The following is a 72,089-nucleotide window of genomic DNA, read 5'->3' as shown; positions in this document are numbered from 1 at the left end:
TGTCTGCAGTTAAAATTGGACCAGTTTGTTAAAGGGTAGTAGTAACTCAATTCATATTAAGTGTCCATAGGGGTTACTTGCTTCTAATTTAATTATCTCTGTGGAGAAAATAGAGATCAAATAAGCAACCCTGCAGTACAGAGGCAAACAATGTTCTCATGAGATTGCATACTGCATACCAGGCAGACATTACACTGACAATAAGAAGACATTGATAAAGTAGTATTTCTTTTAATTTATATATATATATATATATATATATATATATATATATATATATATATATATATATATATATATATATATATATATATATATATATATATATATATATACACACAGTGGCTCTCAAAAGTATTCACCCCCTTGGACTTTTCCACATTTTATTCTGTTACAACATGGAATCAAAATGGATTTAATTAGGATTTTTTTGCCACTGATCAACACAAAAAAAGTCCATCATGTCAAAATGAAAAATTAAATCTACAAATTGTTCTAAATTAATTACAAATATAAAACAGAAAATAATTGATTGCATCAGTATTCACCCCCTTTGCTATGACACACCTAAATAAGCTCTGGTGCAACCAATTGTCTTTAGAAGTCACATAATTAGTTGAATGGAGTCCACCTGTGTGCAATTAAGGTGTTTCACAAGATTTCAGGTTAAATACAGCTGTCTCTGGGAGGTCCCACAGTTGGTTAGTACATTTCCTAACAAAAACTACATCATGAAGACGAAGGAACATTCAAAGCAAATCTGGAATAAGGTTCTTCAAAAGCACCAATCAGCGGTAGGATATAAGAACATTTCTAAGGCATTGAATATCCCACAGAGCACAGTAAAGTCCATTATTAAGAAATGGAGAGAATATGGCACAACTGTGAACCTGGGAATAGGGCACTAGAATCTGTCTAGAACAGGCCATCCTCAAAAATTGAGTATCCGGGCGAGAAGGGCACTAGTTAGGGAGGCCACCAAGAGGCCTATGGCAACTCTAAAGGAGTTACAGTCTTCCTCGGCTGAACTGGGAGACAATGCATATGGCAACAATAGCCCGGATGCTTCATAAAACTGGCCTTTATGGGAGAGTGGCAAAAAGAAAGCCATTGTTGAAAAAACTCAAATCAAATCTCAGCTAGAGTTTGCCAGAGAGGCATGTGGGAAACTCTGAGACCAAGTGGAAGAAGATTCTATGGTTTGATGAGACCAAAATAGATCTTTTTGGCCTCAACACTAAGCGCTATTTTTGGCGCAAGCCTAACAGCGCACATCATCCTGAGAACACCATCTCTACCTTGAAGCATGGTGGTGGCAGCATCATGCTATGGGGATGCTTCTCTGCGTCAGGGCCTGGAAAGCTCGTGAAGATAGAGGGCAAAATGGATGCAGCAAAGTACAGAGAAATCCTGGAGGAAAACCTGCTGAAGTCTGCAAGAGACCTGGGACTTGGGAGAAGATTCATCTTCCAGCAGGACAATGACCCCAAACATACAGCCAAAGCCACACTGGAATGGCTTAAAAATAAAAAGATCAATGTCCTTGAGTGGCCCAGTCAAAGCCTGGACCTCAATCCAATTGAGAATGTGTGGAAAGAGTTGAAAAAGGTCTCACCAAAGGTCTCCATCCAACTTGACAGAGCTTGAGCAATTTTGTAAAGAAGAATGGACAAAAATTGCAGTGTCCAGATGTGCAAAGCTGGTAGATACTTATCCAAAAAGACTCATGGCTGTAATTGCTGCCAAAGGTGCCTCTACCAAATATTGACTCAAGGAGGTGAATACTTATGCAATCAATTAATTTTTGTTTTGTATTTGTAATTAAGGCAAAAACTCCTAATTAAATCAATTTTGATTCCATGTTGTAACACAATAAAATGTGGAAAAGTCCAAGGGGGGTGAATACATACACTGTATACACACGCACGCACGTACACACACACAGTTGTCCCACTGGTCCTTTAAGAACACAAACAAAACAAAAACCTAACATAAATTTTGAAGTATTAACTAAACTTTTAAATAAATCCTAAACTATAAGCCGTTAACCAGTTCTACAACACACGATACCAATCAATTTCCTTAATCACGAACTGGTACCTGAGCCAAACCCATACCCTAATGCCCTCTAGTGTTTAGTCCACTGGTCCTGCCGCAGAGCCTTAGGATATATATCTATATATAATATATATATATATATATTATATATAGATATATATATATATATATATATATATTATATGTGTGTGTGTGTGTGTGTGTGTGTGTGTGTGTGTGTGTGTGTATATATATGTATATATATATATATATATATATATATATATATATATTACACATAATACTATCAATATTGTAATGAATCTAGGAGTATCCACTGTATTTTTCATTCATTCATTCTTACATGTTAATGTGTACACCATCCTTTATAATATATTATTGATTGTTTTACAACAGATGTCCTGGACGTTGTTAACCAATAATTACATCTGCTATATCTGAAGTAGCTTTTTGATTGGTAGGGTAAGAAGTTGACTGCAGTGGTTTGTGATGCCTCTGCAATCAGTGATCATTCCTTTGTGTACGTGCAGGTGTTTCAATCTTTGTTTTCCAAACATGGGGTCAACTGGGATGTCTAATGGGTTAAAGTTTCTGTAATACTAAATTGTGGCTTTACTGAATATTAAAATAGATTATTTTTTGGAAAGCTTCCATGGCTGATGTTGCAGTGAATTATAAACCTCCACTAGCATAGACACCCCAAACTACTGGTGAACTCAGGTAGACGTTTTTAGACAGGAAGAAGATTTTGAGAAATACTTTTTGCCAAAATGTTTGTTATTGAATATATTACCTTTTTTTTTTTTTTTTTAGTACAGTAGAACCTCAGAGTTATGAACTCCTTGGGAATGGAAGTTGTTTGTAAGTCTAAAATGTCTGTAACTCTGAATATGGGGTTTCAATGGTTTTAATAAATGTGCACACCTGTTATATGTATCCTCAGTAATACAAGGACACAGCACAGAAATTCAATACTGTCTGTGTGTGACGAGGACTGACTGTCCTAGAAAAGTTATCGTCTCTGCACCTTGTTACTGTATAAATAGAAACGACCATCAGCTGAACTTCATTTAAAACCTAAACAAGTGAGCATATATCCCCTGGTAACTCGGAGCAGCTTGGTAAGGGTAGCAGTTACATTACCTCATGTGTTCTTCTTGTTGTTTAGATTACTTTTCAATACCTCTTTCTGTTTCAGTCGTGACATCCTGGGGACATTTTAAAACTTTAAAGTACACCTTGGCCTCAATACAGACCTTAAACATGCTCTCCAAGAACAGCAGGTACACCAGAGTAAGAACCATCACATTCATTAATATATCCACCAGGATACTGAGTTATTTTTAGTTGTTAATACATGTATATACACATTCCTTCAATGTGCATCTACAAATAGAAATCTAGACAAACCTGTTTTTTCACCACACTTTATATTGCTTTATTTGCAATATAAAACCCTAAGGCAAATATATATAGATATATATATATATATATATATATATATATATATATATATATATATATTATACACACACACACACACACACAGTGCCTATAGAAAGTCTACACCCCCTTGAACTTTTTTCACATTGTGTCAGTGCCTCAGAGTTTCATGCATTTAAATGAGGGTTTTTTTTTCCACTTATCTACACACCATAATCCACACTCTTAAGGGGAAAAAAGTTTTTTATTGAGAAAAAATTATATATTAAAAATACAAAACTGAAAGATCAATTGGATAAGTCTCCACCCTCCACTTGGTGGAAGCAACTTTGGCAGCAATTATCTATGAGTTTGTTGGGATAGGTCGCTACCAACTTTGCACACCTAGATTTGACAATATTTGACCAAATCGTTACAAAACTGTTCACGCTCTGTCAAGTTCCTTGGGGATCGTTGATGGACAGCAATCTCAAGTCATGCCACAAATTTTCAATTGGATTTAGGTCGGGGCTCTGACTGGGCCACTCAAGGACATTTACCTTTTTGTTCTTTAGCCACTCCAGCGTAGCTTTGGCTGTGTTCTTTTGCTCATTGCTGAAAGATGAACTTCCGTCCCAGTTTCAGCTTTCTTGCAGAGGGCAGCAGCTTTTCCTCAAGGACTTCTCTGTACTTTGCTCCATTTATTTTCCCTTCTATCCTGACAAGTGCCCCAGTCCCTGCCGATGAAAAACATCCCCATAACATGATGCTGCCACCACCATGCTTCACAGTAAGGATGGTTTTCTTTGGGTGATGTGTTGTGTTGGATTTGAACGAAACATTACGCTTTGCATTTAGGCCAAAAAGTTCCATTTTAGTTTCATCAGGCCACAAAACTTTTTGCCACATGGGTACAGTGTTTTTTTGCATACTTCAAATGGGATTCAAGGTGGGCTTTCTTGAGTAATGTCTTCTTTCTTGCCACCCTACCATACAGGCCAGATTTGTGGAGTGCTTCAGATATTGTTGCCACATGCACACTTTGACCAGTCTTGGCCATAAAAGGCTTTTGGCCTCTTGATAGCCTTTCAACAACTTTGTCCCAGAGTTGTTTTGAAAGCGCCTTGGTGCTCATGGTTGAGTCTTTCCTTTGAAATGCAATACCCAGCAGAGGGAAGCTACAGGAACTGCTGAATTTATCCTGAAATCATGTGAATCACTACAGTTTAACACAGGTGGAGGCTATTTAACTTGGTGTGTGATTTTGAAGGCAATTGGTTACACCTGAGCTAATTTAGGATTGCTATTACAAGGGGGGTGGGGGGGGGTGGACATTTATCCAACCAAGCTATTTCAGTTTTTATTTTTAATTAATTTTCTTCAAATTTCTAGAATATTTTTTTCACTTGGAAGTTGTGGGGTAGGATGTGCAGATAAATGAAAAAAATGCATTTTAATTCCAGGCTATAAGGCAACAAAAGGTGAAAATTTTGAAAAGAGACTTTCAAAATGTTCAAAATGTTCACCATATAATGGTCTGTTGTGCCTTTTTCATTTTGCAATTGCCTTTCTACTCAGAGTTTTACAGTAGCTCTATCTTCCTGCACCTTTTTTTCCCCTAGTCATTTCCTGAAACAGGCGTTGCCCTTACCTGAGTTTCTGTTTCCTGTTCTGGTAGAAGAGGGAAGGAAGCCTTTGTTTGTTAAATTATTTTGTGGTTACCCCTTTCTTCTGGATGGGGTTCTTTTGTGTTTGTCAGTTTGTTTTGTCCAAGGATTTTTTACAACTGCTTTACAGATGCAAGGAACCAACACATAATCAGAAACAGCCTGGGTGAGACCAACCTCATTCTTTTTCCTTTTTGCTATTGCATTTATGTTTTTTTTTTTTTTTTTTAATGGCCAGTCATGGTTTGTTTTTTTATGAAGCTTTTTTTTCTGTTTTTTTTTCCTGTTTTTTCTATTTTTGAGGATTTTGGAATTGTACATTTTGTTTTACTTTGTTTTTGATTTATTCACATTTTTTTGCCAATACTTTGTTGATGAAGACTGTTATAAGAATTTAATAGCTTTAGTGGCAATAAACATTTTTTTGGTAACCTCTGTTTGGTCATGTGGCAGAGACTGAATGATTATTAGTGTTAGATTCTGCCCCTCCCCTTGAGGGCGCTGTGTAAAAGGGAACAGAGTACCTTGGACTAGTTGGCCAGACAATTCTTTCCCAGGATTTGACGGAAGTTGGCAATCTAGAAAGAGGGTGGAGTTACAGTACACTAAACAATTGACTGGGAAGGTTAGCAGTGTGGCATCTGTGGATTGGAGGAGCAGATGTGCTAGTTAACCAAGGGGTCATGGTTGACGGTATAAATAGGGGACGTATTGATGTGATCTGTTCCTTGTAATGGTTATGTTATTGACCGAAAGGACCCTAGTGAGAAACTAACCGTGAACGTGAGTGTTTTTGTTTGTTTTGTCTGTCTGTCTAAAGTCTAATGTTTGTCTTGTTTGTTAGACTAGATGGCTAACACGATCCGGAGCTGTTGCCCACGGCCAGCACAAAACCAGGATAACAAAGCACAAACTGTTCACGAAAATAATTGTACTTTCACCAACCGCACTGCAGTACTTACTGGGAGAGGAGAACGTGTTTGTGTTTGGCGTTTGGACATTGTTATTATTTGCAGGACTGCAACCCTTCATATCCCTGTGCAATACACATCGCTGTGTATTGCCAGTCCTCCTATTTGTTTTTTGTTTGATCATCAGACCCCTGGATTAAAATAACCAGAACTCATTTTTTGTTGTCTGTCTCTTCATTGTTGGATTACCTCATGCACCTGCATGTATCACTTATCACTTTGCCTGAGGCCCTTTCAATAATTATTTTTTCAATGTGGTGCTTGTCTATTTGATTAGACTATGCTGTTACAAACATAGAACTTATTTTTATTTTATTTTAAACAAAATGCATTCATGCAGCTTGCTCAGTCGTTCAGCCTCCTTTGGCTTGTAAAAAAACGTCTTTGTTTAAAATTAAAATGTTCCTTGTAAAATTGCCCATACTTGGTTTGAAATCTGCCCCAACTTTGTCTGGATACATTTGTTGGTACAGTAATTTTGCCTTCTTCATGACCAGCATGCCACTTACAGGAGTCAGTTCTAAGTTTGGTATTCATAACTCTGAGGTTCTACTGTATTTCTAGATACAAGTTTTATAAAAACTGCAGTTTGCAAAAGTTGTTCTTACAGTACTCTCAATATTGGTTTGGTTAAAGTAGCTTTGGGAAATACCTTCCAGAAAATGTAAAGAATAGATGTTTACTCCATTTCTGGTAATTTGGTCAAGCAGCACAGTTTATATCGCTGTAGGGATTTAAAGCAAAACTTTCCACACCACAAGAAAGGACACACTCTATTGACCGCTTTATTAGGTTTATGTCATTTTGATGGAATACTGCTAATTAAAAAAAAAAAAACACACAGATCACAGCAAAGAGAAACAGGAGACAATATTGCACTGGCAGTGGTTCATCAGTGCATAAACTGTGACAGTACAAAGGATGCATGAAACACTAAGGCTGTAAGCTGAGCGCTCCTTTCATTACTGTTATATGCATTGCTATTTCTTATACAGTTTCTTGTTAAATTTTTAAAACTGGATGGCCACAAATGCTGGGGGCAAGCCATTGAATTCTATAGACATATAGTACAGACACTACTTTATTGGACCAATGGACAAATTTCAACAGTCATTGCCCTCTGATAATCGTGCACTCAGTTTTCTTAATGCACTCATTGCAGATGTAGTGAAACCAAAACAATTTAAAGTTGGCTGATATTTCTTTCAATGTGTCTGTAAATTTTTACTGTTATAAAAATAACTGCACGCTTAAAAATCCAAGTCAAATATAATGCGTGGAAGGTTTATCAGGCAGGAAATCTGTAGTCTAAAAACCACATCCATCTTACAAACACTGCAATGTTTCATTTTACAGCAATCCCTTCATCCCAGTTACTCTGTCGCCATATGTTCCTCGTTCTAGTAAACTTCATGCTCAAAATCCACAAGGTAGGACTGTAAATTTTTGTGATATTGTTACCTCTCCTTGAAATGCATGACATCAAGTTCAGGACTGCGACACCTTGCTTGTGGTGCTTTTCCAGAAGTGTTTCTGCTGAGCTCTTAGACGCACCCCGTGACGCATATCTCACACACCATCAGGACACATCAATGTCATGGGGAGTAGTTGAATGCGAGAGCAATCACTCAAACGGGCTCACAGAAAAAAATAGTTTCACCGTTGTTGACGTAACACAGGATCACAATTGAACTTCATACTTTGCAAGTTAGTCTTTTCAAAAGTTGCTTTTGTACTCCCATGTTTCGCTATTTTACTGCGTCATTTCACCTCAGTCTGTATCATGCTATCATGACAGTCTCGTATCGCTTTCCATCCTACTTCCTGATAATAGGTAGTGACCTCGGAGGTTCGGCTGTGGACCACACACACATGCTGATTTTTTTGGGGGATACTGTGCAGCAGACAAAGTTCTACTGAGGTACTGTAAAACTCCTGTTCTTAGCACACCCTTTTTTTCATCAGGCATGACAATTCATGGTAAGGTGGTTGAACGAAATTTTCGATTTCAACAAACAAAATCCAAACGCCAGACACCTTCTTCTGTACTGCAATGTGATATGTAAAAACTGAAGTAATTTGATACATTAGACGATGGCAAGGATATTAATGGCATTAACATGGACTTGAGCACATCGAATTTAAAATCAATTGAGGCGAAGCAGTTTATGAAGGATGCTGACCGCTGTGTGGAAAAAAAATTTATGATACGTAGCTTCAGAGATGAAGTTGTACTAGTTATTAAATATGGTAAATTGTTATTGAAGTTATACTAAGTACAGTGTTTTATTTTATTTTTTTAGCCTGACTTTAAACAGTTTTTTTATTAATATTATTATTTTGGGATGTTTATCAAGAAGAGTTTTTTTATAAATTCAATGTTGCTGTTGAATAAACTGAAGTGAATGCAACCGAGTTTAGCTTGGGCATTCTGCAAATATACTATCAACCACATAAAATTTCTGGCCGTGAAAAATAAAGCTGTTTATAGTAGTTATTGTTTAGTTTAGTTATTGTTATTTTCCTTACACAAATGCGAAATCTGCAAGCAGAAACCTGCTTGATAATAGGTTATTCTTTGTTTCTGCTTACTGTTTATCTACAGAAATCGATATGCTCGCAACAATATAAACATTTCCACCTACAGAAATTCATTGTAGATGGCAGATGATTAGGGGATTTGTTTTTTGCAGAATAACTGATGTCTGATTGTCAATCTAAGTGTTTCGACCGTGATTCATTTATATAACACAGTTGTTCCCAGTATTTAATTAAAAATGTAATGCTCAGCTATAAACAAATAAACAGTGCCGTTTTATCATACAGTAATGTTCATTCTGTTCCATAAGCCAGCTTTCTCTAAATGTCACAAAGCCAGTTCTTCAAGATCAAGAACAATTCAAACAGTAACTTTTGCCCATGGTACTTTAGTTAAGTTACAAAGAGATATTGCTACACTTTTTTACAAAAACTGCTTGTCACCTTAAATCCATTATACTTGCTTCTCTAATGTATTGCATCTCTATCTCCTGATAAACTGGATGTTCTATCACTCACTCACTCATCAATCCTCCAGATCAACAAACCTTCTAATTCTAATTTGCAAATGTCACTGCAGGACATCTAAACATCTGCTCCAACCTTCATCTTCCAAACCACCCATCACAAAGGAGTCCTGTCAACACTCTGGATGCTTCTTCTTATTCAAGGAGAAACAACGTTGTCTCTGCTGCGGTGGGTTCCTTTGGCATGGTGAAAGCACCATGGAAATCAGTTCCTTGATGCATCGTCAGACCCCCGCACGGAGACTTTAAACTTTAAACATTTAAAGCACGTTAAATATTGCACTAATTGTATTAATTGCCTTTTCTGCTCTTTCTGCTCTTTCTAGCTACCTATTGAGGCGTCCTGCTGCAGTCATATAGACCTTAAACTTCAATCTCTGGTCACATATTCTGCACATTCAGAGCATGTAAAATATCATACTAACTGTGTTTGCCATTTTCTGCCCCCATTTCTTCCTCAAACTATCCATGCCATTGTTTCAGGACTGGAGCTGTAAGCACAGCTGCTCAGCAAACATTCCTGCACACGTCATCAAAAAACTTGGTTGTGGTTTTCAGATGCATAGGAGATTTACATAAGGAACAATATTAAAGACATTCTCATTGCCCAACAATACCTGTAACCTGTATCCTAATGAAGGACATTACTCCAGGATTCAACCCTACCATATCCTTTGTTATATAAAAAAAAACATTTTGCTATCTGATGTCACCTATTAGAAATATGTATAATTATATTATGTTTGTGGGACCTCGATATTTTTTTTTCCTTTTTGTTTTTTTTCTTTCCTCCATTACCTTTAGTCACAAAAACTTTGATATCACTTTATGTGAGTATTTTTTCGGGATAGTTTAATATTTCTGTTTTTGATATATTTGTATATGTTGGAAAACATGGATCGAGAATTGATTAGGAGTTTGCTACGCATGTGGACTAGTAGAGCTATACTGGTGTTCTTTTCTGAAAAGAGACTAATATTGCAGATAGCAGACTGTTTGGTTCAAATTGCATGTACTGCTAACCACTGATAGAGATGTTGCATCTACAAGCTCTTGCCCAACAATGACTGCAAGCTAATGAGATAACAATGCTGTGGACTAGAAGGGAACAGGCTCTAAAGACTTCAGAGTTCGAAAGAGATAATGCCACTAGGATCAAAGGGGGTCGCAAGAAGATAACAAAAGGCAGATGTATGGACCTTTTGTCTCCAGGAGTGTGAAGAATGCACTGAGTTCAGAGGTTGTCACACTAGACTACACACACAGACACACACACACACACTCACACAATAAATTAAATTACCTTGACCATTGGTTAAGTGTCAGAGAAAGGGGAGGTGGACCATCTATACAGAAGGGTATTTAATGTCATGCAAACATTGTAATGATGAGTATTCTGTTTGTCCTGTACCTGGGACCAGACTCCCTGCATATTTCAATAAACCTGGCAACTGACTGAAGAAAAGGACTCTGTGCATTTTCTTGAATCTACTTAATCACCATCATTTTTTTTAAAGTTACTTCAGTATATTCAACAAAATGTGGGACGTGTTGTAGGTGGCCATAATTATATACAGTTTACATACCCCAATGGAAATTTATAATTTCTAGAAATTTCTCGAAAACAAAGAATTTTAGGAAAAATCTGTTGTAGCAAAAGTTTTGCTTTTGTGGAAGTTACACGAAATCGATGACTACAATTATTTATTGTAAGACTCCAAAAATTCTAATTTAAAAGTATTCATACCCTTTGATGTTATGACAATATTGTCTACAAGGTGCTAGAAATTTCAATATGACGATGAAGAACCTAATTTTAAAAAGGTCTAGAAAATGCTGGATTGTAGGTTGAGTCTTCGAGTGTATAAAAGGGTGAGGCATAGGATGATTACTGTCATTACCAATAAGTCAATATGGAAAAAAGTAAAGAGCTATCTGAAGACCTTAGGCAGAAATGTACTTATTGTCATAAAGCTGGAGAAGGATACAAGAAGATTTGCAAGCATTTCTGCATCCCAATTTCTACTACTGTTTCTATTATCAAGAAATACAAGACTCATGGTGCTGTCAAAACAATCCCTCAATCTGGAAGAAGGCTATTTCACCAAGAACAAGTACAAGAATTGTGAGGAAGGTTAATACAGTAGCTCTCAAAAGTGTTAACCCCCCTTGGACTTTTCCACATTTTACTGTGTTACAACATGGAATAAAAATTGATTTAATTAGGAGTTTTTGCCTTAATTACAAATACAAAACAAAATCTAATTGATTGCATAAGTATTCACCTCCACCAACACCACCTCCAAAGAATGGTCAAAAATCACTTAAGAATCATACCAAAAGCTCATTGACAAATATCCTAATCATTTAAAAGAGGTTATTATTGCTAAATGTGCCTCAACTAGCTATTCATTTCATGTTCCTTGTCAGGGTATGAATACTTTTGAATTAGCATTTTTGTAGTTTTGCTAAAAAATATTGCTGAAATAAATCATTGTAGACATCTATTTCTTGTAATTTTTTTTCCTCATCCACAAAAAAAACTTTTGGCATTCTCCTTTGGGGTGGGGTGGTGGTGGGGGAGTATATGAAGGATGAGGCTGTGCTCCAGCTGTTTTTCTTCAACCATTGTTTGGGTTCAATGTTTTGAAAATCTAAAACATTCTGTATTATAAAGGTGGTTAATTAACACAAAATTGCCCTGACTGAATGTATTGTTCTCAATCGGTGCAAGAAAATATTGTAGAAAAGTCTCAGTGGACATGCACACTGATAGGTAAAGATCCCAGGCTTACTCATTATTTGATCTGTGGAATCTAGATCAAATCGATCTATTTATTGACAGATGGACAATGAACAGTATAAAGGACTCCTAAGGTGTGGCAGAGCAAAGCTCTGCCCTTTTTAAATTGGCAGGGATGGGGTTAATTTCCCCTACCTGCCTGGGTTTATTATGTTCAGATGGCTGGGGTTGATTAGTTGATTAGGTTAATTAACGATCAATCAGCGCCCAGCCACCTGACATAAAAGGAGGCCTCTGCTTTTCATTTGAGAGGAGGGAGCTGAGGAAGCAGGTTGGTGTTTGTTGGGTTGGGTTGGGTTGGGTTGGGTTGGGTTGGGTTGGGTTGGGTAAATTTGAATCCAGTGAAGGCATTGCCCAGCCTGGAAACCTTGTTTTTGTAAGTTTGTTTTTGTATTGGGTTTTTTTTGTGTTTAAGACAGTTAAAAAAAAAAAAAAGAGGCCCAGACTGTCTCTGGGCCTCTATCCACTCGCCAGCCTGCCACATAAGGGAACAAGCCTCTTTAGTACTGGTATGTGAAATCTTTTTTTTAATATCTACTTCATGAAATTTATTTGCTTGTTTGTTCTCTCTTTTTGACAGGGCTGGTTGTAATCTTGAGATCAGCCTTGCATGTAAGTCATTGGTAGCAGTGTGGTGAACATTCCAGCTTCCATTAGAAAAACAAGCAGACACGCTGAACACGATTTCTGATACCAGTGCATGCAGTTCAATCAAATCTTCAAAATGAGATATTTAGACTGGGTGGCATACAGTCTTTCTTTTCTGTAATCCGTGTCACATCTCTAGTCTTCCCTAGTGTGAAGCAGATTGTAACAATGCCATCATCCTTCAATGGTGTTTTATTGATCTTCTGCTGAAACACTGGATTTCTTCTGTTTTAGCCAACAAGTATCATTTGTCTATTTGCAGGTTCATTGGTCTTCATGTCATAGCTTTTGTGTCACAATAGCTGACATTTTAAGATTGCAACGTAGATAAGTTTCAGCTCAAACTGCTTTGATGTGCACAGCAAGATCCGTATTCTAAACAAAGACAACCTTAGCTAACAAGAGCTGAAAATGAAGATTGTATTTTAACGAACATCCTGATAGCTAAATCAGAATTATGGACCAACATGAGCTCAGCTTCTGTTTTGTGCATGTGTTCTACTCTTCAACGTCACTCTCAGAAGCATGCTGTGCAGTCCCCTGTACGTTCTACAAACTAACTTCTGGTTGATCCTAATGTAACACATAGCTTAGTATTAGAGGGACCAAATGATATCCAATGCAATGGAAGTCCAGGCAGAATAGTACAACAGTTGGTATGTTTTTCATACTATATTTTATTGTCACAGATAACCATAGTGACCAAATGTTAACTGCCTCATAATAATGTTTCCAAATTCATACCATGGCCTTCGTATGCAGTGTATAGTAATGTTGTCTGTTTGGGTTGCAGTTATGCTGTTTCTTATACTTAGCTATTACCCAGCAACACTAAATTGATTAGCTGTACAGAATGTCCACAATACAGACAGAACCTTGATTTTTAATCCAACCTCTAAATCTGGCATAGTGAAATGTTCATACCTAAATTCACCTGCTCTAATAATGTTTCCACATTTGCTCTGTTTATTGCTTGATTTCTATGACTTGTCCCGCACACCATGCAGCTGCCCTCAGAGAGGTATGACTCACCTTGCACATCATGCAGTTGCCCTCCGAAGTATACGACTCACTCTGCACACCATGCAGCTACCCTCACGCAGGTGTATGATTTACCATGTAGCTGTTGTATCTGTTTAATGTAGAAAACAAACTCAAACCACTCCACATGGAATAGAGAGAAATGAGTACGCCATGTAAATTTGACAGCTACTCACACAAGCTGCTTACTTGGCACAAACGCAGAAATTAAATAACAACTGCTTTACTTTTGGGCTTTTGTGTGAAGGAAAACAAGATGTGTGATCATTTAAAGGCCACCTGAAGCACTTTAATTCTCTTATTTAGGTTTAAGTTTTCCACTGTTTAAATTGCTGGATTAGCATAACCATTTCTTACTTAAACCTCTGGACCTACATGATCCAGTGAAAGTGACAAGCCAAGTTATGTAATTAGCATAAGTACATCACTGGTAAATTAATCTCCCAAAACATAATTTGCTTGTCTAAAGGTAGTGCTTCATCTTCCTGCTGGCCCCAGTGGGTCTAAATCCTGTGACAACTTCCTCAGAATAAATTGAAGACATACAAGCACAGATTTGCATATGTTATCAGCTTTTTGTTTGTTGAGTCTATTTTTAAATCATGCTTCTACGTACTTTGATCCAGTCCTCTTTTTCAGTTACCTGTCACTGGTAATCTTCAGAATAATTATAACTGTAGAATTAAATAAACGAAAAGCATTCAAATTAGTGCCTTTCGTGTTATGTAAAAACAAACGTTTAAAGTAAAAAGAGTTGCTAAAAAAATGTCCTGAATGATCTCTTGAAATACTGTCAAATTCCATTCATTAGCATTAAAAGGAAGGAGACTTTAATGTTTACTATACCTTAATCTAATAGTGTTTAGGGTGATTCATTACATTGGACAGTTGATCATTTCAAATAATACCCATGGCAGGGTGATGTTACCTATGTGGCTTGTCACTGATAATAATAAGGCAGACACAAAGCATTGGTTGACATGCCGTACAGAAGCGCAGATTTAATAACACAGGTGCAGCCACTGGGATACCTGAAACTCTCCCTTATTTGCTGGGATTTTTTGGTATGTCTCCAGCACAACTCTAGGGAAGACTTTCTTCCCATTTATGTCAGCAAACCTTTAATTTCTGCAAAAGGCATGTAAGGTCTGTGGTTACTGCAATCCATGTATGTACCTAGTTTAGGACCCAGGGGAGCCCTGGGGCAGGCATGAATTCAGCAGTTGACCATCTAAGGTGGCTGCGTGTGCAATGAGCCCTACTGGTCCAGTAAAAATTTAAATAAATATTGATCCAAATTTCAAGCTTCTTGGACCCCAACATATTCACACATAATCCTATGCAACATTGTAAAGAGATACTTTGTGTAAACTATGCAGGACTGATTTTAACAGTAGGATGTGGGAGCAAGAATGATGAGGTAAGCACAAGAGATCACAAAAACACCAAAAAGCCAGTGACACTCAGAAAACCTGAGCTTCAATAACATCTTTCGTTACCAAAGGGAAAATGGAGATCAACAACGTTACAGAGACCTTTGCATGTTGTGACTAGTTCAGGAAATTAGTAGACATGTTCCCAGACACACACATTGCAAAGTATTCTGCAGAAAAGTCTAAAAGTTACACAACTACCCAAAGATAAGCATTTATATTACAATTTCATCATCAACATTGCTTTAGAAAAGCAGATTGATTGATTGATATGTGTTTATTTGCAGCAATAGTATGTTCATTTAAAGCAGAAGATAGTGACAGTGGTATTATTGATCTGCCACGTATGTGCTGTTGTGTATTTTGGCTTTTTAAATGTATTTTTTGTTTTAAAAAGTTTTTTTTTTTTCTTGTTATAAAGTAAGTGCCATAGCTCGTCCTTTGATGACAAGGTCAATGTGAAGTACCAAACTCAGCATTTAGATTTGATTTGTGAGGAAAGTAACAAAGCCAACTGGACCTGTTTACTGTATAGGCTGCTGCCAACTCTGCCACCTATAACTACAGTACAATAAGAACCACAGGGGCCAAGAGAGCATTGGTATGCGACGGTTTTTAATACCGGTATTTGTTTTTCTGTGTCATATTTTTCTTTTTTAAATGCAATTTGAAGGAAGTTGTATGCATTTGTCTTATGTAGGTATTCACTCCAATTTAGGCCACTAAGATTTCAGTTTACAAAAGCTCCCTTATTTTGAAAACTCAATGTTGACAGGTATGGGTAGACCTAGTGTCAGATTTTATAAAGAAAACAAAACAAAGTAAAAACTAAAAGTGCGCCACACCAGTGAGCGCTAGCCTCACTAAAGAGACATCCTGCTCCTGGAACCTACACTGCAAAACTCTCGCTATACTGTTGTTGCAATCAAATCCCCTAAACTAATCTAGCCAAGTCCCGTCGTCCTCCCACTGACTCCGGCCTCGGCTGGATAATGACTTCATGAGCACCGTCTTGGAGTGGAAGGGTTTTGTGCAGTAGTTCTCTCCTCTGGAGCAGACCCTCTCCTCGGTGTACACGAACACAGAGGCTTTCTCTCAGAGCCCGTCTGTGTAGCCATGGTGTTGCCATAGCCTGAAACGCTGGCACTGCTGTGTTTTTAAACAGGCGTAGTCTGCCAGGGCACGCTCCCCCAGCCAGTCGGGACCTCCTGATCAGCTCAGCTCTGGGCAAGCCTTCCTGTTTACTAAGCAGCAGCACAGCTGAACCAGCGACAGGGTCCTCCCTGCCACAAGTCCACTTCCATGGATCAGAGCCTAAGGTTTCTGTTATGAGTTTGGCTTTATTTTAATGGACAATAAATAATAGCTACAGTATCTGATCAATAAACTGCTATTTAGCTGGGTTGTGGGGTTTGTGTGGTATGAGTCCATTAGCTGCTACCCTCATTTTCTTGACATAACATACTGCACAACACAGGAAATTACAAACATGTCACTGACAGTTATTCCCTGCCACGTCTGTAACAGGTACCAAGACAATTGTAATTGCATTGCATTGAATCCCTTACAAAACGTTAAAAGCATAGGACAATATAATAAAGCACAGGTAAGCAGTATGGTATAAGTATTGTAAAGCATATTAAAATAGTACCATGGTAAACATTGGTAAATGCAAAAGTATAACCATGGGAAAAGCATGAGAACTACAAAATTACCATTTCATCATTTTTTTAAGGGATGCACCAGGATGTAAGTTTGACTGTGAACCTTCATATAATCCCAGCCTCTGATAACCCCCACTTCCCTGGAGAATTTAGATAATCTTTGAGGAATGGTCATGTATCTTCTCAGAACAATGTAACAACTTTCACAGATTAGGATCCTTGCTGCTCATGATGGCAGCTTTCCCAACCCTTACACATTGGTAAATGCCTACCAGGGGTTGATGTATTTCATACTGTGATCAACAGGCAACATCTCCTACTCCAGAGTGAAGCTATTCTGAAACCCTCACTGCTGCTGTGTGAGGAGAGAGATATCTGCTGAGGGGCATGACATAATAATCAAGCAGAAGTAACACATGATTGTAATACTGGAAGCAATTCAAAGGCCTGTGTCCCATAGCTTTATCCCTGTGGTAAGATAAGGCCCTGCCAAATGATGGCTATAAGTCTCAATTCTGGCACAAGGCCGTCTATTCATCAGTGTCTTTCCACAAGTCCAGAACCCTTTGATATGACCTACGGGATTGTTATCCAGACAGGCCAGGCACATACTGTTTTTATTCATTTAAAAACCCTGATTGGAGGGCCAGTTGTAGTTGGAAGGATTTTCAGACATTTGTAAAACAAATTCCAGAAGATTCTGTTCTCAATCCTTTAATCACCAAACAATGAAATATTCAATCCTCAACACCTCCTATCAGGCTTCCATTACTTAGAGAGTAACTTAGAATCTGCATAAAATACTGTATGATAATTATCTTATGTAATGCATTCCTCGTGTTTTAGATTTACAGTATATTTTTCTGTAAATCCTGGTGACTGTAAAGCACTCATGTGGACTTAATAGAGCACAGACGTATAATCACAAACCTGTCCCCCTGCAACATTATGGCCCTAGTGGATGTAAGAAATAACACAATTGTTCTTTGTAGTTTGTAGTTTGCTTCTGGAAAAGTCACCAGAATGGGTTACTGTAACTGAATTGGAAAATGACACAATGTGAATTTAAAAAAGATTAGAAGATATTGATATTTTATACCCATACTAAATTGATCTTCAATGGACTGGTGTACCGGTATATATGGCAACTAGAGCTTAGCTACTAAATGAAACCTCTAAACTCCAGGCATAAATGAAAGGGCAGAATGCCTTTGTGTAGCAAGAAACATAATTTATATCATCCCTGCATTAGCTGATGTCTCAACCTTTCTTTAATAATCATATGCAGTTAACTTTTTTTTTTAAACGACTAATGGTTTAAACATATAGAGGCTTTTCAGAAAACTTCAACTCCGCAGCTTATTATAAATTGCGTACAGCACAGGGTGGCAAGTCATTTTGAAAAGAGTTGAAAGTCAGGGCAACTTCCCATGCCAGAATTCAATTGTAGACCCACTCAGCAGTGTCACTTCCCACTGTGCTCATTTACAGAGCCATAAGTCATTTAAAAATGAAATGTAATTATAATGCGTCTGTGCTGCTGTTATCATGAGTGGGAGTTGTATCTGTATTGCTGAACTTATAATTCAACAGTAAATTAGAAATCAATGATTGATTGCCTAAAAGGAAAAAAGGCACTTGGGGAGGGCTTGTCCTTATGTTGCAGCTGTGCCAGATGTGTTCCAAATAATGCATATATTTATCCATCCAGTTAAAAAAAAAAAAATCTTCTAAAACAAAAAAGGATTTTGGTTTGAATATTATAAAAGCTTTAACAGCTGGAATGAAAACTGGGGGGAAAAAAACACAATCAATAATAGTTTCATGACTGAATTCAGTTACCATGCATTTTTTCAAGGGGCATAATACTGGGTGCCTGGGCAACTGACTCGTCCCTCAACGCACTGACTGCATTGACCAGCATGCCCATCAAGACAGTGTCCTGGCAGTTTGCAGAAAGCCACCTTCTGAAAACACAATTCTGGTTGCAGGCTGGTTCTGATGGATCGATTAGGGTGATGTCAGTTGTTCTGTCAAGCAACAGACATCACCCTAATTTTCAACAGAGGACCAGACACCCCTCTTTCTACTGAGAATCACATTGAGGATTATGATGGTTGTTTTCCTCAATACACTTTTACAGCAACCCCCCACCCTGCCATTCCCAGAATTAGTTTAACGCTCTACTGCCTGTATAAAAAGTATTAATGTAATTTCACCTGGTTTACTCATTTCTAATTAATGGAATACAAACAACAGAAAAACAAGACAAAGCTTACAGAATCATGTCACATATACCGTAGGGTTGGATAGGAACCCATGGAGCATGACTGATTAGAAAACAAATCAAAGAGAGGTTTTATAAATGAACAGTTCATAGAAGTATGTTTCAGGTAACTCATGCAGTCTGTATCCAACCCGGTGGAGGAAAGAACAACGAGTCAGCATGTAAAATGAACAGGAACTTTTAATCACAACACACACAGGTTAGGAGCCGAGGACCACTACAACCCCAACCAGACCACCGCTCTCCTATATACAGACCTTGCTGGGGACAACCAGACATGAAATATTAAACAAAGGAATACATTTATGTAAATTAACCACAGAAAACACACTGATAAAGATACAGACATAACACATGCTCAGTCCGCAGTCCAGGGGCCACACACCCCTGCTGCAACTGCTCCCTGACTGCGCTGCACTGAACGATACTGCCGCTACTCCATTGCAATGTGTTACTGTTAACCCTTTAATAGTTCATTAACTGTATGCACCCCAATTTACATACTGGCCTTGGAGCAGCCAGCCAGCAATAGTAGGGTGCACTGCATCTCCACACAACACACCCCACCCCTGATCATCACAATACTGTTGAACTACAATCTCATAGGACCTGGAAACAAAATTACCAAGAGAAGATCCATATGGAGCAACAAACCTAACACAATTACCAACATTCTCAATGTACAAGGTGCAAATCAAGAAGCCATATTTATTGAATTATTTATTTTAAATGCTCCTTCTCCTGGATATAACCCTTTAGAAACATTATGTTATTCATAAGAGGGTCCATGGGGACAAAATGACAAATATTATAAACTCTCATTAAAAAAAAAAAAAAAAAAAAAAAAAAAAAAACCTGTTTGATAATACTCGACTAGCAGAATGTATGATTTATAATGGTGAGGTTTTCAGTGATAAAAGGAAACTTGAGCTTTTGTTGAGAACCAAACTGAATATCACAGGTGCAGCAATCCCCTCATCTCTCAAGGACAACTGACACTGCCTACTACTGTTTGTTTTAAATATGGACTAATGAAAAATGTATGTTATTTCCTGCTGTGTTCTTTTCAGCCTAAAAGCGCATTTGCAGTGAGGACTTGTGGAAATTTATAACAAAAGTAGCACTTAAATGAAGCAGCAAATAAAACTAACTGACAGGTTTAAATGCTTATAAAACACATAATGCACTTAATGTAAATGTGTGTCTCTCTTTACCAGGAACCCAGCTGAAAGTCTGCTATAAAGATTTGTTCACCAAATGTAGAAAACAAGGTCAGAAATGTGTGTTTTGTGAACAAAAATAAAGCATCCCCAGAGGCATAATCTGGACTTGTGTAAAGGATCTGTGTCATTGATGTGTTAAAACCATATGACAGTTAAAAGGTTAATGTCTACTCGACACTACCTGTAATATATATTCTTTTGAGAGACAGAGAATCATAGAATACAGCTATGTACATGCATAACCTCAAAAAACTTAGGAGAAACCAGGTAAGTAGACATGTTTCGAGTATTTAATTGTTTTTTTACAGTACAATATCAGGTCCAAACTGGTATTTCACTGACCTGAAATTGAATATGAAGATCTTGACCCGCCCCCAGTATGTTTTGTAATCCATGATGACTACTTTGCACACAGGGTTGAGCCACACATTATTAACAGATGGCAAAACGCCTTTGCAACCAACACAATAAGGATTTGTAGTGTTGTTATTTTATAATCAGTGTCTATTCCGTTATATACAATACAATAATAGTTTACACTGTCCTTCAACAAGTAGGTCAAAATGAATAAAAAAAAAAAAAATACCCCTGACCAAAAGAGTATTGAGAGACAGGGTTTAAGTTTGTGTGCTTGCATCTATTGAGTCTTTGCATCTATTTTTCTTCATATATCCTTAAATGTGGCTGTACAGTGTGTGAGCACCTGTGTAACCATTCTTAGTGAAAGTAATTATTAATGTAATGTATTCAATTACTTAGCTACAGATAGTCATTTCTGGAGTTTTAAGCACTTTGTAGATATTTGATCTTGAGTGTTAAATAAGCAAAAACACAAGTGGAAGAACAGTAGCTTAGAAACTGCAAGCACTGCAACACAGCAGCTTACCATTTTCATCACAGAATCTACCAAAAAAAGACTTAGTGTCATCAGCATGGTCCACAATAATGCTGTCAGAAAAAATATATATCTGTTTTAGGAACTGAACTTCAATAAAAGGAAAATTCACTTTTTTCAGTCAGTGCTGTAAATTATGCATACCCTGTGAGGTTGCACTGCAATGATATATAGCTGTGCTGAACATTTATGTGAACAATTAAATATTAAATAGCACAGTCCCTGTTTATAAATAAACCAGCCATCTCATAAAATAACCATTTCTGCAAAAGGTTAATGGATAGGACCCTACTTGTTTTTACAAACCTGATTAGTACAAACCCATCAGAGCTATCAGAAATGTTTTAGTGTACACTGTCACTTTTAGGTTTAATTACGATGGTGTGAGGCTGGGAGCAGGATGTTGCACGGTGAAGCTTGAGGCACCAGTAGTTCATCTTGTCAAGCATTTTTACTGATTTTGGTTCACCATCATTAAACATAATGGAGGCCTGCTGGGATTCACTACCAAACTAATCATGATTTTGACACGGTTAGGAAACTCTAATAAGGTTACTTTTCAATCTCAGGCTCTCCGTCCCCGATATACCGCAGTGAAAGGGAATCTTTCACGAGACCACTCACTGACAGGCCTCTATTTAAATCTCTTTGTGCAGCGTTCAACACAAGGGGTCCATTCAGAAAGCACGTAGCAAGCAGAAAAGTATGTATAAAGCACAGGGGTAAAGAATGCTCTCCTCGCAGAAGGAGATAGCAGGATCTCTCCTGGAAGACACTCTTCTCCAGAAGCTAACAGAGATCCTTTGTGTTATATAAATTCAAGAAGACTGCACATAACTAAAATCACTAAATATTAAGTTCTGTGGAATTCAGGCCAAGTGAATCATGGGTGAGAAATAGCTAACAGTATGCATACACTATACAATACAGTGTCTGATTATGTAACAATTTTGACATCCCAACATTCATTTGCCTAAAAAGTGCTGACTGGCTTTCTGTGCATTGCCAAATTGATTTTTAGAACTTTTTTTTTTTTTTTTTTTTTTCAGAAAACTAACATGAAAAAACACCTGAAATGCTCATATAATTTTAAATTTTTGCACTGTCTTTGGCTCCTATGTAGTATGTACTAGGCTACAAAAAACAAACAACAACAAAAAAAAAAAAACAACAAAAAAAAAACGTGCATAGGCGAGGTTGTCTGTTATCTATGTTTTTATTGCCTACGGTATAGAAGACCTTGTCATTGCAGACATGTGATGAACCTGGGAAATGTATCAAAAATAATTTGTCTCAGAATTTTTTCCGAGACGGTTAAATTACTGCTTACTACAACTCAAAGACACAGGCAAAGACAATCAACTTGTCCCGTATGTGTAGTCAATGCATTTATTAATAGTTCATGGCCCGATGAAAAATAGATCTTTGTTTTTGAGATTATGGCGCCCCCTATCTAACAAAGGTTTGTTGATTTAAACTTGCTGAATTAGATTTGGCAAACAATTACACAAGCCATTTATTTAAATTAACAAAAAAAAAAAAAAAAAAAAAAAAAAAAAAATGGGTGACAGAATTAAGATCTGCCGCTGTTTAGAAATTATTAAAATAGATGGTTATTTTATTTAAGTGCATTCAATAATTAATATATACATTATTATTAATATTATTATTATTATTATTAATAATAATAATAATAATAATAATAATAATAATAATAATAATAATAATAATAATAATAATAATAAGTCATTTAGCAGACGCTTTTTTATATCTAAAGCGAGAATACTACTGAACTCTGCATCACTTACAATAGGACCGCGGTTTAAGTCTTATCGAAGGATAAATTAATAACACAGATATATACATATAAACATTAGTTATTGTCCCACTGAAGCCGTTGTAGATTGATCGATTTGTAGTAATGTAGTAGTTTTGCAAAGTTATTCTGTCTGCTAGAATTGATGAGGGACTGATCATTTGAACAAGTCCCATATTCTTTCGGGACTGATCATTTGAACAAGTCCCATATTCTTTCAAGTACGTGGTATATAACGCAGTAGTTTAGTAATGGTGCACCTACACGCAGTCAACGCGTCCTCCCCGGGCACAGCTGACAAACACCGTCTGTCAATTTCCCCAGCGCTGAGAGTGGATAGCTGTAGCCTCGGAGCCAGACCTGTAAGCGCTGCCATGTTTAAATCAATTTAAATAGTATTGTATTTGTACCTTTTCTGATTACCAGGAAACGCTGGTATGCAACGTCGAAATCTAAAACATACAAACTGCCCAGGACAACAGTTGAGGTGCAGTGGAAGCATCGTTTTACATTGAGTTTAATTTGCACAATCACAGTACGAATCAATGTTAAATACATGTGTATGAGGAGGCGGCATCCCGTGGTACCGCAGAGATAAAGCTACCCCTTCTGAAATGTCGGTAGCCAATTAGTGCTTCCCCAAACGTCATAATTAAGTCTTCAGGAAGCAATTTTACAGAGCACATGGCTAATGAGTTAATATTAATACAAAGCTACTTCGCTCTAGTATCGAATTGGCTGATAATATAAACGACCCACCGCCTCATAATGACTTCTGATAGACCTATCCAACCGCCCATCACAAGCTATCTCCATGGATACATGAAAGGGCTGTGCTTCACCCTGTTACTGAGTTGTTGCATCAGCCTTCAGGAAACGGAACCGGAAGGAATTGAGCAAACACCGACGTGGGGGTCAGAGCTACACACATACCATACAACGTGGAACAGTTAAGTTAAAATTGACAAAAATAACATGGAGTCAGATAAAGTAACAGAGCAGCTGGAAAAAATGAAAATAGAAGCAGAGAAAAAGGTAATAAACAATGTTGATCTGTATTGCCAAACCCTGAAATGCGTGGTTGTCATAGTTGTCAACAATACTACTTGTCATTCCGATATATATATATATAATATATATATATTATATATATTTTTCTTTACTGTAGATATATAATAACACATTTGTAAATGTGATTGTCTATATCAAATTGCAGTAATTGATCAAATACCCATATATTACATACAGTAATTAATACTGGGTGAGATTGGTATTAATAATTCATTATTGGGGAAACTTGCAGCAAGTATTAAAGTTACGTATTTTCAAGATGTGTTTTTCTGGCTCCTCACGGCTGCACAACAGTGCGAAAAAAAAATCTACATTTGATTAGAGCTTAGAGTAGAAAGCAGGCACCGAACACGTACAATACGGACAATTCTCGTTTCCACTGACAACCTGTTTACATTTACCAAAAGAGGTAGACATATGTTTTGTGTAAACACATTACTTTATACTGCTGTACTTAACTATTCCATCACCTGAGGCAGATATCGAGACTACCTGATGCAATGATACATACTGAAGGAGATCATGTGATGTCACTATAATTCTTTGTTTTGCAAACAGTTAAATATATTGCAGTTGTTTTAGTCACTGGTAGTACTGTACGTAGTCAATGAGTTCTAGCACACACTCAGGTAAGAAACCCCAATTTAGCTGCTTTTTTTTTTTTTTTTTTTTTCTAAATTAATTGAAGTCTGGGATGTTTACAGTACTTTGTTGACGGTTTTAATCCTCTTGATATTCAGCCCCAGAGACACAATATTCAGCTGTAGCGAAAATGCTAGTATGACTTACTTGATCGTATTACTGCTACACATTCCAATAGTCATGAACGCAATACACAATTCAGCCTGAATCCACAGAAACTCAACAGAAGCTTACTTACGCACACAACTTTTTAAATGTTATCTCAGGGCTGTGCTGGAGGAGACAAGTGCAAAGATGGCAGTAAGAAGAAAACCAAGACAGGGGGAGATGGGGGGAGTCGTACTGAGGTAAGGTGTTCTTCATATCTTTATGTAGTTTTAGCTCCCATCATATGCTATGTATACAATTAATGGTTCTGATAATCTCCTTTGCTCTCAAACTTTACTGATGTAATGTCTAAGTTGTATTATTTATTTTTTGTGCTAAGTTGATCTTGAAGTTGACCTCTATTTTATATATATGCAGTATACTTAAGTTCTGAAGATGCTGACATAGAGGCTAATGAACATGTAACTTATTTCCACAGAATTGAAAGATATGAATATAATTAACACATGACTGCAGCTGTTCAAGGTGTAGATTTTAAAAAGAGCTCTGTTTCTCTTCTCAGTTAAGCCCATGGCCTCAGTATATTAGTGAACGATTGGAGCTCTACAATAAACTGAAACAAGAACATGATACCCTGATGGGCGAGAGAGCAGAAAAAGAGAGCAAACCTATCATAGTTACCTTGCCCGATGGGAAGCAGATTGATGCAGAATCCTGGAAAACCACACCTTACAAGCTTGCATGTGGAATCAGGTGAGAAATATGGATGTGGTGGCAGGAGGGAGTTTCTTTCATTATCTGGACCAAACAGGGTTGCTTGCTGTCATGTAATAATAATAATAATATTATTATTAAAAACTGAACCCTCACAACTTGATGTAGTTCTGGAGATATATATAACCAAATTATAATTTTAATAGAAGTATTAACAGATGTTGCCTATTGTAGCTATAGCCTCTGTCATCAGCTACTGTACTTGAGTTATTTATGCTTGGAGTCGTATCTTACTGGAGCAACTCAAGACTGTACTCAAGTACATAGCAACCCTTGCATTTTTACAGTGGCAGGCATGGCATGTTTATTTTCTTTATATGAAAAGTTATAAGTCATGTTCCCATTAGAACCTATTGACTTTAATGATATGTCTAATTTTGCTGAGAGTGTAGATCTTGCACTCAATGTTAATGACAAAGTATTCTCAATGTTTAAATGACAGCAGGTTCTATATAAACATGTTCAATCCGTTAATATCAACATTTTGTTTGTTTTTTATTTAGATCTAATGACTTTTGGTATTTTATTAAGTGTTTAATGTATTCAGCTATAGCCAAAAGTTTTACATCGCTTTATAGAATTAGCTAATTTTTCATCATAATCTGGTGAAACCTGCAGAATAATGTAACGTTACATACCGCATTGTAGTTTGCCATGTACTTATCAAAAAACTGACAAATTGAAAAATGCTACATGAAATACTGTACTACTATTATGTCTCAATCCTAAAATTGTAGGTGATGCATAATTTGGCAAATGCTGCACCTGTAAGCAAGTTGAGTGCTTTTTCTCTTGAACTCTTAGTAAGACCGACCCAGCTTTGCTTGCAGACCTGACAGAGCAAAGGGTCCACAAGACTTTTAAGATCACTTTTAACCTCTTCTTCTCTCAAAAATACAGTACCAAGTTTGCATATTTTTACATTTGTTTTTTATATGTAGTAATTTTATTTAGAATACTCGAATATTCGGTCTCACCCCTAGTATAGCCGCTTTTTTTTTTTTTTAAATTTAAAAAACAAATAAAAAAGCTACAATTCAGAAAAGGTAATGTCTTTGTGTTTTGCTTTATCAGCCAGGGCTTGGCTGATAACACTGTGATTTCAAAAGTGAACAACATATTATGGGACCTTGATCGGCCGCTGGAAGAAAACTGTACCCTACAGCTGCTCAAGTTTGATGATGAAGAGGCTCAAGCTGTAAGTATTGCTGATTCTGGTGTTTTAGATACTGGTATAGTAAGCAAACTTGTTAAATTTGCAGATGACACAAAAATAGGAGGCAATCTGATTCAAGCATTCAGAATTCTAAAAGGTATTGACAACCCAGAGGACTTTTCCGACCTGAACAAAGAAACAAGGACCAGGAGTTACAAATGGAGATTAGATAAAGGGGCATTCACAACAAAAAATGGGAGGCACTTTTTTACAGAGAGAATTATGGGAGTCTGGAACCAACACCCCAGTAATGTTGTTGAAGCTGACATCCTAAGATCCTTCAAGAAGCTGCTGCTTGTTGAGATTCTGGGATCAATGGCCTCCTCGTTTGTAAACTTTCTTATGTTCTTAACTAAAATGTAAAAAAAACAAAACAGAAAAAAAACACAAATACAGCGTTCTGTAGCTTGGTAACATCAGGTGTCTAAAGATAAACTCTCTGCTGTCAGCCTAGGGAGGGGACCCATCAACACCTTGCCCCCAGTATGCACCTACCCCTCATTATATCACCCCTTGCTATACTGAGGATATGGATATATCGCAGTCCTGGAGTTGGCACCCCACATGCCTTAACTGCAATATACATAGGCCCTTAAAATTACTGTTTGTTTTATTTCGTACCGCACATCAAACAAAAATATACAAAACAAATAACAAAGCATTAATATCACTATTATCTTATATGCACACATTGCACAATAACACAAAGCAAATTAAATATATACTTGCTGAAGTGGTTTTTATTTTAGCCAATGAGGTGTTCGCTTGTGGCAGCAATGCACTAGCAAAAGTCACAGGGCACTGACATCAGCTCCCTAGCAACAAGCCTCCTGTGTTTAGAGTGGGATTCTTTCAATGCAGCAGGTTTGTGCGTTTGAGAAAGGAGAGGAAGACTCATGAAATTAATTGGAGACTTAGGTTGATGAGAAGCAATTACCCTCCACAGTACGAATTAAAACGGTGCACTGCTTTTTATACTAAAATGAGAAAAAGCAGGTTGCGTAAAGGATTTATAAGAACATAAAGTTTTCAAACGAGAGGAAGCCATTCGGCCCATCTTGCTCGTTTGGTTGTTAGTTTTCTTGGATTTCCCACATCAAGCAGGTGTCACAGATTACTGGCTTGAAGACCATGTTGAGGGTTTTTTTTTTTTTTTTTTTAGTTTAGTTTCTTCTGCAGCTGTCAACCTGCTTTCAAACTGCTTCTAAACTGCTCTGCAGTTTTCCACGCCTGTACTTCTCCCACTCGCTGTCACTTCCACTCGCTGTCGCTGGGAAGACTGCCTCGTTTAACTGCGTTGTTCTGCTGTACTGTTGGCTCCTCCCCTCGCCCGTGTCTCAGAACGGCGCTGAATTTGAATCAGCTGCTCCGAGTTTCAGCTTGTTATCAGAAAAACACATGCGGCTGTTTGACTTTGAGCTGCTGTGTTTCCCCAATGTCCTGTGTTTTCTGATTAAAGCAATTAAAGATGAAATTTCTTCTTACTGCTTCTAAACTGCTCTGCACTTTTCCACGCCTGTACTTCTCCCACTTGCTGTCGTTTCCACTCGCTGTCGCTGGGAAGACTGTATTGGACTCTGACGCCCCTGATAAAATGAGGGTGTGGTTGGACAGTATTTATTTATTTGTTGTCGCTATATCGCGGCCCTCGATATATAGCAGATTTATATTGGATCCTGACACCTGTGATAGATTGAGTAGGTGGTGTATTTAGTATTTTGAAGCCACAACTTATTTTGTATTTGTTGTTTCTAAACAGTACAATTTTGTATTTTGTTCCAGGTTTACTGGCATTCAAGTGCCCACATCATGGGAGAAGCAATGGAGAGGGTTTATGGCGGCTGTCTATGCTATGGCCCACCCATCGAAAATGGCTTTTATTATGACATGTTCCTTGACAACGAGTACGTTTTTTAAATTCCTCTGTGTGTGGTTTCCCCCAGCGATGGAGATATAATGGAGGCGGTCGTACATGTGTTACACTTTACATTTTTTCCATATAACTGAAAAATAATGAACCAATTGTGTTATTGAGAATATCAGATTGTGAGGTTTTATAGATGCCTGTCTGTATGTCAAACCTATATTGTTGCATATATATGGAGAAACTGTAATCTCTACATTTACAACCATGGTGGGGGATGTATGTTACTGACATACGTGTTGAAAGAAAGTAACCTTGGTGCTTGGATATACAGAGGCTGATGCAAGAGTAGCCTTTGTGCTTGGATATACGGAGGCTGATGCAAGACTGGAACTGACAGCACTTTAGTGTGGCCTTGGTATACCTAAAAACTAGAATGTGTGATTCACGTCCCAGTTTTTCTGAATAGAGGTGCACAAACAGTAAACGAAAAATTCAGTGTAATTCAACAGTATCTGTGAAAAATAGGGAAGGGAGGAAAGAGATTACACACAATCGGGGCATGAAGTTAAGGTCATGAAGGGCAAGGCAATGTTGCCTTTGTTGAGCGTGAAGATTCAGGGGCACCAAGGCAGTTCTAGGGGGCAAAAAAAACAAAACATAAATCCAACCCAAGGGCACCAAGGCGAATTCATACTCATTCATAAAACAATAAAAAAGAAAGAGCTGATTATGTTGATGAAATTGTAATTCAAACATAAATCAACGTTTTCTGAGTGATTCACACACTAATTGTTACAAAAATAAAACATAGGTCACTTTTCCATTGTAAAAATCAAATGGTATTAAAGCTTTCTAACCGCTGTTACAAAACCTGTGCAAACAACGAAGCTTGGGGGGGGGGGGACTATAATTTCAAAACCCTACATTTTTTATTTACACATTAGTTGGCGGCATGAGAACTGAGGCATGATAATTGAGAACTGAAGTAATTGAAGTGAATTTGGGAGTGCGAATTCTTCTATATGCTTCAGTCCCCTTGAAACCATCTTGTGCTGTACCTTGTGTGTGTTCAAACACTACATCATAAAAATACCAAGCAATACTTTGTGTTTCTTCAGAGGTGTGTCTAGTAATGATTTCCCAGCCCTTGAGAACCTGTGCAAGAAGATAATGAAGGAGAAGCAGCCATTTGAGAGACTTGAGATCAAGAAGGAGACCCTGCTTGAGATGTTCAAGGTATGTTGGCTTTTAAAAGGGTACATCAAACAGGGGTTCTGTTTGAATGCACTGATCACGGAAATGTTTCTTTTTGTTTTACAGTATAACCAATTTAAGTGCAGGATTTTGAATGAGAAGGTGAACACCCCAACAACTACTGTATACAGGTAACACAGACTAGACCCTCATGTTTTTTTGCATGGTACTGTGCTACATCCATAGTTGGATTTAGGTGCATTTAAATGCCAGTACCTGTAAATCTTAGAAAAGCAACTCAGACGTCGCAAATGGATTTGATTGTTCAGATGCGTTTGTCAAAACGTATACTGAAACTCCTCACCAGTAACTGCAAACAAGGAAGAGTTGCTCTATCAATTCAAACTAATCTCTTTTCTAACAAACTCCTTTTAATCACATTCCTCATGTAATTACTTGTTTTGAAATGACTTCAATTCTCAATTAACCCTGCGATTACTTTAACAATGCATCACTAATGGATGTATCATTAATTGCACTTGGAGTTGGTTTAGTAGTACCACGTGCAAGATGCATTTGATAGATTATTCAGATGCATCTGAAATCGATAAAATACATTCTACGTGTGTACAAAGTGGTAAGAGCTCTAGGATCGATGTTGCTGAGTGTATGTGCCTGGATAAGGTCCTGTGTGTTTTGTAAATAGATGCATGTTTGTCATGTTTTCTTTGTGAATTTCCAGGTGCGGCCCATTGATAGATCTTTGTAGAGGACCTCATGTCAGACACACTGGGAAAATAAAGGCCATTAAGGTTCATAAGGTATGATTAACCATGATGAGAAATAATAATAATAAAAAAAAAAAATCATGGTTTATGAAATGTGACAAAACCCTGAGCTGGAATTTCTTCTTTTTACAATACATGGATTTGGCTATGTAAAGGAAAATGACAAGTGCGTTAAAGAATAATTATTTTTAGATAATCAACACAAATGAACTCGAATAAAATGTAAAAAAAAAAAAAAAAAAAAAAAATCCTTCTAAAACTCCTGATGGGAGACGTGCAGAAGGGTGCCACATACTGCTCTGCTCTGTTTCATAGGCTGTCATTGTTCCTTTCCTTTTTTATTTTTACTCTCTAAAATCTGCAGCAGAGCACACAACCCAACTGCAGCTGTCCAATGACTAGCTGAAATAGGACACTCGGCAGCACAATAGCAAAGGTAGCCGAGGTACGAAAGCCACTTGAGCCACTTGAAACTTTGAATTTTTTGGAGTGACCTTGTCTTTGACTCCCTACCCAGTAGCTTAGTTACACCTTAGTTGTTTATGGGGCATCAGTACCTCTGACTGCATACCAATTGTGCACACTGTGAATGTAGGTCTTGGTAGTTTATGTATTGTATGATACTGTTTTATTACTGTCTATGGCATGGCTTGTTACTAACATTTTTAGTATGTTCTGAATCTTTAGAACTCTTCCACTTACTGGGAAGGAAAGGCTGATATGGAAACCCTGCAGAGGATTTATGGGATCTCCTTTCCTGACTCCAAGATGTTGAAGGACTGGGAAAAGTTTCAGGAAGAGGCAAAGAACAGAGATCATCGCAAACTTGGCAAGGTGAGTCATGGATTGTAGAAGACCCTGTTCACTAGAGATTCAAGCAAATAGATCCACTATCTGAGACTTGGGCAGCTAAAGGCAGTATGAAGAAGGTTGTATCAATTGTCAATATTATTGTTATGATTTACAAACATGTAACTGGCCTGCCCTGGCTGAATGGTCATCGTAATCACAGTCTTGGCTATGTTGTGCTGTCTCTTCATTTTGGAGGAAGTTTAGTCTGTTTTGAATGAAGTGGATTATGAACTTTCAAGATCAACTCGTTCACTAACTCACAGGGTAACCGCTTGTGGCTAACGAAATATTTTTAAAATGTAGTATTGCCATATGGCATAATTGTCAAGTTGTCAGTAAGGAATGACTTCACAAAGAATCGAATGCATTCCTCACAGGAACAAGAGCTATTTTTCTTCCATGACCTGAGCCCTGGGAGCTGTTTCTTCCTGCCGAAAGGAGCCTTTATATACAATGCTCTAATTGAATTTATTAGGGTAAGTGCCACTTTCATTTTGTTGTACTTATTGCTTGAATCGGGGGTACAAATGTTGCTGAACTGCAGTCTTTGTGTGTGCAAACAATGTAATGAAAAGCTGTCTTAACAATGCATTTCATTGATGAATACATTCTTAAAACGTTTCTGTAACATCACCCTTTAGCCTTTTGATTAGTTCGCTAGTCTGGCTTACTGACTTTAAATATAATATTCACAAATCACAGATTTAATATACTTTTTTTAATGTACGCCATACTGTCTATACACCGTCACACAGACAGCTATTGTCTTTGAAACCTGTCTTTATACCTGCCTGGCTTGTTAAATTACAAACTGGTTTATTAAGCACATTTTAATGCATACCTTACTTATTTTGAACTTCTCTTAAGAGAGTGAAAACCAAATCCAGTTGCCAAATTGACAATCAATTGAGTCTCGTTATCAAAAAAGTATCAATGAGGAAGACCTGTTTTAAGTGGCAGAAACAACTCAGAGTTAAATCGGTAGACAATCCTTGTACCTAACAACATTCGAAACAATTAATTTTTTACTGATTCAGAACAAGTTGATGGTGGTGAAGAAAAAGGAACACCAAGTTATTTATAAAATTGAGGTCTTGAATAATGGCCGTAAAATGACATTTTCACATATAAGCTATCCTTTTATTTATTTATTTTTATATGCAAGTCTTTGTCAAGGTTCCCTGACCTGAGTTCAGGCACTGCTCTTCACTTCTAGTTTTCAGCTGTAGATGATGTAACATGGGGTAGACAAATCAGTGTGTTTATAGAAATAGCGCCAGCGCTATCTAGTGACCAGCTAGTTTTAGGATGGGTTTTTATTTATGTATTTTCCCACCTGAAGAGTGAGTATCAGAAGAGAGGCTTCCAGGAGGTGGTGACACCAAACATTTACAACAGCAAGCTGTGGCAGACCTCCGGGCATTGGCAACACTACAGCGAGAACATGTTCTCCTTTGAGGTGGAGAAAGAGATCTTTGCCCTCAAGCCTATGAACTGCCCCGGCCACTGGTATGTTATTTATTTTATGGGTTTCAATATAAATCGCTGTTGCCTCAGGACCCTAAAACTTGCCCAGTCAGCCTGTGTCTTTATGTATTGGTAATTGCTAATAGATTGCCATCATGAAATGCATTAAAAAATATATGTATGTGTATATATATATATATATATATATATTATAGTTGAATGAAAACTTTTATAGCAAAACTATTTCTTATTTCATTTAACTTGCGATGCTCTTTCGGTTTAGATTTTAGACAAAATGAATTCCTAATCACATTTACACTTATTCAACAGATTGTTACTTTACTGTTGGCATTACAGTATAAACACCTGAATTTATGTACCGCCTAAAGAAAATAATTTGCCCACACTATTTGAGTAGAATGGCTCAGTGAGATGCAAAGGTTCCCATTTGGGATGATAAATGTGGAATCTTCTTTAGCCTGATGTTTGACAATCGCCCCCGCTCCTGGAGGGAGCTCCCCCTCCGCCTGGCTGACTTCGGGGTGCTTCACCGCAATGAGCTGTCGGGGGCGCTGACGGGGCTAACTCGTGTACGCCGCTTCCAGCAAGACGATGCACACATATTCTGTACAATGGAGCAGGTATGCTTTGTTTCAGCAAGTAGTGTTTTTTTATAGATAGATTCATTGATTGGAGCATGGGTCTGATTGAGGCAATCAACTGATGTGTGTGTACACCATTATATATATATATATATATATATATATATATATACTATATATATATATATATTATATATATATATATATATATATATATAATTCAAGTATCACGGGAAGAGTGCCCTGTTGTAGAAACTATCACACGTTATTTTTTAAAAAACATTGAATAAATCTGTTAGCACAAACGTGGTGGAAAAGTAGCATTTCCACCTAAAAAGGAGGATTACTTGTTTGCACCACCTTGTGGTTAAAAGTAGCATTTCCACCTAATGAAATGAGCTATTATGAAATATTAGTTCTGGTGGCGTAATAAAAGTATTCATTTATTTATGTATGTGAATCCCATAGTTCTGTGAAGCAAAAAAAAAAAAAAAAAAAAAAAAAAAGCGCCTTTTTTGTTTCAACATTATATGGGAAATGCAAGCCTGTTCAGAATTGCTTACTCTTCATGTATGTAACCACAAGATCGAAGACGAGATTAAGGGCTGTCTGAATTTCCTGCGAGCTGTCTATGATGTGTTTGGATTCACATTCAAACTCAACCTATCCACTCGCCCTGAGAAGTTCCTTGGTGACACTGCAGTATGGGACCAAGCTGAGAAGGTATACTTCAAACATACTGTTATATTGTTGTTTCATTATTAGTGTTTATACAGTAATTTGTTTTTCACTTTAACATTGATACATTTAGGATGCATGGGTATCAACTAGGGAACAGGTTTGGAACAATAATCGATACTATCGGTAATCACTGTAATGTTTTTGCAGCCATAAATGTATCTCGTTTGAAAAATTATTATTGATAATTATCATCCGTGACCCAACGAAGCAGGAAGCAGCTCTGCATTGACTGCGTGAGGCGTATAACCTGATCTGTGTGAGCCCTGCGTACACTGGGAAGTGAAGTGTTGATTTTAAACTGTATGCTTAGGCTGTAACTTTGTCAAGGTTTCATTTGATACGGTGGCAAAGCATGACTGGTATTCTAACATAAAAACACAAATATTGTTTGTAAAATTGAAAAAATGCTAGCTCACTGTAAAATTACTGTAGATTGTGGATTTTCTTTATTGTAAATTGAATGTAATTGCAAAAAGAATGACCAAAAAAAAAAACATGGCAAATGTGTTTAATAGCCTATACAATATGTTGCTTCTTTATTAAACTGCAGTAAAGACATAATCTGTTCCCGTGGCATTGCTATTGTAAAAAGAAAAAGTTAGTTGCATAAATAGAAGTTGTCTTTTAAAGGATAGTCTGTTTATTTGATTAAACTGTCTGCATATAAAGAGCGATGTGCAAAACTCAGTATGTTCCTATATATATATATATATATATATATATATATATATATATATATATATATATATATATATATATATATATTACATAGACAGACCTTTTTTTAAATTTTTTAAACCTAGTTTGATTCTCTTAATTGCAGATTCGCCACAGTGTATGCAGTGATCTGCGATGTGATGCAGCTTTTTTTTTTAAGTTCACTTTTTAATTGTAAAATTAAAAAAGTGGATCTATGCGTCCCTATATGTAGTTGCTGTTAATACGTTCTCAGGACCTGTCACTGTTATGAGTAATTACAGGTCGGGTATTCAAAACTATTATTCTTGGTATACTTGAATATCTTTTTTTGAAATCTCCACCCATAGTTCGCTTGTATACCTGCATACCAGTTTTGTGACCTCTGATTTATATGATTAGGAATTTTCTAACCGATGAACAATTTTCCAGTTGATTTATTCATATAAATAATTACACGTGCCCATCCCTAGTACTAAAAGGTTATTCTTTTAAGCCAGTTTACGTTTTTGGTGGATGTGAATTTAGTGTTTTCAGACATGGTGCTGATGAGTGGCACAAGAGGCCACCAAATTTAAATTTTACTTCTGACCTTTTCTTACTGTGGCACCTTGCCCCATTCAGCATTCCTGTAATATAAAAAGGTGCTGGTTTATTAAGCTTCTATTTTTTTTTTTAAATTTATTTTCACTAAATGTCTGCTTTCCCTCTCAATGTGCTTTTAGCAACTTGAAAGCAGCCTGAATGAATTTGGAGAGAAATGGGTGCTTAACCCAGGTGATGGAGCATTTTATGGACCAAAGGTTTATTTTCACTAAATGTCTGCTTTCCCTCTCAATGTGCTTTTAGCAACTTGAAAGCAGCCTGAATGAATGAGAAATGGGTGCTTAACCCAGGTGATGGAGCATTTTATGGACCAAAGGTAAGTCCAGTTAATTTGCGTGTACAGCATGAGATCAAAGATTGCTGTGTACTATTAATCTAATAGCTCATTTAATGGTCTGTTTATATATTTGCTCATATTTAACACACTTGATACATTTTTGTGGGATGGTGTTGTCAAATAATCGTTATTTGTTACAGTCTGCTTAGGCAGTAATTCACTCAATTATGTAGCCTGTTAATTCCAGATCTTTAACCTTCCATCAGCATTAATGTTATGTCCCATAAGCTGCACAAACATCCAGAGAATGTTATGTGTGCATAAACATAAATGTGTATTACTGTTCCATATTGTGATGCTGTGCACATCCTTATCTGCTACATGCATAGGGAATTGTGTTTCTGGAAAGTTTAATGTGGGATTTGTATGGTGTAGTCTTACAGTCCATTTATTGTTTATGTCACTAACAAAATGCATTTTTGTACCCTACAATTGTCTGGAAGAAGTAGTAAATACGTTAGATTTCAATGCCACCACATTAAACTTACTTTTGTATTTTATATAACGGTTTAAATATTAATTTAAATTTTTGTTGTGGCTTTGGTGCTATGATACAGGGGTGTTCATAATACTGTGATGTAGAAATGTGTTTAATGTTCTCTGAGAATAAAGGGTCTTTCTTTGTGCAGATTGATATTGAAATCAAGGATGCCATTGGACGATACCACCAGTGTGCTACAATCCAGTTGGATTTCCAGCTTCCAATTAGATTTAATCTTACCTATGTGAGGTACGGTTATTTTCCAGCTCCTCCCAATGATATGTTCCTAATGTGTGGTTTAATTACAGAGTGTTGAATTGTAAGATTTGAAAACAGAATGTACTTTAAGAGATACTGCTCCTGTAAATAACAGAATCAGTGATCCTGAGACCTGTCATTTTAGAATGGTGCAGTACAGTGGTACGTAATTGCATCTACATTCTGCATTGCATTGTATTGCTACTGCATCTTTTTAAATTTTTTCTGCAGCAATGATGGAGATGACAAGAAGAGGCCTGTGATTATCCACCGTGCCATCTTGGGGTCTGTGGAGAGGATGATCGCCATCTTGACTGAAAGCTATGGGGGCAAATGGTATTGTGCGCTCAGTTGTGGCTTTTTAGGGCCTTGTACAAAAGTGCAAACACAGGGCTTTTTAATTTTTTTTATTTGAGAGGAATACAATTATTAAAAATTACCAAGAAGTTACAGAGAGAAATCTGTTCCCAATTAAGTTGTTTCTTGATAGCTTTATACCATTTACAGGTTTTTTTTATTTTTAAATATTTTCTCAATGTGCTTTTTGAATTTGCACTTGCTTCAAAGTAGAGCCTGTAGTGTTCTGTTGTATTGTATGGGGAATGTGATCTGTAAGAAACAACATGTTATGATTGTGTATTCCGTGAACAGGCCTCTCTGGCTATCTCCGAGTCAGGTGATGGTGATACCAGTTGGACCCACATGTGAAGACTACGCAAAAGCGGTACAGTCTATTAAACTAATAAAAATTCCCATGATTGTTTGCTCAGTGTGTTTTATATCTATATACTGTGTTTGTGTGTACTGTATATATGACGTTTTCTATTGATTAATCATCTGCTCTGCAATCAATTTAATTACATGTTTGCTAGTGAGGTGAAATTGTATTGCAAGAATTGCAAGTAATCTCTTTTAGTGACGTAATCTGACGTTTCTTTTGAGCTGTACTGCCCATTTGCTCTTCCGTAAATCAAATGCCATGTCTAAAATAAAAAAATAATTAAAAACACATCAAGCATATATATACAGTAAATTACCAGTTGCACTGTAACCTACAAAAACTTACTGAGTGCAAAATGTTGCAGTCTTTTTTTGTTTTTTTTAAGATATTACACACCTTCTTGCCAAGGTCTTCAGAAGTACCCTCCAACATTAAGATTTATTTTTCATGCACCACTTTTTGATACGCTTATATAATAAAATGGTTATAAGTTTGTTAATTTCCAGTGAGTGCTTGATCCTTTGATTTTAGTTTTTTTAATCTACATTTCCTTTAAACAAGTGAAATTAATCTATTTTAGTAAAGGTTGTGCATAATAAATAATACGTTGTTGAGGCCAGTTTGTGGTAGAATAATGTTATTCCTTTTAAATAATTCTAGAAAAAAATCGTATGGTGTATTACTCTCTCTGGTGTTTTCTTATGTCTAGGTGCGTCAACAGTTTCACGATGGTCACCTGGTGACTGATGTTGACTTGGATCCAGGCTGCACTCTTAATAAGAAGATACGAAATGCACAGCTGGCACAGTATAACTTCATTCTGGGTAAGGGAGATTCCTTTGTAAGCGCTCATGATTTCATTTCAGTAACACATGAAGTGGCCAGTAAATTTCCGGTGTATTGCATCTTGTTCACAGCACAGTTCTGCAACACTGTTCTCTCCAATAATAAGCCTGCTGGAGTGAATGCCATAGTGCGCAGTAAAGCAAGCCAGTGGAAAAACAGTATTTCAGTTTCTAATATTTCATACACTTGGTGCAGAGAGGTAGGTGGCGGATACGATAATTAATATAATATTCAAGTTCAAATACGTTTGTTTTGTTTTGTTTTTAAAGGATGCTGAAGTAAACTGCAAAATTTGTTAGAGATTTAGGGTGTACCAAGCCCCAGAGACTGGTCCTTATAAAGTGGCCAGCAGTTTATAGGATTTGCCTGCTTCAGAATTATTTATCTCTCTGAAATAGGGGAATACATTGTCAGATTGAAACAAATAGATGGAACTTTTTGCGGTGGTAATTTTTCCTTTTGTTTGTCTTTGCTAGTGATCGTGGGATTATACAAGTTCCCTAGTTACAGTGCTTGAAATGGGAAGAAGAAAAGTGGCAGTACTCTCAGGCTACCTTTCCACCTCTCCCTGCCCAGCTCTCTTCCTTTTCACACTTGCGCACTGGAGCCGAGCCAAGCCCTCAGTTTACGGCTAGTTTCACACTTGAGCTGAGCTGAGCCGAACCGAGCCGGAACCGTGAAACTCTGGCCTCGCAAGATATCTGGTACTGGCTCAGTGCTGAGCAAGGCTGGGGGCGGGGTTAACTCGTATTGTCCGAAACAAGTCTACCAAAAGATTTCACAGGAATTGAGAAATACGGGACTAAACCACAACGCGAAAGTGTTCTGAAAAAATAACAGAAATAAAACAGGATTCCAAAAAAACTAAAGATCATAACAACAAAGCCAGTCAGACAGCAAAAAAAAGTAAATATTATGATTTAATGGGCACAGTTCTTGGTCACAGACCTGCAATGACCAATATGGTCATTTTAAAAAAGAAAAAGAAATACTGTGTATTAGCATTGCATGTATAAAAACAAGTTATAAAGAAAAATATTAAATGTTACATTTCGATTTTGTTTAAGAGGCCTACTTTTTAAATCTGTTTTTACTGACATATTTTTCAAATACTATCTGTAACGTTTTAAAGTTATTATTAAACAGTCAATTGCAACGTTTTGTAGCCTACTTTTAAAATACTTTACGATTTCAGTTTGAGTGCCTTTAAGTAAGTGGACACTGGCTGCAACTCATTTTTTTATACACAAATAAGCTTATTTGATTTGAAAAATGTCATGAACGATACAAGCAACTTCTTGCACTACTTGGTTTGATTAAATGAGTAGTTTTCAACCAAATATAAAAGCTGAACATTAATTTCAACAAAGAACAAAGACAGCTTGTTAATGAAAAGATATATTGTAGCCTACTTCAATAGGATCATTAGCCAGCTACTTTATATTAAACCAAAATATTAAAAAAAAAAACGGTCTGGTTCTCTCTTGACTTTTTCAATTAATGTAATTTAATTAATAGAGAATAAAAAAATATAAAAAATACTAAGATAACAACTACCTAGCCTAAGTTTAATTAATCATTTTGTAATCTACCAGAGGCTTTTTTTTTAACTCAATGGCTTCCTTTTTTTTTTTTTAAATCATTTAAATGAAAAATCATAACAAAACATGTATGAAGCCTTTTTTTTTTTTTTTTTTTTTTTTTTTTTTTTTTGAACTGCGGTTGCCTTTTAATTTTTCTACACATACTACTACTACTTTTGTATATGATGTACAATATGTGAATGCAAACATCTCGGCTCGGTGTGAAAAGGTGTGTCTCCCTGTCCAGCTGTCTGTCTCCTCTCTCTCGCTCTCTTACTGCGTCTAATTGTGACCTGGACCATTCAAAATAAATTCCCACGCTTGGTTTTGCAATACACTCTGAGAGTGTTTTGTTGTTTTCTAATGGACTCTGGGAATTGCAGTCTATGCTCTGCTGTGATGTAAATCTTGCAGCTGCTCCTGGGACAACAAAGTAACAACTGGAAAGTCACATAATTCCAGCTCACAGTTTGGAAAAGAAATGGGCAGATAGTCAGTGATAAACGCCAAAGTGCTACTCAAATGCTTTTAAATTTAGAGGTGGCGGGACTCAAATATTTGAAATTGAGAAGTGGAGGTACTGGTGAGTACCACCCCATTTCAAGCACTGCCTAGTTATGTGTTAAAGTAAGTTTTAACTGGATGCCACTTGTTTTGCAGTTGTTGGTGAGAAGGAGAAGAGCAGCAACACCGTGAATGTACGTACCAGAGACAATAAGGTTCACGGCGAGCGCACTGTCTCTGAATGCATCGAGAGGCTCCAGCAGCTCAAGGTCTCCCGTACCAGAAATGCAGAAGAGGACTTCTAAAGAAACTGGATGTTAAAGTGCTGAGGCAGTGTGCTCATCAGGATCGAGCCTTCCATCAATCCATTGCTTTAGCTGAAATCCGTGTTGTCCCTAAATTAATTATTTTAGTGTCTGTTTTGCTTATCTTGTTGTCTCTGTAATAGTAGACTTTGTACTTTTTTTAGAAACGCCCAAACAACTTCCAGGTAACGAGATACAAGATAAGAGGAAATAAAACCATTTGCACTGCAGTGATGTCATGTGACAAGAATGTCCTACAATAAGTTTTTTCTTCACGAAGTGATTTCACAAACATCTGTGTGAAAATGAAGGAAAGAGAACCTCATTCTGCCAAAATATTTTCTTTTGTCTTTAAACAAATTGTATGCTTTGCCTCTGTAACTAATTAAGAATATTTTGGTAAGGGATTTGGGTAGTGCAAAGATTTTGTTTGTAATTTGATGTTTTGGGAATAATATGTGATTTCTTGCCAGTCTGATTTAAGATGTCTTGCATGTTAAGGCTATCCCAGCAGGAATGAACACCATGGAAATGAAATTAAAAAAAAAAAAAAAAAAAAACACTTTTGCTTTTTTTGGGATCTAAATTTATTATTGCTTTGTGTCTGTAATAAATGTAATATTTATGTTTGTTATTTTAATGTAATATTACAGTGCATTTATCTATATACTGTAGAAAGATTTAGTCACACACATCAAGCGGTCTCCACTGAAAAAGACATTTCTCATATCATGTCATCATTTTACTAGGCAGCCGGACAGGAGGAAAGTCCATCCAACAAAACATTATCGAATCTCTGGTTAGCCCCGATGTCAAAGCTACTCCTAGTCATTGTCAGTAGTGTGACGTTCATGTAGTTGAAGCGACAGCAAGAAAAGAAACTGGGCCCATGACTTGCACCACCTGATAGTTTTAAAAAAAAAGGTGCTTAATATTAAATTAATTTGTTTTATAAGTTGTGTATTTTTTATGATTTTTTCATTTTATTTTCTTACTTAATGTGTCACCTGAGGTGAAGAATGTCATGTTAAATACAGGACCTGAGTAACGTAATTATTTGCAGTCAGTGTCATACCTATTCTTGAAAATTCTTGAAAGTCTATTCTTGAAAATGTGAAATGCCCCTTGATTGCAAGTTTAAAAGAAAGGCACGGATTGCTACTGCTCTACTTGCAGTACATTCAGAGGTTTTTGGTTATCTGTTATGGGTAAGGTGAAACTGTTTTAAATGTTGAGCTCATTGCATTAACATTAAACTATTGCATCCACTGCAGTAAGCAATGGAGCTGTGTATTGCACAGAAATATTTTTGTCAGGTTCACATCCAGGCTCGTGTTTTGTATTCCCTATCTCTTTTATGATATTGTGTGTTACATTCTCCAAGTCTGGGTACTGTGTACAGAGAAATAAGCTATGGTAACAATTGATATCCTTTTGCTAGAGCTTCTTAGTTTATATTCCATGGGTCTCCTCCCCGTATACACTTACAAAAGATTAGCCCCCGCTCCTGCCCCCATCAAGCGCCCCCCTCCTCCCTCCAGAATCGTGGATTGGTCTGGACACCCCGATATCGTTGATCGGCACGGAATCGATGCACACTGCACCACAGTAAATAAAGACTGTTAAATCTGTCTCGTATTTTTTTAACTTCCACGGACAGAAAGCCAGTTAAGTGTATTGCATAACAGTCTCACTTTCGGGGTGTCATTTTCACTTTTGTTTATTACTTGTTTGCTGATTTCTCAGAAATGGTGTGCATTCTCTTGAGTCGAACAAGATTAATACAAGAATTTACTGGGTTGTTTTTTTTGTTATTATCATTTGCATTTAGCCATTTTACAAATGCGAAAGGTAAGTATTTTGTCTCTATCACTCTATTAAAACATGTACCATATTAAAGTCAGCTTTAACTTAATTATATTTAAAATAAATGCATTTGATTACTGGCACATGTATAGCAACAGCAAGTGAACAAATTGGTCAATCTTTTGAACCAGTGCAAAGACTTCAAAGCAATATACAGTAATGGAGCTGTTCCGTTGAATTTCCTTAGCATGGATTTTTTTTTTTTTTTTTTTTTTTTTTTTAAATTATATTAAATTCGTGCACCGCAGCACTTCTAAGGGTCAGGGGGTACGCAGGGGCAATGCACACATAAAAATGAAAGTAAAAGAAAATAATGATCTTGAATTTAAATTATCTTTTAACCATTGTGCATAAATATTTATTTTTTGTTTAGCAGCTCAAAGTGTACAGCATATGGAAACAAACAAACAACAAAACTGAATCTATCACGTCCGTACTTTCCTCCTGTACGCATGCGTCAATTCAATTGCGCGCGCGCGCGTGTGTGTGTGTGTGTGTGTGTTACTCAGAATATGCTGCCCTTTATTGTGGTACTATGGTACCATTCTGTCGAATGGAAATTGTAAAGGGAACATGAGCTGGAAACTCCAGACAGAAGCAGTAGTTTATAAAAAAAAGCTGAAAATCCCTGGTGTACCTACTAGACTCAGAACTGTCCAAATATTGCATATCATATTTGTGCTAAACTTAGTTTACATTGATACTATTAATTGTGCACTGAAAATGTATCATATAATTCTGCCTTTCTTTCTAAGAAAGGTTACAATAAGTAAAAATTGCAGATGCGTGTTGATAAAAGATTATAACCCTATACAACTGTCATTTCATATGAAAACAGTAAACGCTATTTTTAAAATAACTACACTTTTTTAACAAAAAGTTTATAATTTTGTGCTTCCTCTTGAAGGTTGGTAAACGGATGTCTATTTTTAGGATTCTCTGCACAGTGTGAAAACAAAATACAGAGATGCACACGTCTTGTGAATCTACAGGTAATAACTTGATTATTATTGTTGTTGTTTTTAAATAAACAGTTTACAAAGTTGATGTTGTTCTTAACTCTGTAATATCGAAGTACTTTTAATATAAAGTGCGTTTGTCATGTTATTATAACTTAGATGTATAAAATATGAATACCAACAGCACCACCCAGTGGCTACTTGCAGTATTACCAGTCAAATAGTATAAGTAACAAGCTAATGTGCAATCAACTCAGTAACATGTTTGAATCATTTAAACTGTTGTGTACATAGTTAGCATACATCATTGAATAGATCACCATGACCTTCATCCTCTGTATGTACTGGTACATGTCAAAATAGCATATCAATAGCTACTCTCAAAAATGCCCTAACCAAAGTTCAAAATATGGTATTTTGCAAATATCCTGACTAATTTGCATTTGAAATACCTAATGCTGTCGCTTAACATTGTGTTCTATAGAAACTTTTATAACGGATATGAGTGAGGATGAAAAGGCATGGTTGGATCAAATCAAGGCAAGTATTATTATTATTATTATTATTATTATTATTATTATTATTATTACTCCAGTCTATGGTAATGTTATTCACTCGAGCACTCCAGTCTGTGGTAATGCTATGCAAACCTGTTTATACTCATCAAACCAGTTCCTTACAAGTTGGTAGAGGATTAGGTTATTTAACACTGAAGCAAGGAACAGTGGTGAGGCTGTCTGTGCACCTCTGTATCGTCACTTTTTCCAATTGCAATCGCCAGCAGGAGTCTGAGATTTTTAATGTAGCCAAGGTCCGAGGCTAACGGTTTGAACACAAATCCACAGTTGCTCTAAGGTGGGGTAGAGGTGATGAAACACAAAAGGAAGAGGATGTTTTGTTGGTTCCAGTCCAGTTTCACTGGTCCACCTCACTTAGTAGATCAAGCATCTTCTCTTGAAAACTTACAAATGCTTGTATTGTTTTTTAGATCCCAGATGGCAAATCACTAACTCCCATGGAGCAACACTTACACAACCTTGCTAAACCTCACAGTCAACATGAAGCAATTCTGTTTGAAATCGTAGCCCAGCTGATGGCAGGGAAAAACTACCAGTACATTAGAACCCGAAAGCTGTGTTCTGAAGAGACTTTTTCTTGTACATGATGCAATATACATTCCTGGGATTCATTTTTTACTGAAGGATGCTCAGGGAAGCAATGAAAAATGCATCACCATACATGTTATTGCAATTTGTAACACATTTGTTTTTCAGCAAAATATTAACACTTTTTTTATCACATATGCATGGTTGAACTGGGAACTGAAAGAATACAAGTAAATTCCAGGAGACTATTGCGTGTGAAGTAGCATCATAAACTGGGCATAGAAAATATCCTAACTCATAAGGCCCAGGCACGGACTCAGAGCAGCTCAACATCAGTTCACGTGAACCAGTCAGAAAACAAATATCAGTCCACACTTTTGACATTCAAGACTTTTATTTATTTCTATATTTTAAATTAGGTAATAATCAGAATTGGAATGCGTTCTTATAAAGCATATTACGCTAGTGCTTTGCTTTGTTTCACTTTTCACCTGTTGTTTCCGAGATAGCTGAACTAGGGAATGTTTACACCCCACCCTATTACTTCTGATTGGCTAGCTGTGAAAAAGGCAGATCTTCTATTAGTGACAAAAACAACAAAAAACAGAAAGGCCTGCCAAGAGAGCCTATGGAAAGGCACAAACTAATATTTTATACACCTTTGCGCCTTTACGGTATTATGTTTTTTTTTTTTTGTAAATAAGTTGTACTACTTTCTTAATAAATGAACATTTAAATGCATAAGTCTAGTGAAGTTAAAGTAAAGTTACTTTAAAAAGTATCTGTGTTGTTTCACTTATAAAATTGGTGCTTTGTGGTCTAGTGTGTACTTGTATTTGAAAAAATACATTTTTACTGTAGCATTTACTGTTTAGAAGCGTTTCATGACAAACGTTACTTGCAATTTTAAAATATATATATATATATATATATATATATATATATATATATATATATATATATATATATTATATTTTTATTTAGTTTTGCTAACCTACTTTGCAATTTACCATATTTACATATTTTTTAGATTTGAGTGCTACTTTGAAATATATCAAAAATATTAAACATTTTAACAAGATTTGAACAGAAGCAATATTAGGTATTTATTAGACATGAACAGTCAAATCAATTGTGAAACTATTAAAACATGAAGATTGACAACTATGTTTATAATGAATGATACACATACAATGCTTATATATGAGATTAGGCTAACTGCAGGCCTACAATATTTTCTTATTTTAAAAATAAAATACAGACTGTAAATCTCAAGGCATTGTGTTGTGCAGCTGTGGAGTTTCCTGTTATAAACAGGCATTTATTCTTCTGAATGGTGAAACAACAAACTCACTTTGTCATAGAGTGCACCCTTTGCAGTTAAGAATCAACATATCTTCAAAAGATTGTACTCGCTGGTTGTTGATAAATAATATCAAAGTTATCATGATCATGTTGAACGAGATATTGTAGGAATACGGATCCCTGCAATGCGTTCTGATGTGGAAATGCTTCCTCAGGCTTGTGCTAACAGGACCCCAGCCACAAGGAAAGTCAACAAATACACTGCCTGGGAAATAATTACAGTAATCTTTTTACAGCAATTACTTGTTAGCTCTTATAAACTACACTGCTCTTTAGCACAAGCCAGAAGCGTCATTCATCTAATAAAATAGTAAGCCATCACACCTGCAGTTGCTGGTGTTTTTGTAACTCCAGTTTACTGTACAGTATACAGCTTGTGTATCTAAATTTGTTTTAAACCTGCTGATGTTATGATTTCAGTCAGATCTTCGTGAGACACAATCCTTTCATTCGATATTCATGCTCCCAGACCCAAACATCACTACAGACATAATCGTTTGCGCATATCATGTCAAAAGTTTAAAGAATGCCAAGTACCATTTATTACCTCATACTAAAACATTTCTGTCAAAGGCTGGGCCCATGTGTACTAATGGATTGCCGGGATGTGTTGTTTGTGACAGTTGGACATCATGCTGCATTGCTTTGTATGTACACTTGCTTTTGGACGGGTGAAATTAAAAGTCTGTTTAAAAGCAAATCATTTTTGTCATCTATTATTAAGACCACAAGGTTCAGACCTAGTTTATGCCAGTTACACGCAAAATATTGATATCCATGCATTTTCTGGAGAGCCGCTAGACACCACTTGGATGCCAAAATGCTTATATCTTGAATGATCTTGATGTTGATTATGGTGTTTCACCTTCTGTTCTAAATAAAGAGCCATTTTGGAATATACACATTGTTTTGTGACTGTTAAATAATTAATATTTATCAGATCCCTTATAGAACAAACATACATTTTTAATATATGGTAGAAAAGTATGATCCTTATACTTTTCATTTGTAGAAATTGGCCCTTTTTTATATATTTAAAATATATGGTATATATTTAAAACATATTTTAGTCTGTAATCCATTGTGGCAGGATGGTCGCAGTGCGCAGGTGCGTGGTGATGTCATGGACCAGGAAGAAGTGAGACAATACACAGACGTGGGTTTTTGGTGAAGCTGTGTGCTTGCTTGTCCTCAGCATTTAATAAGTAAACAAACAGAAAATAAAAAGATTGTAACAAAAAACACAGGACGCGGCACTTTACGCCAAAAATAAAGAGACAAACAAAACAAGTAGACACTAACAAAACAGGGTGGACGAACACTACACAAAACAAGTACGGTGCTGGTGCTTCCAGCACTCATAACAACTGATATTATATTTTACTTTACATTTCTCCTCCCTCTCTCTCTCTCTCCCGTTCTCCACTCCTGAACACACAACCTTGAGTGAGTGAAAACATGCTGCTTTTATGCAGTTCTACCGAGACTCGATTGCTAATCAATCATTCAATTGGAGTCTCGGTACAACTGCACATTAATTTTGAGAATTTATTTTTTAATCAACATGAGGGTGTGGCTGGGGGGGTATTCAGGTCAGATTGACTCCCATCCTTTATTTGAACAATGTTATGCTTTTTTCAAACAAATTTAAGTATAGAAAGTACATTCTGTTTTATGCTGCCTTCCTCTTGTTTCCTCGGGAATGTCCAATTTCCTGACTTTGTGAGAGTCTCATTCTGTTTGTGAAAGAGCTGCAGGGAACTCGGAGGTCATATAACTGCGGGCCTGAAACACCAGTGTTTTGGTGCTGTTTGCCTTGGCCTTGGTGCTCCTGTTTTTGGTGGGGCCATGAGCATTCATCACTCTATGTTCAGTGAAGTAAATGTTAACAAAGACATTTGTGTAGGTAGAGTGGTTCGCGTTGTTTGTTTATGCATACTAGGTCTGTCTGACTAGGGGTAACACGTCTCTATGGCTTACTTTCTTTACCCTTTTGCCCTAAGAAAACCACTCCAACAAAAAGAGCTTCTTTCCTTTAGAAACATCAGCTGTTTTGTGTTGCAGGGTGCTCTGTGAAGCTGTCTGCATTTACCAGCTTGTACATGACCTGCTCTTTAAAGTAAAAAGACATCAAAAAGGGAGAGAGCATCATGGCCACTCTTCATGTGAAATATGGGTTACTTAGTTACTTATATTTGTATTCAGTGCCTAACCAAAATCTCAAATGGAGTTGTCTTCAAGAGTAATATAAGCATACAGTGGTGAGGCTTATTCTATAAATACAAATATGACAAACTTTATTATATACAGTGTGATCAGTAACACTGTCTGTATTTGCATTATAATCACATCCAAATGAATAGTATTACAAATAGCAAATAAAAACATTTTGTGTATGCTGAAAGTTGTTTTATTGCAGATATATAGATTTGTTACAGTATTCAATTATTTATTTATTTATTTATTTATTATTTATTTATTTATTTTTTGTACATTTAAATCAAATCAGTGGAAACTCACAGAATGTTATGGCCCCTGTTTGAGTTCTACAGTTCTGTATAGAATGGAGTCTCAATTTGCTTGACTAAATGAAGACACTTTGGGGGATAGATGGATGTTTCCAAGTTGTCAAATAGGCTACCTCCTGAGTTCCTGAATGGTGGCCAATACAAACTTTACATTAGACCCATTTATAGAGCCTGTCATTGCAGAGTCGCTGGTGGTTATGTTGTTTGACTGCAATTTTCAAGACATAGCAGCAGTTCAGTTTTGTGGCTTGTGTGCACTGATAATGCAATTAATACAGCTTCACATTCTGTCAGAAAGAAACCCTCTTATATCAGAAACTACAAAGGAGCAACCAATGTATTTATAAATTGCAGTTCTTATTCTTTTACACTAGATGGTGCTATTTCTCTTGAAAACAAACCTATATGAAATCCCTCAACTTTCAATTTCAGCAGTATACCGTTGTAAAAAAAAAAAAACATTCTCCAAAAGTTTTTATGAGCTGTGAAGCTGTGAGTCTGTTTCTATAGTGTGGCAGCAGGATAAACTGAAAGAAACATGGTCTAAGAATGTAGTTACTGTGAGAAGTAAGACACTGAGTTTGAAGCCTTGGTCTAGAACAGGGAAAATAACATTCTGTCTGGGATAAAGAAGTTCAGAGCTTACAAAAAAAAGTTATTACTGACAATATAGAAAATACACAAGAGAGTATTGTCTGTGTGATACAGTATTTCTTTAGTGTTGTATTTTGAACCATAATTAGATTTTTTGTTTGTTTTTTGTTATATGTGGTCAATTTTCTATAACCCTACTTAGAATTTGTGTCTCCAAAAAAGGTTACGCATATGGGGACCCAATAAAACAAAGACAGATAGATCTCATTGTATCACTGTTTTCATATCCAAACGTCAGCTTTACCATATATTACAGGCCGTATTCTTTGCCAAAGGACACTGAAGGTAATGGCATTGGTTGGCCAGATGAGGAAAATGATGGCAGTTTTTTATGACCCAGTGACTGCGTAGAAAAAACAGCCTTGTCTTAAGTAGCTTTCATCCATCATAATGGTGTTTGAGTAAGTCTGCCTAATGTTCCGTATTGGTGCTGTCACTGAAGTCAGACCAGGACTGACTGAGATATCAGTTAACATGATTAATAACCGTTATTTATACAGGTGTTACGTCTGAGACATCAGTTATATAAAAGGCAAAACGTCAACATGGTTCTTCTTTATAAGTACAATATTATTGTCTTATTGCCCTTTAATTTAAAGCTCACTGTAACATGCTATAGTAAAATCATATCCATGTGTACTTACGCACACTGAAAGCATGTTTCAATTAAGTTTTCCTGGTAAAACATTAAACTAATTTAATTAAACACAGAATTGTATCTTTTTTTGGGGGGGGTGTGGGGGGTGTGGAGAGTTGTACAAACGTATTGCAGATTAGTAAATCTGTCCCATCTGGCAGTCTGGAAGTCGTTTGTGGTACCAACCCAAAGTTAGTGTAACTATTGACCTTCATATTACTTGAATGACTACTGATTAACTTAATGTTTTATATTTTTATGATACCACTAGGTGGTGACATAATCTTTTAAAAAGGTTTTTTTTTGTTTGTTTGTTTTTGCGTTTTTTTTTTACAGCATGTGGGGATGATAAACATGCTCACCTATATTTACCTTAGCATTACCACACTTATATTTTACTTTCTGTTCTAAACACATATTAATTCATTGCTGTAAATAAATAAGCAAATATGGCTTCCTTAACTGGTTATTTTGTTTAACTTATATTTACATATCCTCTAAACAGTCGTCCTTATGGAAAAAAAAAAAAAAAAACATTTTTAAATATATGGTAGAAAAGTATGATCCTTATATTTTTAATATATAGAAAATGGCCCCTTTTTTATTTATTTGAAATATGTGGGATATATTCAAAACATATTTTAGTCTGTAATCCATATATTTGGGGCACCATATATATTTTCATTAGTCTTTAATCCATATAAAATAAATATATGGATTGCAGACTAAAATATATTTTAAATATATAAAAATGGGCCAATTTCTATATATGAAAAGTATAAGGATCATACTTTTCTACCATATATTAAAAATATATGTTTGTTCCATCCTTTTCAACAAGGGTATGTTAAACAGGTTAGTGTGTTTAAGATTTATTACGCTTGTAAAGCAAACAAAAGCTCCTTGAAAACTAAAAACCCCTCTCTCTCTACACTTTGCAAAACTACCTAATTCAATGCTCAGCACACTTCTAAATAAAGCCGTACTATCACAAAATGAATATTTAATACCATTACAAGCTATTGCATATTTGAATGCTTATTCATATATGATTTGTATTCTTGGGCATTGTGGGATAATGTTACTTAGTGGTAAGAAATCATATTGAAAAAGTTCCCACTTTCTTTATGGTTATGCTATTGAACCAGTATGTTTAACATTTTGTCAAATCATTTAGAAAAAGAAACCCATGTGTTTGAAATCTATTACTGACATAAATAGATATTTTAGTGCTGAACGAACACTAATGACCTGTTTGTGGATGCTTTTATCCTGTTTCAGAGGTGGGGATTGGGGAGAATCAATTACTGCTACCCTTGTTTCTTTGAAGAGTGAATTGTTTTACGAATGTTAATAATGCTATAACGGAGATATACTTCATTAAATTGAGTCCTAAGTGAGTTGTGCCACAGTCAGTCATTCAATTTGGATTTGAAAGCAAATATTTTTAGTTTGCAAAATATACAAGCACAGCCTCATGTAGTGATCCAGATGGGATGGGATTACCAGGGGGTTGCAGCTGTGCAGTTTACCTTTACAGAAACAAAGCCATTGAGATTTTCAGCCTGTGACTCCAGTTTAAAAACCCACTTTATTTTAATAGACATTCTATAGTGTATTCCCATAATACAATGATAGTTTCCGGAGTTAGTTAATGACGTCACATCCATTCGGTGTTAACGTTCGGAGCTACGCAGTTTAATAAAATTGAATGGCAGCGTCTTGCAAACAACCTTGTGTGTGTGTTTTATTAACAGAAAGAAGAGCACAAAAGACACAACACATTCTTTTAGTTTGGCTACTGTGTTTAAGAGGACTTTGCGGCAGAACTAACAGGACAGAGTCATCCTAACTTGTGTTATTGTTTGCATATGTATCCAGTACAATGGAGATTTCTTTCATGTGGTTTGCTGGAATACAAATTTCTGTGGGAGATGCCAGCTGTTTTAAAAACAAACCTCATTAAACAGTAAAGCCCTGCATTTGAATATTTTTAATATTCACTCACTGCCTTACTCACATAGTTAGTACCACTGTGCTTTTAAAGGGGTTGCAGCTAATGAAATAACTCCAGAAATCATAACTGTCATACAGTTTTGAAAGAAGCATGTTCTAAAAAAATGTTTTTTCGGTTATGTGCCGTGTTTTCAGCCTTAAAGCATGTCACTGCTGGTTCGTAACCAAGTCCTTGAAAAGAATTTCACTTTCAGAGTGTAATCATAAAGTAATAGCAAGTAAAACAGACCACCTGAGAGGAAAGCTGAAAACTGAAAGCCTCTCAAAACTAGTGTTGTAAAAGATGTCATTCTTTAAGACGAAAATATCAGCAAAATAACATGCTGTACAGTACATATGTAACAGAAACTCACATGTAAGATTGATGGAGCTATTTCATTAGCTATGAACTCTGTAAGCATGGTCCCTAAGCTTTTCAATGTTAGAAAACATAGCAGCTTTTTCTGGTACAGACCCGGTAATACGGACAATGGCTATTTTAAAATAATTTAAGTGAGCCATAATGTATTCTTGTATAGTTTTACTATGTATCTACAATGTAAATACACAGTAATTACAGACAGTTAATGTAAAGAGTTACCATTTTAAGTTTACATTAACCAAGAAAGAATGTGGTTTGATAAGAGACTGCAATAAGAGCTAGTAAGTGGGCTCATATGGGCAGTGTTGTTTTTGCAATGTATAGTGATGCTAAGCCATAATATATGAATAAATGTGTATAAGTGTTGTAGATACTAATTTTAAAGATGAAAGATATTTATAACAGCTCTGTTAGCAGACACAGTGTTTGGAGGGTGGTATCTGCTAAACCACAGCTCTCCTCTTTGAACTTGGTGCCACTACCTTCATAAGGCTAATGCCTATGTCAAACTCAATTATATCAAGTGCCATACTGCAATTGGATATGCAGGCCAGAGTAACAACCACTACATCTTCCATCGGTTTTTATTAAATGTGTGTTTTTACTTATTTCATATGTTTTATTTTTTTTGAGGAATGTTAACTGCTAGCTGGTAAATGCCGACCAATACAGCTAACATTGTGATGTCCATTTGCCCCTGTGGCAGAGCACAGCTCTGCTCTTTAGAAATTGGCAGGGATGGGGTTAAATTCCCCTACCTGCCTGGGTTCATTGTGTTCAGGTGGCTGGGGTTGATTAGATGATTAGTTTAATTAACGATCAATCAGCACCCAGCCACCTGACATAAAAGGAGGCCTCTGCTTCCCATTAAAGAGGAGGGAGTTGAGGAAGCAGGTTGGTGGTTTGTTGTGGTATTTTTGAAAGTTTGAAAGTTTTGAATCCAGTGAAGGCATTGCCCAGCCTGGAAACCTTTATTTTTGTGAATTTTGTTTTTTTTGTTTTATTTGTGTTTAAAGATTTTTTGTTTTGGCCTTGTGCACCTGTATTTTTGTTTATTTATAATAAAAATATATATTTTTTTTTCAACTGCAGACTGTTTCTGGGCCTCTATCCACTCGCCAGCCTGCCACATTTGGTGTTAGGAGTGGGATAGCGCCACCTAGAGGCTCAGAGCAGTATTATTATTATTTTTTTTTTTTGTGGAATTTTTGGGATCTTTTTTTTTTTTTATTTTACATGGGAAAGAAGAGCAGACAGCGGCAAAGGCAGGACAAGCAGCAGCTGAAGAAATGTAAACTGCTGCAGCCACCGCTGGAGGACCAGGCCAGCCTCTTCCCCTGGTGTCCCTGGTGCGGGAAGGAGGACCATCATTGGCGGTCCTGCCCAGATGTGCCACCGGCAAACTGGTGTGGCAGGTGTGAGGAGGATGGCCACAACTGGGCAGGATGCCCTTACAACCAGGCCCAGGAAGAGGTGCAGTGTTCACCCCGGGCATCAGGGGCCACCCCACTACCTCCTTCACCACCGTCCCAGGAGATCTGGGACTGGTTGATGCACCCTGAGGCAGACCTCGTCCACGATCTCCCCATAGTTATCAACACGCTGTGGCGTCGAGATGGGAAGAGGTGGGAACAGTGGAAGGAACAACACCACCCGGCATCCTTCCCAGAGGTTGCCCTCATGGTGGTTAATTACCCGGCGGTAGACATGGGAGATGCCCCGGTCACCCCAATAAAGAGGGGTGAGCGGCCTCCCCGAGAGCCAGAGAGGGAGGAGGAGCTGCTGTCGCTCCCAGAGCCAGAGAGGGAGGAGGAGCTGCCGTCGCTCCCAGAGCCAGAGAGGGAGGAGGAGCTGCCGTCGCTCCCAGAGCCAGAGAGGGAGGAGGAGCTGCCGTCGCTCCCAGAGCCAGAGAGGGAGGAGGAGCTGCCGTCGCTCCCAGAGCCAGAGAGGGAGGAGGAGCTGACGTCGCTCCCAGAGCCAGAGAGGGAGGAGGAGCTGCCGTCGCTCCCAGAGCCAGAGAGGGAGGAGGAGCTGCCGTCGTCCCGAGAGCCAGTGAGGGAGGAGGAGCTGCCGTCGTCCCGAGAGCCAGAGAGGGAGGAGGAGCTGCCGTCGTCCCGAGAGCCAGAGAGGGAGGAGGAGCTGCCGTCGTCCCGAGAGCCAGAGAGGGAGGAGGAGCTGCCGTCGTCCCGAGAGCCAGAGAGGGAGGAGGAGGAGCCGCCGCTCCGAGAGCCCAGAGGGGAGGAGCCGACGCTCCGAGAGCCCAGAGGGGAGGAGCCGACGCTCCGAGAGCCCAGAGGGGAGGAGCCGACGCTCCGAGAGCCCAGAGGGGAGGAGCTATGGCCCAAGGATGCCTGCCTTGCACCATTCAGGGATTCCACGCCCGCTCCGCTCAGGGATGACGCATCCGCATCGCCTGGGGTCGCCTGCTGCTCCGCATCGCCTGGGGCTGCTGGTGACTCCTTTTTGTTTTTTAGGCCTCCCGAGGGTCCGCTGCCGCCGTCGCCTCCCGAGGGTCCGCTGCTGTCGTCGCCGCCTCCGCCACGAGAGGGAGACGGGCTGGCAGGGATGGGGTTAAATTCCCCTACCTGCCTAGGTTCATTGTGTTCAGGTGGCTGGGGTTGATTAGATGATTAGTTTCATTAACGATCAATCAGCACCCAGCCACCTGACATAAAAGGAGGCCTCTGAGGAGGAGGGAGTTGAGGAAGCAGGTTGATGGTTTGTTGTGGTATTTTTGAAAGTTTGAAAGTTTTGAATCCAGTGAAGGCATTGCCCAGCCTGGAAACCTTTATTTTTGTGAATTTTGTTTTTTTGTTTTATTTGTGTTTAAAGATTTTTTGTTTTGGCCTTGTGCACCTGTATTTTTGTTTATTTATAATAAAATTATTATTTTTTTTTTTTTAAAACTGCAGACTGTTTCTGGGCCTCTATCCACTCGCCAGCCTGCCACAGCCCCACTGATACTTTTTCTCATTGGCTGCTGTATCTCATTGGCTGCTGTATCTCATTGGCTCCTCGGCTTCACACTCCTTTCCTATGGACTGCTAGTATTTAAATGTTGGTGATATTGTGGGTGCAAGTGAAGGCCAGACATAGCTGTAAAGAGAGGCATGTATATTGCAGGATACAGGATACATGAATTGGTCACTAGGCCTCATATTTTTAATGGCCTACACCATGTCCATGGTCTAGCAACTGTCTACTAAAGAGAAGGAAGGATACTACAACAAAACAATGGGGGCTATATATATATATATATATATATATATATATATATATATATATATATATATATATATATATATATACAGTACCAGTCAGAAGTTTGAGTACACCTGCTTGAAACCATGTATTTCATGATTATCTATGCTTTTAACTGTATAAACTTGTCTATAAACACTTAATATTTCATTTTATGATACATGTACTTATATAAGCTGATAATCATAAGTGAATTGCATTCAGAAATTTCATTTTTAAATGAAAATGTAAATCTTGTCAATTTCAATGAAATGGTCACCCAAAGCAAGGGGATTTCAGTCTGAAGCCCAAGTCAGTTAAAAGTCTGAAATGTGTATAACACGGTGTTAGAACACTGGCCTAAGTATAAAAGTGTCTTTGTAGATGTTCTCTGAGTTAACTAGCATGTTACCTAATTAACCTTTTGTCACCAATTATTGTTAACAGGTGAGGGTCCATGATTACTATAAATATAGGTCACATAGGCACAAGTTTGTCATTCCTGAATGTAAGGGAGCAGAAAATGGCAAAATACGCTCAGTTAAGCAAAGAAAAAAGAGTCTGACATTACTTTAAGAAATGAAGATCAATCTTTAAGACAAATCGCAAGAACTTTGCAAGTATCTGTAACTGCTGTGGCCAAGACCATTAAACGATTTGAAGAAACTGGCACTCATGAGGACCGAACATGGTCAGGCAGGCCAAGGGTGACCTCAGAATCAGAGAACAATTTTAGTCACAAATCTGTGAAACCGGCGATTAACTGCCCCTGAAATACAAGCTCAGCTAAATGCTACTAGAAGTAGAGATGTTTCAACATCAACTGTTCAGAGGAGATTGCGTGAAGCTGGCCTAACTGGAAGAATTGCTGCAAAGAAACCATTGTTAAGAGTGCAGAATAAGAGGAAGAGACTTGCCTGGGTCAAAAAACACAGAAACTGGACGTTTGAGGAGTGGAAGTCAGTCTTATGGACCGGTGAGTCAAAAGTTGAAATATTTGGCTCCAACCGCCAAGTATTTGTAAGACGCAGAGAGGGTGAGCGTATGAGTTCTGCATGCGTGGTTCCCACTGTCAAGCATGGAGGAGGCAGTGTCGTGGTCTGGGGTTGCTTTGCTGGTGAAGAGTTAGGGTAAGCTCAACCAGCATGGCTATCATAGCATACTTCAGAGGCATGCCATTCCATCAGGATTACGGCTTGTTGGGCAGTCCTTCATTCTTCAGCAAGATAATGACCTGAAACACACCTCAAAGTTGTGCAAGAACTATCTGGCGAAGAAGGAAAGTGAAGGCTAACTCAATCCAATGACCTGACCTGCCCAGTCTCCAGACCTCAATCCCATAAAACTTGTATGGGACGAACTGGACAGAAGAGGGGATTGCTGCAGAAGAGCTGGGAAGACATGTCAGATGATTTCCTGCTGAAACTTGTTAACCAAATGCCTCATGTTTGTAAGGCTGTTATTAAGGCAAAGGGTGGCTATTTTGAGGAATCCTAGATTTAGAGATAATTTTAAATTTTCTTGAACATTGCTTTGATACTCCTTATGTTTTGTTTTGTATATTGTAACATGTGTTTTCATTTTCAAGTATTTAGAGAAACATATACGACGTAAATCATTGTCAGTTATGAAAAAGTGTACTCAAATTTTTGACTGGTGCTGTATATATATATGTGTGTGTGTGTGTGTGTGTGTGTGTATATATATACCACGTATGTATATATATATATATATGTATATACATATACACATATATGTATATGTGTGTACATATATATATATATAATATATATATATATGTATATATGTGTATATATATATGTATGTATATATATATATATATGTATATATATATATAATATATATATACAAACAATCAAACACACTGGTGTGTTATAACACACACATCGGTGTCATATATATAATATATATATATATAGTTGCAACCCCCTCCCACATATCCCGGACCACCAGAGGCATTGTATATAGGACATATATATGTGATTACATATACATGAAAAGTGCTAAAGCAAATGTTTGCAATGACTGAGAGAACATGGTTGCAAATCCCACTATCCGGCACAGAGCATTGTTATCAAGGAATTTAATGCCTGTGGACAAACATGGACAAAAAGGGCTACTCTATGTATATGTACAGTACCTTCATGCTATTCAGCCTATGCAGTAGAATTTATTAAAACAGAATCTATGATCCACATGGAATCTGCAATTACTACCAAAGAAATAGCTTGTTTGTAGAGACAGTACCTGTTGTGCAACCAGAATCCTGTGTTTACATTTCTTGAGTGAGCCCTGTATTTAACATAGAGGGGGTAAAGTGCTGCTTTTAAGAATATTCAGCCATAACATGCTGATAAAATAACTGGTCAGAGTCTAAACACATCCTTCGATAGCTGATGAGAGAGATTTAATTTCTTTGTGGTTTAGCGAAAGGAAACTGTAACTAAAGCCTGCTTAATAACATGAGCCTGAACATTATACTTTTTGTCCAACTGTCACATGGTACTGTTGTATTCTTTTGCTGTTTGTGGTTATTTTTCATAATTTCTTAAAGTACTTTAACAATGGCAATGGTTGAGTTGACGAGGGCTGTACTGAGCACAGGAAAGACTGGGGTTGTGTGTGTTGTAAGTGTGCTCCAAGCTGTTTTGTCGATGCTCTCTCTTACTCCCCAGGATCTCTTGCTCCACTTCTTCGTTCTGTAGTCCTGGTTTCAGTGTCTGCCTAAATTGTTTTTTATAAAAGAAGACAGAGTACAGATAGGCTAATCTGCTGTATGTATTTGTATAACTCGGCTGTGTAACCCTGAACTCAAATCCCTTGCGTTTAGTGGGGTAGTCCTAAATCTGAAGGTACAAGAACCCCACTAAAATACTGATTTTGTAAACAATAATTATTATACAAATTCACATTTTATTTGTATACTGAACTTCTAGTAACACATATAATAGGCAATGCATTTGTCTGATTCCTACACACAGTCGTAGTCGATGCTCTGTTGCTGTTGTCTTCATCAGCATTTTAGGCTTCCTGAAGAAGTCGTTTGTAATAGAAGAAGCTCCTAATGCTCCTTTCGTTGCAACAGGACTATTGACTAAATCAGACAGTGTGAGTCATGTGACTTAGCTTGCCTATTATGCAAGTTCTGACTCAACTACACCATTGCTGCCTATTGCAAATTAAACCGGAATAGTGTAGATTCTGGTTTCACATATTTTGTATGAATATTCGTATGAAATGGTGTCCAACATAATTATATTGAGTATACTTAGAGGGACATGAACAGGGATTGTGTTATTTTTATTTGTGTTAGTTTTTAATAAATTAACACCCAGCCTGTCTCCTGTTATAATTGTTTTCTACATTCTCACAAACTGTGACCTTGATGAAGAAATACATATGAATGGTTCTTTTCGATGTCATAAGCACTGACTTTCCTGACCTGCCTATGTTTGAGCAGAACAGCTGTTATAGCAAGTGGTGAAAAAATAGAACATATTCCAAAGCTAGAATTTCCTACAGAAAGAGAAAGACAAAGGATGTGGTTTGGAACAGGTCATGTAGAGTACACCAGAACATATCCCATTTCCGGTTGAAGTTTTACTCCTGACTTTGAGTCAGCATTTTGAAAGAAGAAAGAGTGCACCAACAAAAGCCCATATTAAGCAGAGCCCATTAAAATTGGTTTAGTGGTTGAAATGATCATTTAGAAAGAGGAACAGTGACTTGATTGAATAATAGCATGACAAGTGGTCCACCAGCCCGTTGAGAACAAGCAGAGGGTAGAGTCCAATCTCTGAACCTCCAAGACATATGCTTGCCTCTTGATATTTGTGTTGAACTCTCCAAATCGTTTGATGAACTTTAATTGTTGAATTTACTCTCTTTGTTGAAAGATTGTTATTTTGCGTACTGCTGTTTGCTACAAATTGCTTTTAAAACTCCACATGGGAGAAGAATAATAAAGCTTATTTACTTGATTCAAAGACTTGACTCTTTTTGCCGTTTGTTCAGAACTGAGTGTCTTTTAAATATCTTGCAGACTAAAAATCCACTTAAAACTTATTGCCCAAGGACTGTTAGGGTTCAAGAGTGTGATAACATATATCATTTGTAGTCAAAAAAGGACATAGTTGGGATATAAACTAGTCGAACCTGTTTATAAGTTGAGGTTCACATTTATTTTAGTTGACTTATGTGTAATTTTCACATAGCCATGTCTTTACAGTGCCTCCTGCATCATCTTGCAAATTCAAACAAATTAATATAGATGTTATTTTTATTTACAGTACAGTACAACATCATGAATATGGAGTATAGTCATCCCTTGATCTGACATCCCAGCAGAAATGAATTTGAGGGAGGGAAAGAGAGGGAGGGAGAGAATGGGCAGACTCCCACCCACCCTCCCTCCCCTCCTATTAACTTTTTGAACCCCTTCTAACATACCAAATGTAATGACACGATACAAATAACATAGAGTTTATTGTATCTCCAATAAAAAACATTTGATCCAAAAAAAAAAAAAAAAAAAAATAATATTGAGTTTATTGGACACAGCAATTCGTATTTCAATGAAGGCAACACTTTAAATTGTATCTAATTACTGTGTATTACATAGTAGTTACTTAGTAAATACATATGTACTTACAGAGAATTACAATTGAATTATGCATCGTTATAATGTTCTTAATTTGTAATTTGTTTTGCATGACATAACTCTAACTAAACCTAACTAACCGTAACCATTTTCTGCTACAATTGTGTACTTACATGCCAGTATATTGTGCAAAAAGATGTACATGTTAAGTACATTGTAGTAACTATGTATAATAACATTGTAACTATGTGTAAGTACACATGTATCTACTATATAACTATGTAAATACACAGTAATTAGCAATGTCAAAATGTCACCTCAATGAAATTATTCTGATACAATGAAGCCAGTTATAGCCCTTTCAGTGTTAATCATTTTGAGAATGTTAAGTTCTTTAGCTCCCAACACCAGGCCACAGACTCATGCAGAAACAACTCTGCACACAAACAGCTATCCCACCTCCCTGCAATTTTGCTCCAGGGCTCTGAAATTTAGATTGGAATACCGACTGTCCTGTTTCCAGGCCATTTCCTTTTTTCCTTCAAACGCTTAACTGTAGCGAAACCTGAAATTATGGTCAGCCACTCATGAAGTTAGTTTTGCTAGCAAAACCAAGCCGACATCTTGAATATCACAATGCTTCCAAATGATATGGTTCTAATTATGAAATGTTTGATCAGATGCCTTTACTATATGACCGCAGAGATGTTTTTTTTTTTTTGCCTTGAAAAGTATGACCTTGACTTGTGACCCAGCATAAATTAAATCAACCGCTTTACATTCAAGAAGAGGTCTCTCCCTGTCACACCCCATGGTTGTGCCAAAAAAAGAGTACAGTAGTTTTTTTTTTAAAACGCAGTTTTGAATTGGTGCTACGGAGACGAGAGAATATATTGATCCAGTGACCTTCCAATTCATTCTCCTCACTGTACAGTGCACAATTCTACGAGACAAAATAACTGACGACCGTCATTATCAATATGGCTGCATTTATATAAGCATTATTTTTAAAACACACACATTTTATTAAGTATTGCATTTCATCTTCAGTCTGTTCTTGGTGGCGTGCACGTGCATAATAAGCATGTTGTTAACTTTTGAAACTGCACAGTTACATAATATAGCAGGACAGATATGCAATTGAAATGAACAATATATGCACTCGCTGCAATTGATGGCTGTATATGCAAAATGTAAGACTTTTATTCCGCCCAAGTTCTTCACTTTGTCTGCACAACTTTAATTAAAATAACTGAGGCCCAATAATGTGTTCAGTACAGTCAGTAATGTAGTATGAAAAATGTTGTGGATTTTTAATGGGCACAGGTGAGATCCATTATGTACGGAGTGCATATTGCTGGAAACCCCAAATCAGCTATTCAGGGGCTTATTGCTTACCTGATTTTTTTTGTACTTCTGGTTACCTATTGGGAATTTCTAATTCAGTCCTTATGGCATGGAGCCACCCATTGTGACAAAAGAGATGCTACATAAATCAAATGACATTAAGCAGTTCTCTGTTTAAATCAGCAGATTTTACATTTATAGCTGTCACCAGTGGACCACCAGCTGTTCTCTAATTGCTCCCCACTTTTGAAAATAAGGTCATAATGAGCATCTGAAGGCCAATTATTTGAACCTCTAGGCAAAATCCTTTTTTTAATGAGTAGTACAGGGTGTCTCACAATCCCCACAGAGCCTAACTTTTAAATGCAGCATACATTGTCGCTGACACAGTAAAAATACAAATATAAGTTTTTGGCCTACAGTACATCTCAAGAGCCTGAGGGTTACACGTTCAAATGTGGCTCAGGGATAAGCAGTAGAGTCTTCACTTCATCAGGACCTTATAAAGGTGTATGTGATGTGTTGTTAGAAGTGATGTCTGATAAGTAAACCAACTTGCTGCTTGCTGTGCAGACATTTTACTTGTGAGGGAATAAGGGTGAATCATTTTCATTGTATCCTGGAAGACAAATGAAATGGATAAAACAATAGAATTCATTTGTTGATGTTTTAAAATGTTGTATTCAGAAGTTGGAAATTCTTATTTGGCTATTAAACGGGCCATATCTGCTGTTTTCTGTACTATTACTGTGTCTGCGGTGTATTGAAAGGGGGCAGTACCTACACAAGACTTTGGAATGAAAATGGTACCATATTTGAACTGAACAACTTTTTATTTGAGACTATAAGTGACTCTAATTAGTTTTTTTTTTTTAATAAAAAAACAACACATTTTTAAAAGGTTGCGTTGCCATTAAACATAATTGTGTTTGGACCCTATATATGTTATACCCTATATATAGAGTATATTGGTGCAAATGCCATATGCTATTGAACACAGCTTTCTTTTTTCTTTCTAAATCCATGTTTGGTTTTAACGTCTGGATAAACTGGACTAATCACTTATATTTTGGTGTAAGGATAAAAAAGTATGAAATAAAATATATCCTAGCTAAAATATATCCTGTTTAAAATATATCCTGGTTAAAGAACAAAAGTAAAACAGCAAGAGACATCGAAAGAGTTTAACATGAATCTTATTTAGTTTTAGTGGCTGTGTTTGTAGATTTCTCTCAAATAGTTAAGATAATATTGCAATAGCCATGGATGGATGTGAAAGTTAGGTATGCTAGATTCCCGATAATTATTATGCTCATAAGAAGAACATTATGGTGAGGTTAGTGTTATGTTAACCTTTATGGGAGGTTCGGGGGCGGGAGCTAGGGCTCTTCTAATTTTTGGCTTCTGTCAATCATCATATACTCCCTGTTTAAAGCTTATTCACATCTATCTCCCTTGTCAAGTGTTATGCTTTTTGCATGCACCCGCGACCCATTCTTTGCACAAATTAAAAAATCTTAATATTCAGTATAAACCAACTCCATGACAACACCGATTCAGGCCAGGAAACCTTCCTGCCGGATTCTCCTCAAAACCTCTCCTTCATTTTTACCAATGGAAATCCGATATCGTCTACTTCTCATGCTGACCTCTACTCAGCAACCAGACCTTCTGCCCGGCACTACGGAGATCAAAGTGCCCCTGCCAGCAAGCCCAGCCTCCAGAGCAGCTGTTTTATAAGGATTGGCTGCTTGCCAAACTCTTAAAAACCCTGCATGACAACAGTATCAACATCCTGTCTGGAAGCGATCATATGGCGCTGTTCAGTATTTACTGTATCTTCATATCTGGTAGACCCATGTTCCCTCCTTCTCGCAGGTGCGCTTCGGCAATCATTCCCGCAGCTCCACCCGCCCAGAGTCCCAGGACAGGCAGCTGCCACTACACTCCCTCTCTAGTTATGGGCGCCGCGGATAGCGGCTCCATTTGCAGCTCACCATGCAGGCCACGCATCAGCTCCACCTTCTTCTTCCAGGAACCCAGATGAATATGGTCGTAACATCAGATTTTCCAGTTTCAAGAAAATCTGTTGCAATTTTATCTCCTCTGTCTGCTCATCCAAGTTTTGCAATAATTAACATATATGCAACTACTGTGCAAAACTCACTCTCAATCAGTTTGTCTTGCCGCCCCCAAGAAATGACATTCAAACCTGCTCACAGTTTCCACCCCAGTAATCACCCCAACTCTGACTGAAGCCCTTGAACATCACCCAGACCAGCTTTTCACAGCCTACCTCATCAAGGGTCTGCAGTGCAGATTTTCTACCGGCCTGTCAAAAAATCCCAGTGTCATCGCATATTTGCAATAACTTACACTTAGTAACCTCGGACCCTAAATTAGTTAGCACTCTCATTCAATCTGAGACACATAAAGGGTTAATTACAGGACCATTCATAGTCCCCCCCCCCCCCCCCCCCCCCTTCCTTGCATAAATTCACTCATACCTCATAACCAGTTTTCCTTACAGTACATAAAGATTGCAGATGTCATCAGATCAATCAAAGCAGCAGGTCATGGGTCCTGGTTGGCTAAAGCTGATATATCTGACACATTAAAAGACATGCCTATCCATCCCTCCCTCCGCCACCTATTTCGAATCTGCTGGAATGGAAACTTCTATTTTGCCACTCAACTCACTTTACGTTGCCGCAACCGCCCTAAGATATTCAACTCACTTTCCAAAGCCCTCTGCTGGTTACTACTCAACTCTGGCCCCATTTTGCTTCACCTGCTCGAGGACTTTCTCCTGATATCCCCTTCCTTGGACCCCCCAGCAGAAGCAATTACAAAGCTCAGAACACTATTCTCTGCACTTGGTGTGCGGAGGAAAACACCATCAGTCCAATACACGCTCTGGAGTTCTTAGGCATCACCCTGGAAACAATTCATATCGAAGCCTGCCTCCCTCCCACTAAACTGGACTTAATCGATAACTCAGTCAATTCCAAATCGCAACCTTTATAAGAAAACTTGCTGGGCCACTTCAATTACACAATTTGCATCATCCCCTCGCTCTTTCTCTTCAACAGTATCAAGCCCAGAAGCTCGGATAAACATATCCGCTGAATCCAGGTAGGACATAAAAATGTGGGTATTATCAATTCAAAACTGGAACAGGCTTTCACTATTTTACGGAGACTACATCTCAGCCCCTCACGATTTGTCCCTTTTCACAGATGCCTTATTTCTAGGATTCGGGGGTTTCAGGTTACAGAGTGGTTCTCCAGCAGCTGGCCTCTGAAAATGGCAGTCCTGGAGTTATATAGAGAGGGTAACTACTCTCCTGTCCTGTCCTGTCCTTTCATTTTCAGGTTTGCATCCGCTACCTATTCCATCCTGAGGGATGCTGTGCACAGACTTGGAAGCCACTCCTCACCTCATCAAACAAGACTCTCTCTCTCTCTCTCTCTCTCTCTCTCTCTCTCTCTCTCTCTCTCTCTCTCTCTCTCTCTCTCTCTCTCTCTCTCTCTCGTTATCATGGTGTCCTGTCCTGATGACTAGAATTGGTTGGAACATTTTTAGAACCTTCCACACTACTTTCCTGTGTAAAAGTGCACTGCAATTTCGCCTCCATTTTGTCTTTTGAATTTCAATGCCACAACCTTACAGTAAAGTCCCTCTCATGCACCACTTAACTTAAAAAAAACAGTATGGTTTAGAGTGACTTGCACTGTAAAATGTCATTCAAAAGACAACAAAAATCGATATTTTCCACAGACAGGTACATCAATACTGGTAGGTACTGACTGTTTAATAGTCAGGTACCATGGTAACCTATTATTAATTAATATAGTAACCATTGGAGTTGTCACCTCCATAGAAACATGGATGGTCCAAAGACCAAGTGCATATACTCTGCGTCTTGTCCCAAATGTTGAGTATACATATATGGAGACAGACATGGTGAGCATGACTGGGGCACTAGTATTTCCAGTTGTGTTTTCTGAAGCACAACACAAGCCTGTTACCAGGCAAAATCATTCATTTCAGTGAACCATTCAAAATGTTTGTCAACAACAGAGCTATAATTGGAGTAAAGAGCAGTAGAATACAAAAAAACCCCAACTCCTACCACTTGTCTCGTTAGCTCTTTTGGTTAGTGCTCTAACCCCAAAAAATATGTTTTCTATTGCACATAATTCATTTAAGCTGAATGCAGTTTTTCCCCTTGCTGCTGCTGCCCAAAAAAATAAATGTGTAGCCACAGTAAAAAGAAACTCTTCATTGGGAGCTGAGATGAGTGGGTGGTATTCAAGAGAAGTTTACTTAAGCCACCATGTAGGAGGCATATACCTAGTCAACTATGCCCACAATTCACTTGTGCTGATGGAGCTGATGAAGGCAGGGTGACAGCTGTATAAATCACTGGTCAATGCCTCTAGTAGGTGACTGTATAAAATTCAACACAGGACCACCTAGGCTGTGCTCAGAAATAGAACGTAGAGTCATATCTTATGTAAAAAATAAATTATATATATATATATATATATATATATATATATATATATATATAAACTGTACTGTTCTGTACTGGCATTTAACTACTGCTTCTCATACTATTACCACTTAAGTGCAAAAATGCAATACCTCTGAGCAACACAGGAAGTCTGTCTGGCATTTTGACTACAGCTAGCTATTCATGTTTGGCAATTTAATAGGATTACAACTGCCAAGGTCCAGTTTCACAGTGTGTGTTCACTTGTTTAGTTATTCTTTTTAAATACATAGACTTAGCAACCAAAATTAATTTAATGTTTGCGCACAGTATGCATTCAATTAATATGCTTGGTTTGATTATGGTTTGTATATAGGTTCAAAACAGTTTTCTAAGCAGGAACAAAGGTTTTATCATCCCTCCCAGTTCACAGCTGCCCTTGCTGAGTTATGAAAAGCCAGTCACTCCATACAAGGGTATACTTCGGGTCATGTGCCAAGCAACAGAGCTACAGAGTCAGGGCAATACATAGACAGAGTATCTAAAGCCTTACATATGGTTGTGTAATTATCCAACTACATGTTTCATTACATGTTTTAATGAATGTTTATTTACACTGTAATTAACCTGTGAATGTGTCTCAGTATTTATAATGTCATGTGTAATTAGATACACTTTTTCAGACTTTTTATCCATTTGGTTCTGTGTTGTCTAAAGATATAATAGAATAATAGAAATAGAAATAGAAGCAAGTGGTTATTTTATGAATGGATGAGTACTATCTGAGGTTTTTTGTCTGTTTTATTTTTCACAACCATAAAATTAATAAAGTCAAAAGTATAAAGGTTCTTCAAAGAAATTGAGACAATTTCACTCCAAGAAAGTTCAAAACAAAGTGAAAAATGCAAATATAGCTTCCTTCAATCTAAGAGGGTACCAAATATGCAAATATTGTGTATGTAATTGTAAATTGGCAAATGGAACTGCATATCAGGTGAGATTCAAGACCACAACTTTATAAATATTCTTGCTTTAATACTCCAGGACAGCCTTAACCCGGAGCCTTAAATCATCTAGAATACAGTACAGTGCATGGTGTAAAATATTTCGGTATCAATAATAAAGCGAGACTTAACCAGGCTTCTTTGTTTAATGGCAAACCTGTGCAGTATGTTTTTGAAGTTTGCTTGCTTCAGTTTGCCCCTGTAATGCTCCATTGATACACAATTTCATATGAAATTTGCATGGCATGTCTATCACAGAACAGGTTACTTGTTTATGTATCTGAATTGGGTTCAGATTTTTGTTTAAGGCTCAAATTACCCAGTGTTAGTCTATTCAGCATTATTTTCCTTCAAACAAATACATGTCTGACTACAATACACAGATTCCATCAGTAATTAAATGCAGAATATCATGATTTTTTTCTTCAATCCACATTTTTGCAGTAAATATTTTAAATGTAATTCTATAAACCAAGGGTCTGCAATCTTGGTCCTGGAGGACCAGTGTTGCTTCTGGTTTTGTTCCAACTGTACCATAAATTAATTAATTGGACCAATTAAGTTTCTAATAAGCACTTAATTGCTCCAATTAAGTCATATAGGGTACAGTTGGAACAAAAACCAGGAGGGACACCGGTCCTCGAGGACCAGGATTAACCATGATATATGTTGTGTTTTGTGTTTTATAGCACCTTTTGTCAGACCATGATTCTCAAAAATAAACAGGACTTAAAGACAACAAGAAAGTAATTATATATAACATTAATCCAATGGGTTATAATTCTTAATGTATATATGGGGTATAATGTTTCTTTTACATGCTGTGTAGTACAATATGTTATTTGTAATGTTATGTAATGTGGTTTTAATTGTAAAAAAAAAAAATATCTGTCATCTTTCTACTTTAATTGAATTTATCATTATATTTCAGTTGATTCTGGAACAATTTTTGCTCTGGTGAACCACCTCACATCAATGCCAGGTTCTTGTTTTCGTACTGTGGTTCCATAACAAGTTAGAACTGACAGCAAAAAAAAAAAACCTAAGAAACTAGGCAGTGATCTGAAAGTATTGTACACCCAGATCCTGATTTTCAAAAAAAACATTTTTGTGGAAGAGGACACTGACCTGGGTGTCAATCAAATTATTTACTTTGCCCCATATCAGTTGGAAGTTAAAAATACTGAAGCAAAATGTTAAAATATTCCACAAGCTATTATCCCTTTAACAGATCATATGTGAAACTACTTAAAACATTTTTTTTTTTAGATCCAACCTTTGCGATCAGATTTATGGAAATACGCAGAGCATACAGAATTGTGGCACAAAAATAATGAGTAAGGGAATCAGTCACAAATTCATTATTTTTGAGTTACCCATGAAGAGCCAAAATTTGCCCAAAGTAGAAATAAAAAAAAAAATAAAAATATTTAAAGTAATTACTACTAAGAATTTCACTCTTGGGACAAGGGAGACCACGCCAACTTGCGAAGGTGAGCTTGATTTGTGACGATAAGCTTGATTTGTGATGGTGAGCTTTATTTGTGAGAGTGAGCTTGATTTGTGACAGTGAGCTTGATTTGTGATGGTGAGCTTGATTTGTGATGGTGAGCTTGATTTGTGACAGTGAGCTTGATTTGTGACAGTGAGCTTGATTTGTGACGATGAGCTTGATTTGTGACGGTGAGCTTAATTTGTGACAGTGAGCTTGATTTGTGACAGTGAGCTTAATTTATGACAGTGAGCTTGATTTGTGACAGTGAGCTTGATTTTTGACAGCTTGATTTGTGATTTTTAACTTGTCGCTTACGGCTTCAGTTGGAAGTTTATGGCTACTGCTGAAGGAGAAGAAGAATATTTCTGAATGAATTGCCTGGCCAGTTTGGTGACCCCTTATTTTTTATTTCTGTGTTAAATATATTATAGAAGAAGTATATTTTATCCTACAAAGTTTAAGAAAAAAATAGAGACAATGGAGTGCTCATATTTAAGATTAATGTTATCTGTTACATACATGTGATAGCTATATAAGGTATTTACTAACTACCTTTCTTTATCACATCTGGTTAGTTTCACATCTATAACACATTGATAAAAAACAAACAAACAAACAAAAACATATGTTTTTTCCTTCAGCAAAAGAGACAAATGTCAGGGCTCGAATTGCTGGGGGGGATCGATCCCTTTAAGTTTCACCAAATTGTTTTATTTTTAAATTTCCTTTTTAACGTTTTAAACTGACAGGTATCACTTAACAAAGAAAGGAACCTGTTAAAAACGTGTTAATTGTATGATGACATTTCCTGCCTTGTCTATGCAATTTTTCAGTACCAAACATTGATAATGAGAAAGCATCTCCTGACAATCTGAAAACTTCTCTGGTTATTTTACATAAGCTTATGCTTATATTAAGGAAGATTAAATAGTATTTATTTCATAAGTAAACAAGTGACAGCATTTCATTTGATCAGAAAAGGAATACGATTTAATCTTACTACACCTTGATCCATGTCTCAGCCTATACTGTTGACTCAGAAAAGTGAACTCCAGCCAAGATAGGATATTTAACATATTTCATCACCAATAGTAATAGTATAATAGTAAAAAGTGGCTGAAAAAAAAAATCCAAGTATCTATTAATCAGGCACACTAATGATCCAAGCAGAAACTGCAATAGAAAAAATATACAGAACAAATACCACGTCTTACTAAATGTTAAGAAATTAAATATTTTGAAAAAAACAGATTTTATGAAGTAACCATTTAATAAATAGAAATATTGAGATATGAAATGTGATGAAGGGCCTGTTTTGAAGATTGGACACTGGAGGATATCATAGATATAGAGAAAGTGATGGAAAATGGAAATCAAAGAGAGAAGATGAAGTCATAACTATACATTTACGTAGAAATGAAATTGCAAAGACATTACGATCATTTAGTAACAAAAAAAAGTTTTTGAAAACAAAAGATTTCACTCTGAATATCACTTTCAACATGATATATGATCAAACATTGCCAAAGTGAAAATAAAAACAGTAGAGCAGCCCCGTAGCTTGGAAGTTGGAAGTTATTCACAAGATTTCCATACTGTCCCATTTTAAGGACTTCAAAATCTGGTCACCATTTTGATATGAGCTTTGAAACAGACTTTTTATAAGTGTAAAAAGTTGTCAGGATGTTAGCAATGAAAAGAAAAATTCAGGGAACATTATTTAAACAGTTGTCGCAACACATGGGGGTGTGTAGTGCTATATTTTTCAGGACCCTGCTACTTTCAGACCATAAGCTCTTAAGATTTAAATATACTAAATATTAATATACTGGGTGTCCCATATAAAATCCTATTCTGATTTAGTCGTTCTCTGTTAAATTGAATGACACACCCTATTGATGATCTGCAGCACACATCAGAATAGCCTGAAATTAAATATATTTCACATTTGACAGAATTAAAAATCATGCCTATGTTCCCTGACATTTAGTTTAAAAATGTAATTTTAAAGGAATGTGTACTCTTGTCAGTGTCCTTACCATAATGTAGAGGTACAACAGTGACTATGATTTCAACCGCTAGCCTGCAGCATTAGAAACCAATGTGCTGTATGTTATTCTAGAAAAGCAGGCACACAAATGCAATACTGTACAGCATGTATGAGTTGGGAACACTAAGTAACAGCACTGTTCAGATTTACTCTTCATCTGAAGAAATGTTTCTTTTCTCTTTTTACCAGACCCTGTACAACACATTACCTTTTCAGGTGCTGTGCAACCTTCTTACAGGTAAATGATGAGTGACTTTGCCAGTTTCCTTTTTCTTTTAGTCTCTCATCTAATCCTTTGTTTGTCTAGCCCTCAGTCTTGTCAGTGCAGTTTATTTAGGCTCTTCAGAAAACCCTGACGGTACGATCTCTCCAGTGTTAGCCATTGTGACTTTCAAAATCTCATTGATGAGAGATCTTGAAAGAAAAGGTGAACATTATACCACAAATTTATTTACTTTGTGAAAATGATTTAGGTCAGACAAGAGCCAACACTTGAATCACATCCTTTATAGCAGAAAGACTTGCTGAAAGAGAACTGTCAATTAGATTGATACAGTTTGTTATATAATATAATGAATATGTGAATTAACTGTCCAACATGTACAATATAAATACCATATCTAGTAATTATGAGCAGTGCTGGTGCAGAGATTAAAATTAAGAAACATTGAGATTGATATATTGTATTGGACCGATATGTAAGTTTAAATCACAAAACATATTATTATTGCTAACATTAGGAGTAGACAAAGATATAAAGATGTATCTGTCTTGGTTTTGAATTGTTTTCGGTCTGGCTTGCCCCCTATCAGTCATGGTACACAATTCAAACACTGTACAGTAATCTGAGGACTAACTGCGCTGGAGTCTATGGTAAACTCAGTTAAAAAATAAAACACTTTGAATTGAGATATTTAAGATGGTAACGGGCTGGCTGTGTTTTGTTTCCCTTGCATGTTTTTCAGTGTAAAGGAGCAGACCGGGCAAGTTAACCTTTTGTTTTTAATCAGCTTCTTATCCCTTATTGTTGACACACTGCGGAAGGGGATTCATTAAGTCTCGTGAAAAGCTAGACAGGTTTTAACAGTTTTTGACACATTAATATGTATGTTGCCAATTAATAAAAATAACGGTTCCAATTATGGAGGTGAGTTTCGACAGACGTGGACATGGGAAAAAGGACTCTTTTGTTCGCTTTACTTTTTAAATCACTCTACCTTAGCCACAAGCACAATTTTCAAGTATGAGACATAATAACTGGCAATAAATGTCACAAGGCCTGTTTTCCTTACTTCACTTTTTCCATTGAAGCAATGTCCTAATCGGATAGTGATTTCTCAGACTGCTTTCCAAAACCCTATTAGTCCTGCTCTTTACTAAATTCACAGGTGCCAGCCATTTAAAAGGCAGCTCAGGGCATGTCACTCACTGTATGCTATAATTAATGTCAAGGCTGGTACAGCTAACATGATTTGCAGGGAATGAAGTGATGAATGCTAAGTTTTGAACTTATTCAGACACTATATTGGGAGAAGATTAAAAGGGCTGCTTGCTTTTCATGACGCATAGCACTTTGAATACTGACGCCACATTCTTCTGCCAAGATTTCTGACAGTTTTGTTTTAATCAGTGGCAATGCATATGCTTTTTGTTGACTTATAATTATGTCGACATTTTTTAGAAATGTTTA

The 72,089-nt window shown here is 37.1% G+C and overlaps 1 protein-coding gene and 1 long non-coding RNA gene across 2 annotated transcripts; both read left to right on the top strand.

The window, feature by feature from the left end:
* The first annotated feature begins 23,870 nt into the window (after window positions 1-23,870).
* LOC121300341 (threonine--tRNA ligase 1, cytoplasmic) lies at window positions 23,871-40,841 on the top strand. The gene is made up of 19 exons (XM_041228900.1): window positions 23,871-24,028; window positions 24,973-25,053; window positions 25,377-25,567; window positions 26,663-26,786; window positions 28,587-28,708; window positions 29,790-29,907; window positions 29,992-30,056; window positions 30,608-30,686; window positions 31,341-31,487; window positions 31,883-31,981; window positions 32,848-33,014; window positions 33,451-33,613; window positions 34,160-34,297; window positions 35,737-35,814; window positions 36,584-36,684; window positions 36,925-37,029; window positions 37,345-37,417; window positions 38,124-38,238; window positions 40,504-40,841. The coding sequence occupies exons 1-19, from the start codon at window positions 23,969-23,971 to the stop codon at window positions 40,650-40,652; spliced, it is 2,175 nt and encodes a 724-aa protein (XP_041084834.1). The 5' UTR covers window positions 23,871-23,968; the 3' UTR covers window positions 40,653-40,841.
* Window positions 40,842-42,234: 1,393 nt separating this feature from the next.
* On the top strand, window positions 42,235-44,017 carry LOC121300346. Its single transcript, XR_005947515.1, has 3 exons — window positions 42,235-42,503; window positions 43,426-43,510; window positions 43,962-44,017. It is a non-coding gene; the product is annotated as an uncharacterized LOC121300346 (long non-coding RNA).
* The last annotated feature ends 28,072 nt before the right edge of the window (window positions 44,018-72,089 follow it).

The sequence above is a fragment of the Polyodon spathula genome, chromosome 2 (genome assembly GCF_017654505.1).
Source record: "Polyodon spathula isolate WHYD16114869_AA chromosome 2, ASM1765450v1, whole genome shotgun sequence".
NCBI lineage: Eukaryota > Metazoa > Chordata > Actinopteri > Acipenseriformes > Polyodontidae > Polyodon > Polyodon spathula.
Note: the sequence above shows the minus strand (reverse complement) of the source record. Positions and strands in the feature narration are given on the sequence as shown.

Coding starts and splice junctions, on each gene's coding strand:
- LOC121300341 (XM_041228900.1), top strand. CDS start 23,969: ATGGAGTCAGATAAAGTAACAGAGCAGCTGGAAAAAATGAAAATAGAA. Junction 30,687..31,340: donor AGGCCATTAAGGTTCATAAG/GTATGATTAACC, acceptor CTGAATCTTTAG/AACTCTTCCACTTACTGGGA. Junction 38,239..40,503: donor ACAGTATAACTTCATTCTGG/GTAAGGGAGATT, acceptor CTTGTTTTGCAG/TTGTTGGTGAGAAGGAGAAG.